The 72,089-nt window shown below is 44.2% G+C and overlaps 2 protein-coding genes across 3 annotated transcripts; one reads left to right on the forward strand and one right to left on the reverse strand.

Annotated features, from left to right (window-relative positions):
• Positions 1-3,379: 3,379 nt before the first annotated feature.
• On the forward strand, positions 3,380-4,783 carry Trim75 (tripartite motif containing 75). Its single transcript, XM_021171079.2, has one exon. It carries the CDS (start codon positions 3,380-3,382, stop codon positions 4,781-4,783), a length of 1,404 nt encoding a protein of 467 aa, XP_021026738.1.
• Positions 4,784-11,459: 6,676 nt separating this feature from the next.
• Tmem192 (transmembrane protein 192) lies at positions 11,460-37,757 on the reverse strand. Of its 2 annotated transcripts, XM_021170425.2 has the most exons (6): positions 37,626-37,757; positions 24,407-24,553; positions 20,446-20,710; positions 16,130-16,264; positions 14,824-14,926; positions 11,460-11,785 (listed from the first exon to the last, which is right to left on the reverse strand). In XM_021170425.2, exons 1-6 carry the CDS (start codon positions 37,650-37,652, stop codon positions 11,662-11,664), a joined length of 801 nt encoding a protein of 266 aa, XP_021026084.1. In that variant the 5' UTR covers positions 37,653-37,757; the 3' UTR covers positions 11,460-11,661. The 2 variants fall into 2 exon arrangements, with proteins under 2 accessions (XP_021026084.1, XP_029336103.1); XM_029480243.2 differs by lacking the exon at positions 24,407-24,553.
• Between the last annotated feature and the right edge of the window lie 34,332 nt (positions 37,758-72,089).

Below are 72,089 nucleotides of genomic sequence, written 5' to 3' on the forward strand. Positions count from 1 at the left end.
ATGAGACCTCTACCAGGTCTCTCTTCCCTGCTCCTTACTCTTCCCACTCCCAGGAAACACTTGTCTGAGTGGAGTTCTCATGCCTTGCATCTTTTGCATAAATGTGGGTGGAAAGCATAGGGCATAGCTTCTGCTGTGACCCTGAGGGGCTGCCCAGAGCAGATTGTTCAAAGTAAGTTTGGAACTGGGGTGAAACGGGAGGCAGAGGCTGAGTTTCCTGTGGCTTTTCTGCATCAAAGGGGAGATCTGCTGTTCGGTGTGGCTATTGACACCTCAATGCTGAAAAGATCTTCATGAAGGTAGAAAGAACTAAAGTCTGTGTTTGGCAACAGCGCTTGGGGGTGCTAGTATTATCAGAGTCATAATGATGCTAATTGATATGGTGCTTATGTCTGAAGTGCCTACATATACTCAGTTCTTCATGACCCAGAACATAGCTGTTCTGGTTGCCTAGTAGCTTGTCCAAGGTCATAAAACCCATAGAATGCCCAAAACATAATTGACCAAAAGTCAAACTCAACAACTTTGGATAGTTAGTGAAGAAACAGATCTGGACACAAAGAATGTTATTTTTGGCAAAAAGAATGTTATTTTCTGTTGCTGTGGTGAACAAAAGCAAGTTGGAGAGGAAAGGGTTCATTTGGCTTATGCTTCCATATCACTGAAGGAAGTCAGGACAGGAACTCATACAGAGCAGGAACCTGGAGGCGGGAGCTGATGCAGAGACCATAGAGGGGTGCTGCTTACTGGCTTGCTTCTCTTGGTTAGCTCAGCCTGCTTTCTTACAGAACTCTGGATCACCAGCCCAGGGAGAGCACCATCCACAATAAACCAGACCCATTTCTTTCTTTTTTTAAATTTATTTATTTAGTATATGTAAGTACACTGTAGCTGTCTTCAGATACCCCAGAAGAGGGCATTAGATGTCATTACAGATGGTTGTGAGCCATCATGTGGTTGCTGGGATTTGAACTTGTGACCTTCAGAAGAGCAATTGGCACTCTTAACCGCTGAGCCATCTCTCCAGCCCTAGACCCATTTCTTAATCAGTAATTAGGAAAACATCCCACAGGCTTGCCTACCACCTGATTTCTTGGAGGCATTTTCTCAGTTGAGACACCATCCTCTCTACAGACTGTAGCTTGTGTTAAGCCTAGCCAGTCACCGATGAGTTACCTTAATTGGATTAAGTGGAACCTGGATGAGTGACCTCTGAAGTGAAGGAGCCAGGTCCTACTGGATTTAACCTTTGAGGCTAGAGCAGTGTGCTTGTTCTCTCTGCCATTAGTGTTGTTTGGTCACTAGTCCTCCCTAGACTCTACTGAGGATGTCTAAACTATCAAGTTGACTAGATGGCACATGCCTGTAATCCCAGCACCCAGACTAGGCTGAGCTACACAAGGGGCAGCACAGAGGGATTCTGTCTCAAGATGTTTTTGTGAAGTGCTAGGAGGCCAAGCACTCTACCTGGGCCTCCAGCCCCAGCACCCTTGTTTCCATGCTTGGAGACTAATTCCACACATGTGGAAGTCAGAGTCAGCAACTTGTGAGAGTCATTTTTTTCCATCATGTGGGTCCTGAGGATTGAACTCAGTCCTGAGGCTCAGAAGCAAGCCTTGTTGGTATTCTTTTCCCATGGGTTATGACATCTTTTGTTATTTTGGTGTCAGAACAAGGTCTCTGCACATGTAGTCCTGACTGGTCTGGAACTCTGTGTGAACACTAGGTTGAACTAGCTTCCATCCTTCTGCCCCTGACTCCTCAGTCCTGATAATACATTTGTGTATTACCACACCCAATGTTTTTTTTTGGGGGGGGAGCAGAGTATCAAGTAGTCTAGGTTGTCCTCAAGTTCAGTAAATAGCCAAGGTTAACTTTGCATTTTCCCCCTCTGAAGCTAAATCCTCCAGGGAGTGACATTTTAATAGTAAACACCTAGGCTGGGCATGGTGACATATTTTTAACACCAGCACTGGGGAGGCAGAGGCCAACTTGGTCTACAAAGCAAGTTCCAGGCAAGCAAGCAAGAGTTAGTGAGACCCTGTCTAAAGGAAAAGAGGAGGAGAATATGAGCAAACACTGAAAGCATTTGTTGGTTCTGTTGTTATCATTGTCTTATCATCATCATTATTGGTTTTTAGTTTAAGACAGGGTTCTCTGTGTAGCCCTGGCTATCCTAAAACTCACTCTGTAGACCAGGCTGGCCTCGAACTCAGAGAATCTCCTGCCTCTGTCTCTCAAGTGCTGGGATTAAAAGCGTGCGCCCCCCATCACCACCACAGTCAGGCAAAACCAGAAACAAATGTGAAAAATGAAAAACACATTTGACATGAAGGTTTTTGTTAGAAAGCAGAGAAGGAGATAAAGGTGAAAGTGATAGGCAGGTTGTCCTCATTTATCCGATTCTGTTTGGCCGGTGTTTGAGATGGCACTTGGTGCTTGCCTTTTTTCCTAGATGTAATTCTGGTTTAGGCTGAACTGCATTTCATCTCTAACATCATTACAACAAAAGCCCCGCCCAGCGGTTCTTGGGTGCAATCCAAGCACTTGGAAGCATTCCTTCCAGTTCAAGGTAAGGCTAGGTTGTATGGATTCACACACGGGTGCCAAAAGATCCAAAATGAGCGCATTATCTTTCAGCCCAGCACTTCAGAGGCAGAGACTGATAATCTCTGTGAATTCAAGTACAGCCTGGTCTACAGAGTAATTTTCAGGATAGTCAGACCTACGTAGTGTGACCCTGTCTTGAAAAGACAAAACAAAACAAATAGACAAAATCATGGGCTAGGCCTAGATATCTGTTTGTAGAGTGTTTGCTTAGCATGATTGGGGCTGTGTCCAATCCCCAGCAGGACTCTGTGATCCCTGCCTGCTGATTTCAGCACTCGGGAGTTAGAGGGAGGGATATTTAACCAAGACCAAGTGGGCAGAGGTACTAGGGCTCAGTATTACAGGCTTGGGAATGGCAGGCTGGGAGGGAAGTGGAATGCCCCTCTGAGCTTAGCGGGATCCAGGTACTGAATGGGACCATCTGAAATAAACTTATTATTTCTTTTCTTTTTTTTTTTTTTTAATAAAGAAATTACTCTTTTACTCAAACTGTGAGTTGCCGGAGTCCAGAAGAGTAGCTGTCCACCAGAGCTGTCATTAGCTGTGCAAAGGACCTTGCTGGCAGCTGGAATTATCCAGTGTAAAACCACAAAGGACTCAAGGCTTTCACCACTCTGGGAAACCCAGGAGACATCAGTGGGGTGACAGCTGTTTCCAGGAGGAACTGTGAGAACTACAGGACAGGTGAGCCTGACTATCCCTAAAGGGCACACCAGAGCCAACCTTCAGAAGGAAGCCCACCTGGGTCGAGACCTTTATTCCCAGCCTGATGGCACATGTCGAGGTCTTGGCCAGACTCCAGAAAGAGACCAAGTGCCCCATCTGTTTGGACGATCTGACAAACCCCGTCACCATTGAGTGCGGACACAACTTCTGTCATTCCTGCATCAAAGACTTCTGGGCAGAGCAGCAAGCCACGTCCTCCTGTCCTATCTGCCGACACCAGTGCCAACACAGGAGCCTCAGAAGCAATGCCCAGCTTGGAAACATGATTGAAACTGCCCAGCTGCTCCAAAGCATGGAGAACAAGAGGCACGAGAGCAGCACCAGTTGCGAGAGGCACAACCAGGCCCTGACCCTCTTCTGTGAGGATGACCTGCAGTTGCTCTGTGACCAGTGCGTGGAGCCTGAGAGCCACGGGCCCCACCAGGTGCTGTCCATTACAGAGGCTGCCTCTCGACACAGGAAACACCTTCAGGACTATAGCAAGCTCCTGAAGTGGGAAGTGAAAGAGATTCAAGGGTTAATGAGCACACTAAACGGAAGAAGCCTGACCCTGAGGGAGCAAGCAGAAGCACAGAGGTCACAGCTAACTTCTGAGTGTGAGCAGCTCATGCGCTTTCTAGACCGGGAAGAGCAGGCAGCTTTCTCCAGGTTAGAAGATGAGGAGATGAGGCTTGAGAAGAGACTGCTTGATAACATAGCAGCATTGGAACACCATGGTTCCAGCCTCAGAGACCTCCTGAGACACTTGATGCTGACCCGAGAGCTCCCCGAAGCCAAGATGCTGTCCTCAGTCAAGGAGTTTTACCTGAATTGGAGGCGTCAGCTCATCAGCCCAAGCATTTTCCCAGTTCAGTTGAGAAGAGTAGAGTACAGCTTTCCTCTCCAGTATTCAGCCCTACAGAAAGTTATACAGCATTTTACAGACAGTGTCACTCTAGACCTGAAGACAGCCCATCCAAACCTGCTCATTTCTAAGGATAGAACCTGCGTGACATATACAAAGAATAGACAACGTATTCCTGGTTCTTCAAGTTTTACCAAGAGCCCTGTTGTGTTGGGGATTCCACATTTTAATTCTGGGAGACACTTCTGGGAGGTGCAGGTAGGAAAGAAGCCAAAGTGGGCTATTGGTATTTGCAAAGCTGATTCCTCTATTGGGGAAAGGCAGTCCCCTAACCCCTGGGGATACTGGAGGATTGTTTGGCAGGGGGACAGCTTCAATGTCTCAGGAGCTGATCCAGACTCTCGGCTGAAGGCCGCAAGAGCCACAAGCATTGGTGTTTTCCTGGACTATGAACTGGGAGAGGTTTCTTTCTATGGCATGCCCGAGAAATGTCACCTCTATACTTTCAGAGACACTTTTTCCGGTCCTGTCTGCCCTTATTTCTACATAGGGCCTCAGTCAGAACCTCTTAGACTCTGTTCTGCCACAGATTCTGAATGCTAACTCACATGGTGGCCTTAACTTTAAGAGGTTTGTTCATATTCTGCACTCTCCTTCCCCCAGTCCAGGCTGGGGGAAGCCTATTATATAGCTGAAGACAGCTTTGGATTTGTGTTCCTCTGGATTACACGGTCTTATTGATAGGATGACAGGCGTGAGCGCCTGTACCCAGCATTTTTTTTTTTTTTTTTTTTTTGAGGCATGCTCTTGCTATGTAACCCTGACTGGACTAGACCTTTATATACTGACCAGGTTGGGTACCAACTGTCTGCTGTCTTCCATCTCAGCTTCCTGTATCTGGGTTTACAAGCACAGATCAACACATTGGCAACAAACGCATTTTTAAACTTCTAAGTCTTACATCTGAATCAAAACCCCATGCCTAGCAGTTCTGAGCTATATAGTTCAACCTTTTCATCTTTGAGATCATCTTGGTAAGTCAACCAGGCTAGCCTTTACTAACTTTACAACCCATCCTGGTCCAGTCCTCCCAATTATTTGGTATTACAGGTTTACATCACCAGCCCAAACCCATCTCAGAAAGTGATAGGTGTTTTCAGAATGTCTTTACCTATTTTATAACGGAGAGGGTCCTATGTAGTCTAGGCTAGCCTCAAACTTGATACACAGTAGAGGCTGACCTTGAATTAATTCATGATTGTCTAACCTCCATCTCACAAATGCCCAGCCTGTGAGATTTGTATTTGAGGATACATTAGTTTCTCTAGAATCTTCGAAACACCTTAAACATTAATAAGGAATTGGATTAAAAACAGCAGAGTTCTAAAAAGTATTTAAAATATTCCTGAGTTTTCATTTCAGTATCAAATCATCAGTGTTACCCTCCCTCCTTCCCTTCCTGCCTCCCTCCCCACTCCCCTCTCTCTTTCCTTTTCCAGTACTGGGGCTTGGATTCAGAGAGCTAACTAACACCATCAGCCCTGTCTGATTTTGATGTAGTCTTGTTAAATTGTCCATGCTAACCTTGAGTTTTTCATTCTCACCCTTCAGACTCCCCCGTAGCTGGGATTGCAAGCAACTTCCTTTATGCCCTGATGGATTTGGGGGATTTTATCTTTATTCTTTTAAAATTAGTATTTGCGTATATGAGACGGAAGGGCAGACGGATGAACTACAGTTGAGGGTGTGGAGGTCAGGAAATACTCCTCTTCTCTCATCATATGTCCCGGGATAATGTTTAGGTAACCACACTTGTGTGGCAAGTTTGTTTACCTGCTGAGCCATCTCAGGCCCTAAAATTGGTTCTTGATAGAGACGGGAAACATGGGAAACAAAGAGGCTGATGAATGGCAGCTAAGTCACAGTTAGATCAAACAGAAAGTACCCTGTACTACTGCATCGTGGGCCAGCTGTAGACAGTGAGAAGAGACTTTATACTTCAAAAAGCAGCAGGAAAGCATTTGGGATGTTGTCATCAGAGAGACAAAGGTCTGAGGAGACAGTTGTAGCCCGACGTAAACACTGCATATGTTCACATGTTAAATTGTAACAAGGTTCCCATTAATGTACTGTCTTTGTCTATTAAATTTAATTTTAATAAAGGAAAAAAATGACTTTGTAGGTAAGAAGGTCGTGCCTCGGGGTTGGGGCTTGTCACTTGTCACTTTTGCTTTACTCGGTTCCTAGACTATCCGGGCTTGGTGGCTCATGGATGTTCCTCTGCAGGAGAATTGGGTTGGTTTTTTTGTTTGTTTTTGTTTTTTGTGGGCAGAAATGGTTGTTGCTTTTTGCACTTTTCTTCCTGCATCCATCTCCCAAGTGCTATAGGCAGTTGCTACTGAGATGCCAAATCTTTTAAGTTCAGACTTCATTTTAGAGAACCTGACCTAAGGTTGAACTCAGGTAAACTAACAGGCTGGTACCTACCTTTGGTTCTAAGTGCCCCCCTCCCCACACCCCCCAACCCTCCCAGTCCCCCACCCCAGAACAAAACCTGAGCCTAGCCCCAGTCTCTAGGCTAATTGCCAACAAGACCAGCATCTCCAGGTCACACCCACAAGACCAGCATCTCCAGGTCACAACCACAAGACCAGCATCTCCAGGTCACACCCACAAGACCAGCATCTCCAGGTCACACCCACAAGACCAGCATCTCCAGGTCACACCCACAAGACCAGCATCTCCAGGTCACAACCACAAGACCAGCATCTCCAGGTCACAACCACAAGACCAGTATCTCCAGCAAACCTACACCCCCAGGTTGCAAGCCCACTCCCTGCCTAAAGAAGAAATTAAGCTTATGATATGACTCTCAGCACCAGCCAATTATGTTAAAGGCCACAATAGCTTTCCAATCAGATGCTTGCACACATACTCCCTGCTTGCTGCTTACTATAAAGCCTTGCCCCGATAGACTTTCGGGGCTCCCTCACCACCAAAACTGTCCTATATGACAATGGTGCATTGGGGGTGGGGGCCCAAGCTAGCTCAAGTAGAAGATGAACTTTGACCTGGATCTGGTCTTTGACTCCAGCTTGGTGCTACCAGGAGTTGGTGGAACCTTTGTGGGCAGAGGGGAACAGGTTACATTTTCAGTGAGCAGACAATTGTCTTTTGTTTCAGACTGGCTTTGTGATGGTTTGTATATGCTCCACCCAGGGAGTAGTATATTAGAAGGTGTGGCCTTGTTAGAGTAGGTGTGTCACTGTGGGTGTGGGCCTTAAGACCCTCATCCTAGCTCCCTGGAAACCAGTATTCTGCTAGCAGCCTTCAGATGAAGATGTCGCATTCTTAGCCTGGACACTGCTATGTTCCTGGCTTGATGATAATGGACTGAACCTCGGAACCTGTAAGCCAGCCCCAATTAAATGTCCTTATAAGAGTTGCCTTGGTCACAGTGTCTGTTCACAGCAGTAAACCCCTAACTAAGGCAGGCTCACTATATAGCTGAGGATGATCTAAACTCTCCATTCTCCACATGCTGACATTATAGCCTTGGGCTACAAGACTGGGCTAAAATGGTAGTTATGACTTGTTTTTGAGCCAGGGTGTGTCTGTCAGTGTCTGTGTCTCTCTCTCCCTCTCTGGCTAGATTGGGACCCGCAGGCGTCCTGTTTCAGCTTCGCAGGTCCCAAGCTCACTGATGAGATCACTGTTAGGAGCTACCGTGCTCAGCTACCTGTGAATTTCTTTTGCTAAAGAGATTTACATATACTGTGTGTCGGCATGCATGCCTGTGTTTGGTATGTGCTTGTGCCAGCCTAGAACGATCTGTCAGACTCCCCTGGATCTGTGTGGAGGTACAGCAGCTGTGAGCCACCTGACAGGGATGTTGGGAACTTCTACAGCCTTGAGGGCAAACACACAACAGGATTCCAAGGAGGCTGTAGTTTTGACTGAGGACTGACTTTGTGCTGCAGGGATAGAATCCACCCTCTAGGTTGAACACTCTTGGCAAACACTATGCCTCTAAACTGCAGACCCAACACTAAGGCTACGGGTTATTATTACTGAGACAGGGTGCCCATAGCCCCAGCTGACCTTGTAACTGAGATAGCCCTGAATGTGATTTTCCTGTCTTCACTCCCCAAGTGCTAGGATTACAGGCATGAGCCAGCACTCCAGGCTTACGGCTGCAGTGCTAGAGAGGCTTCCTCATTGAATGACATCAAGGATATAGAATGCTTGAGAGTTGACCAGTCTAGGCAAGGGGGAAGAAAACGGGTGCAAAGCCCTAAAGCAAGGTTTAAGCAGTGCCAACTGAGAACTAGGAAAATCTGGGGCAGGGAGGAAGTGTCCATTTTCCAAGGACCTTCACTATTGGGCCTTTGGTTTTGAAAACAAATTATGCATGCATAACATGACCTAATTTGTGGTTTAGATCTCTGGAGTAAAACAGATGGCTCAGTGGGTAAAGAACACTGGCTGCTCTTCTAGAGGATCCAGGTTCAATCCCTTGCAACCCCAAAAGTAACTCAACCAGCAGTAACACCAGTGCCAGAGGAATGAATGCCTTTGTCTGGCTTCTCCGACAGCAGGCGTATACATGGTGCATAGACATGCACGCAGGCATAACATCCACACACATACCATAAAACAGTAACTTACAAGAAAGGTCTCCAACTGCTGAGTTAAAACATAAATGTTTGGAGAAGTACAGAGTGGGACTGATCAGAATCCTGGGGCCAGAGTGATGATGGCTCAGTGGTTACCAGCACTTAATGCTATCACAAAGGACCTGGGTTTGATTCCCACTTCTCACATGGTGGCTCACAACCACCTAAAATTCTACCTCTAGGGAATCTGGCATACTTCTGTTCTCCATGGGGCACCAGACATGTACATTGCACAGGCATGCATGCGTGTGTATGTATGTATGTATGTATATATGTATATATTTGCAAAACATTTACCCATAGTAGAATTAAAATTAGAAATATACTTAAGGAAAAGAACATAAAGGGGCTGAAAATGTAAATCAGCTGGTAGCCTTCTTGCCTAGCATGCACAAAGCCCTGAGTCCATTTCCCGTTCCACAGAGGACAAGGATGGGGTACCTGAAATCCTAGCACTTGAGAGGTAGAGACAGAGGATCAGAAGTTCAAGGTCATTCTTGGATACAAAGGGAGTGTGAGGCCAACCTAGGCTACAAGAGACGAGACCCTGTCTCAAGAAACACCAACAAAATCACACAGGAGAATCCCAGGAGAAAGATGAGCAAAGGATTTGGGATGGATTTCACTAGATTTCTGAAAGGCCACAGACCTGGAATAGGTACCAATTTCACTCATAGTCAAAGGAAAGAACAGAACTCCATTCTGCAAGCTCTGTTATGCACATCTACCCAGCCCCTGGAAACTGTTTAGGTATAATGTAGCTTCAATATGTGACTGTTATTACTCTGTGGAGAGTCAACTGTGTTACCAGAAGACATTATCTTGGAGGAAGAAAACTTTTAGGCTGTCCCAGCAATGGCTGTATCTAAAGAAAACAGGACTTTACTGTCCACAAGCTAGGATCAAATAAACAGTCCTTCCCTGTCAAGCTGCATCTGCCACATCCCTGGATAATTATGTATGGCTCTGCAAAGAAGGTATTGAGTAGTAGGCTAAAACCAGCAACCTGCAGAACAAAGAACCCACTAGTAAGCCCTCAGTGAAGAGTCTTGCTCAGCTAAGCATAAAGGCCTGACACCCTTGATCTCACCAACTGGGAGGTGGAAAGCAAGAGAATCAGGAGTTCAAGGACAGCCTCAGCTACATGAACTATCAAAAAAAAAAAAAAAAACCAAAACAAAACAAAACAAAAAACCAAAAAAAACAGTCTTTCTAAGGCGAGCATAAAGGTGCCAATTGATTAAAAGGGGCTCTAAACGTAGAGAAACAGTGCCACATAGGAACATTCATTTTCATTGCCAGAACTATCCATTTAATAATACCATACATAAATTGATTTGGCATTTTAATCCCATTAGTTTTTAACTATAACCCCAAACTGAAAGTATCTTTTCCCTACTTAGACAATTAAAATTTTCATATTGTATTTGTGTGATGTATGCGCACAATACACGTGCATCAGTGCATGCACGAGAGTGCCATGCTGAGAGTCTGAAGATCAAGGACGATGTTCAGGACCTGGTCTATCCTCCACCAAGAGTTCCTGGGATCAAACTCAGGTAGGTCATGGGGCTTGCATAGCAAGCACACTTCCCACTGAGCCATCCTACCAGCACTACCTGGTCAAATATTAAGCCACAGATGGCTTCATTCTTAAATACATTCTTTAAAGATTTACTATGTACATAGTACATAATGTGCATGTATACCTGCACACCAGAAGCGGAGATCAGATCTCTGGCTCACTGGAACCCAGTATTTGGACCAGATCCACCTTGAACTGCCTGTATCTTCATCCCAAGGACAAGGGTGACCGGTGTGAGGCCCCAGGCTCAGCTACTTAAACTTACTGATTCGATCAAGGTAGAACACAGAGATATGCGGAAGCTTCTTAAAGAAGGGCAAAACCAAAGCGGAAGTGGCAGATTATTTCCTAAATCTTTAACTCTCCCTGATAGAAGGTCTTACCGAGTGACAGGTGTCACCACTTGGCCGCCCATCGACCCAGGACGGACGCCTTTGTGTTTTATTTTTCAAGGACACACTGTAGAACTTGCACAGCACACGTCCTGCTGAGCTCTTGGTGCTATAATGAGGAAAGTGCTTTATGCTTTTGGAGCAAATTCTCATTCTATGGGCTGGGCTGCCCTCAAGCCGGTTGTGATTCCCCTACCCCCGATTTTCAAAGACAGGGAGGACACTGTAAGTCATCATGGCCGGCTGAAGGAGATCTTTATAGAAACTGACTCAAGAGTAGGGTATTTGCCTATACCATGTGTGAGGAGGTGCTTGGGTTTGGTCCCCAGCTCTGGAAAACAAGCAAGCAAGCAAACAAGCAAAAAACAGCTTAGGAGGCCTCATCTCCCATCCAATATGCCCACACACAAAGAAAATGCATGCAGCACTCTTGAGGAGAAAACTGACCACAGAAAATAATGCCCTCTCTCAGCAGCTTAACCGTGGCAAGAACTTACTGGTTTAAAACCCTGCAGATGGTCATGTCGCATGTCCTTGATAAAGAACCGCATTATTCCAGGGTACTTAAACTATACCCTGGATTCCAGAAAAGTCCAGAAATTAAATTATTCACAACATACAAAACATTCTCAAGTTTTCCAGGCCTTTATAATCCACTCAGAGGCTCACCCCCATATCTGGGACATACATAGTTCTACATAGGTAGAACTGGATTCTGGTTCCCAGCATGCACTGTGGACGCAACGTCGGCAAAGGCTGGGATTTCCTGTGGCAGCCTGGAAGTCTGCAGTCACTGTGGACTCAGTGGCTCTCATGCCCACGAGCCTCTCATGTCCTGGCTGGCTGAGTTGCCAGCTCCAACAATCGCTTACTCAGCAGAGCATTGTGCCGCTTCAAGTACACAATTATGTCCTCTTGCTTTTCAACAATTTCTTCTAGGCTTGAAACAGTCCTGCAGAATTCAAGACATAAGCGGGTTACACGGATGCACCAGCATCTTTGGTCTCATTTCACATGGGTCCTCAGTGGCATTCCCCACGGCACACTTTGCCCAGAAGTTTCCCTCGGGTTTTATACCCCAGGGATATTCCAAAACCAGTCTTTCACGAATGAACTTAGTGACTTCTGCTCAGGAAATCAATCTGCTTATTAGTACATGTTTTCTTTATTTTTACTTTTTGGACCCCAGAAAAGGCATTTAAATTTTTACAATTTAAAGTCAATACATGAATCAGGAGATGTTGGTGCATGTCTTTAATCGCAGCACTCAGGAGGCAGAAGCAGACAGATCTTTGTGAGTTCAGGGCCAGCCTGATCTACCTAGCCAGAAAAAAAAAAAAAAAGCAGCATCCTAATTTGTTAGGAATGAACATGATGCTAACCTTGGTTGTCAACTTGACTACATCTGGATTAGCTCAGGCAGCTGGGCACACCCACGAGGGTTTCTCAGTTGGATTATAGAGGGAGAAGACCCACTCTAACCCTGACCACACCTCCTGGGGCAGCCCCATAAAGGACACGGAGGGAAGGACTTCTGCTTCCTACCTGCTTCTCACTGGCATTCTGTCTATCCCGCTCTTCAGCGGTTCCTTCCTGGTATTAGAACTGACTTCTTCAGGATTCCAAAGTGGACTGAAAATTGGCAGCACTCTAGGACTTTTCTGGGACTCCAGAACCAGACTGGAACTGCTCACACATCTAGTCTTATGGGCTAAACAACAGCCAGATCCTTGGCCTTTGTGTCAGAGACAGCCATAGTTGGTTAATAAAAATACTTACATACATACGTACATACATACATACATACATACATACATACATACATAGTCTTGGTCTAAGTAGCTCTGGCTGTCCTGGAACTCACACCCTGGACTACACAGAAACACAGAAAGAGGTAGGTGGATCTCTGTGTGCCTGGTCTACATAGTGAGTTCAGTACTGACAAGGCTAAAAGAAGAGAGTCAAGTGTTTGAGTCTATTCTGGGCTACATAGCAAGATCCCAGTGCTCAGTGGGTTAAGAGAAGATAGTCAAGAGTCTGAGTCTCCCCTGAGCTATATAGCAACACAGCAAGCAAGTCTAGTGTCAAACCCAGGTGAGACGTGATCCCAAACCCAAAACAAACACAAAACATAGCAGGGTTTTTAGCTCCAGCTCGCCCCTACACCATAATCACACCATATATGTGTGCCCTCTCAATCCAGTGACTATTACAATTTTAGGCTAAATCAGCATTCAGAATATACATTATCACTATTCAAAGTATTTTTTACAGTTAAGCTAAAGTAAAGTCTATTATTATATTTCATATATAAACTTCTATTTTCCTGAGAGTAATACTTGCTCATTTAAAAATGTCTAGACTAAACCACCATCCAAAGAGTACACATGGAGCGACCCATGGCTCCAGCTGCATATGTAGCAGAGGATGGCATTGTCAGGCATCAGTGAGAGGAGAGGCTCCTGGTCCTGTGAAGGCTTGATGCCCCAGTATAGAGGAACGCCAGGGAGGGGAGACAGGAATAGGTGGGTAGGTGGGGGAGCACCCTCATAGAAGCAAGGAGAGGGAGGATGGGATAGAGAGTTTCCAAGGATAGAGGGGGACCAGGAAAGGGACCATTTGAAATGTAAATAAAATATCCAATTAAAAAAATAAAGATGTCTATGGATTTTGTTCTTGAATGATTAAGGTTTTTTTTGTTTGTTTTGTTTTGGTTTTTTTTTTTTTTTTTTTTTTTTTTTTTTTTTTTTTTTTTTTTTGGTTTTTCGAGATAGGGTTTCTCTGTGTAACCCTGGCTGTCCTGGAACTCACTTTATAGACCAGGCTGGCCTCGCACTCAGAAATCAGCCTGCCTCTGCCTCCCAAGTGCCGGGATTAAAGGCATGCACCACCACTGCCCGTCGAATGATTAAGTTTTTATTGACTCTTTGTGAGTTTCATACCATGCACCCCAATCTCACTCATTTCCCCCTCCTCTTGTACCTACTTTCCACCTCTGTAACTTCCCCCTGAAAGGAAACAAAACAAACAGCACCCCCCAACAACAGAAACCCATCTCAATGTGGACATAGTGTGTCCCATCTGATGTAGTGTGACACACACCAGCTGTCGTGTGTTGCAGTGTGTCATACAGTGTAGGTTTTTTTATCCAGACATCTTTACTGGCAAATGTTCACTGCAATGAGTCACTGGTCTGGCTTGAGGTCTTGGGCTTCTGCTACGCCATCAACACTGGATCCTTAGCAGGACTCAGCTTGGATATCCCACTCTCCTGTGTAATGGAGGTCCGGCAGCTCTGGAGCCTGCACGTCAGGCCCCTGCAGGAATTCCAGCAATTCATAGATGGTGTAGTGGTTTGAACAGGTATAGCCCCCATTATCTCCTCTGCTTGAATGCTTGGCCTATTAGGAGTGGCACTATTAGGAGGTGTGACCTTGGTGGAATAGGTGTGGCCTTGTTGGAAGTGTGTCACTGTGGGGGTAGGCTTTAAGATCTCCTATGCTCAAATTATACCCAGTGTGGAACCAGGAGGAGCTTTGTGAGTTCAAGGCCAGCCAAGACTACATAGTAAGACCTTGTTTCAAAACAACCAAAAATACTATAAATAGTACATGGGAAGAAAACTACTTACTTCTCTGAAATAAAATTCTCTCTGCCGGCCTCCAACTTGAGAGCCTTCCATCTTAGCCTAGGTGTGTGTGTGTGGGTACATGTGTGTGTGTGTGTGCATGCATGCATGTGCATGTGTGTGTGTGTGTGGGGGGTCAGATGCTAGGTATGGACCCTGAAACTCATTCATAGAGCCTCTGATTACATCTTCAGCCTCTATAAAAACAAAAAATTATTTTAGGTCAAGATTTTGCTAAATTGCCCTGGCTAGGGACACACCCTGCCTTTGCCTCCCAAGTAGCTAGGATCACAAGCATGGACCATCATGTAAGTGAAGGAGGAAAAATTAATTCCAATTTTTTCTTCCAACTCAAGCCTTACCTGAAGCCAGTCTCTGAGGCAGCATTGCTGGGGTAAGCATAAATTTTTTCTTCTTCAAGTACATCAGGCTGTGGCTTGGCTCTGTTGAATCTCCTAATCTTCACTGAAATAATAAATCATTTTTGGTCGTTACCTATTTCTGAAGAACTGGCTATATTCAATTGTTCAAGCTATACTAATTGGTTACTCTTTTGCATAAATAAAATATGAGATTGCATAACGAGTGAACAGTCTGAATATGCTTATTTATCAATGTACACATTTCAAAGTCGACAAGGAAAGGACTAGTCACAGGGAATGCCAAGATTATCATTAATAACAAACTAACAATTACAAAGTAGTAGGTGACAATTACAACATATGAGGCACAGCTCGGCTATCCTAGATGGATGACCTCAACCTACTGCCCTGACCACATCACGAAGTGAGTACTCATTTTTTTTTCTTGAGACAGGGTCTCTCTCTGTAGACCAGGCTGGCCTGAAACTCAAGAGACTTGTATGGGTTTCCCTTCCACGTACTGGCATTAACTGTGTGTGCCATCAGGGCCTGGCCTTTGTTTTGAATTTGGATGCCACATTTACATGCAGGGCCTACTGAGCTGGCTCAGCTATAACCCCAGCACTTGGGCAGCAGAAGCAGGGAACTGGCTGTGAATCCAGGGCCATTCTGGCTGCCTTATAACAGCAGTTCTCAGCCGGTGGGTCATCACTCCTTCAGGTGGCAAATGATGCTTTCACAGGGATCTATCAGATATACTACATATCATATATTTACATTAAGATTAACAGTTGTAAAATTACAGTTATGAAGTAGCATTGAAAATAACTTTATGGTGGTGGGTCAGCCCAACATGAGGAACTGTATTAAAGGGTCACAGCACTGACTTATAGGCAGCAAAGATGTTGTTCTGTTTTCTAAGAAAGCTTTGCTTCAGTTGGCTGAAAATTCTGTCTTCTATGCATGTGTATAAGGGTATACTCCGTGCTTTCAGGAGCCCAGAGGCATTGAGTCCCCTGGAGTGGAGTTCCTGCCAGCTGTGAGCTGCCGGACATGACTAAGTACTCTATCTCTCCAGGTTAAAAGTTCCCAAAACATCTATGTAGAAAACTGACTCACTGGTAGTGGCTGTCTCATCCTGTTGGTCTGGAAGGAGAGGTGACCAGAAGTGGTCATAAGTAAATGACAGGGGTGCTAAAGGAGTCCTCGGCTAAGGGGGAAGGTGTTCACCAAAATACGCTGTGCTTCTCTGACTGTACAGACGAGAGGCAGGCAGAGGTTGCAGGACAGCGGCTTCCGTTCTCACCTATATAGAGGATCAGGCAGCTCAGGGAACAGATCAGCTCCAGGGCCAGGACAGCCAGAATCAGCTCAAGGTACAGCTTGCTGGGCTCAGGGAAGGAGTGCTGCACACAGAGGAGGAGGAGCAGGGCTGTGTTGCCTGAGGAAGGGAGGGAAACAGACAGCAATGAGATGGGGCTCTTCAGTCAGCATGAAGCTCCTTTGGATCTGCTTTCTGTAAGTTGTTGTCTGTCTGTCTATCCATCCACCCATCTATCCATGTATGTAGCTATCATCTATATATCTACCTACCTATCTACTTATTTATTTCTAATTTCCTTAAGCCCTTGTAATTTCCTAAGTGAAAGAACTATGTTGTTATATATAACAAACCCATAAGATCCAGCAAGAGTTTATGCTAATAAGGGTAGCCTCTGCACAGCCTAAGTATGGCCACCGGAAAGACCAGCAATCAGTGGAACTTCTGCTCCAATGGCCAGACTTGGGGAAGATCAAGAGGTTGGAAATTTAAATTCTTTAAAAATAATATCTGGAAGGCTGGCTATATAGCTTGGCCTGTAGAATTCTGCCCAGCATAAATGAGAGCCTGGGTTCAATCCCCAGAACCACATGAAGTCAAGGATGGGCCCTGTAACCCCTGAAAATTCAAAAGGCAGAGGCAGGAGGATGAACCCTACATAGCAAGTTTAAGGCTTTGTGGGCTGCATGAGACCCTCATCTCCAAAAACCAAGAAGTTGAAAAGTAAGATGTTTGCCGGGGAAGTTCAAAGCCCTAGGTTTAGTCTCTAGCACCAAAAACAAAAACAGAAAAACCAAAGAATCTAACCTTGTTTTAAAACTAAAGAACCGGGCTGGTGAGATAGCTCAGTGGGTAAGAGCACCCGACTGCTCTTCTGAAGGTCCAGAGTTCAAATCCCAGCAACCACATGGTGGCTCACAACCATCCGCAACGAGATCTGGCGCCCTCTTCTGGAGTGTCTGAAGACAGCTACAGTGTACTTACATATAATAAAGAAATCTTTAAAAAAAAAAAAAAAAAACTAAAGAACCACTGACTTTATAGAATTACAGAATTATTAAACTGACTTTTTTGGTTCTTCTGCACATGTTAAAAAAATTATTATTATTGAGAAAGGGTTCCAACATACTGTAGGCTAGTCTTGCATTCATTGATGACCATCCTCCTGCCTCAGCCTCCTGAAGGCTCAGGTTGCATCATACCTAGCTTAAAGACAGATATGAAAATGGTAAAGACCAAATAATTCCTTGGTGAATTTCAAAGCTATTATTTCCAGATTTTGAAGAAAACAAAAACAAACCCAGACTATTATTTCTCGATCATTCCTTGAGAGCATTCTTTACTCTTACCCCACATAAGGTAGGTAAAGTAGCTAAAAAGTTTGTTTTTATTCTTGTGTTATGGACACCCAATGGCTATGCATCAGTTAGAACCTACAATCGCCCCCTGTAGAGTCTGGGAGTCGTAACCACTGCCCTGTGTTCTGTCTGCTGAAGTGTACGGCTGCAGCTGCCACTAAGACCTCTGTTGTGTGGAAGAGCTTGTGGGTTACCCTTTGGTAATACGCTAACAGAACATAGAAAAAATGTTCAAATCTGTAGAACTTAGGAGGTTTTTTTTCTAAGGTCAAAATTTGACACTGTGCCAAAACTCCGTAGTTCAGTTCAGTTTCGCTCCATTAAACCTCTGAAATCTGTATAACAGTTGAGAGGATCAGGCTAGACCCTGTGTGACCCTACTAACCTTGCCCTGACTGAGGACCCATGAGGCTTCTGTTGTCTGTCTGTGTAGGGTACCAGTGACTCATCCTAAGGCCTTGTCAAAGATAGGCAAGTACTCCATCATAAGCATATCTTGAGTCCCATTTGTGCTTTGTTTTGTGACAGGGTCTTTCTAACTGTGATGGTTTCAATTAAAATGGCCCCCATGGGCTCACAGGGAGTGACACTATTTCTAGGAGCTGCAGCCTTGTTTTGAGGAAGTGTGTCACTGGGGGAGGGCTTCGAGGTTTCAGATGCTCAAGCCAGGCCTAGTGCCTCTCTCTTCCTGCAGCCCGCTGGTCCAGATGTAGAACTCTTGGCTCCTTCACCAGCACCACGTCTGCCTGTGCACTGCTCTGCTTCCTGCCATGATGACAGTGGACTGAACCTCTAAACTGTAAGCCAGTCCCAATCAAATATTTCCCTTTATGAGAGTTTCTGTGGTCTTGGTGTCTCCTTCACAGCAATGGAAACCCTAACAAAGACACTAATGAAGTAGAATAAGGTAGAAAAGATCAATTATGAGATATTGATTTATTGGTTTAGTGACTTGCATAAAGAACCGTCTATACTGCCATTTGCCGAGCATGACTTTCAGTTGCTGCCTGGAACACACTGACTGGAGGAACAGCTCAAACAATGGGCTGTTGCCAGCCATGTACACCTCTATAAAATCACCTTGTGGTTAGAGTATAAAACAGAGTGCAGCCAGGCGGTAGCGCACACCTTTAATCCCAGCACTCTGGAGGCAGAAGCAAGTGGATCTCTGAGTTCAAATCCAGCCTGGTCTACAGAGTAAGTTTGTAGACAGCCAGGGCTACACAGAGAAACCCTGTTCTGAAAAACAAACAACAAAACAACAAAGGACATGAGTGCAAACTGGACCAGGGACGGAGGTCTTTCCAGAGCTAATGCAACGTTGGTCCCTTGGTGACATCTTTCCATTCTCACTGGTGTCTGAGTGCTTATTCTGGAAGCATTGCGATAATTTTTACCGCAATACTGAGTGTCTTAATTGGATTTTACTGCTATGAACAGGCACCATAACCAAGGCAAGTCTTTTTTTTTTTTTTGTTTCTCTGTATAGTTCTGGCTGTCCTGGAACTCACTTTGTAGACCAGACTGGCCTCAAACTCAGAAATCCTCCTGTCTCTGCCTCCCAAGTGCTGGGATTAAAGGTGTGTGCCACCACCACCCAGCCCAAGGCAAGTCATAAAAAACAACATTTAATTGGGGCTGGCTTACAGGCTCAGAGATTCAGTCCATTATCATCAAGGTGGGAGCATGGCAGCATCCAGGCAGACATGGTGCTGGAGGAACTGAGAGTTCTACATCCTTATCCAAAGGCTGCTAGTGGAAGACTGACTTCCAGGCAACTGGGGTGAGGATCTTAAGCCCACACCCACAGTGACACACCTATTCCAACCAGGTCACACCTATACCAACAAGGCCACACCTCCAAATGGTGCCACTCCCTGGTCTAAGAATATACAAACCATCACACTGAGTTACCCAGAACAACACTCTGTAGCTCAAGCAGGCCGGACTCTAGCAGCCTTCCAGGTAGCTTCTCACCAGGCACATCTTAAGACACACTGCTTGACCTTTTCTGATTTGAATAATATAGCTTATTTTTCTGTTTCCTAGCAACTTTCCTGACATTAGTTCCCATAGCAAAAAAATTCATGGAACTTAATTTTAAAAATCCTTCTTAGGGGATGGTGAGTTTTGGGGTTTTGTTGCTGTTTTTGTTGTTTGGGTGTTTGTTTGTTTTGAGATAAGGTCCCATGGAGCACACCCTGGTTTCTAACTTGCTATATACCCAAGGCTGGCCTTGAACTCCTGGGCCTCCTGCTTCCACCTTGTGGAGATTTTCTAACCTTTTTTAATCTAACCTTCTCTAATCCTCAGACTGTCAAAGAGCAGCGGCACTCTTCCTCTTTGAGCAAATGAGACAGCTGATAGTAAAAAAGACCGAAAATCCATTTTAAAAAGGAATACGCTGGTATTACATCTGTAGCAAATACAAACTTCAAATGAAATTTCAAGGCTGTATGCCCAGGATGGTGACACACCCCTGTAATCCTAGCACTTAATTGAGAGGCACAGCCACAAGGATTGTGGTGAGGTGGAGGCCAGCCTGACAGAAAAGAGAAATCTAGGAGTGCCAGCCTATAAGACACAGTGAGATCCTATTTCAAAACAACCATGGAGACTATGTAAGAAGAGCTTCAAGAGGTTCGTGGGACATAGCTAAGTAGCAAAGTGCTTGTTTAGCATGCACAAGGCTGTAGGTTCAATCCCTCCCTCTTTGCATCAAAAGAAAAATTCAAGATAGGGGCTACACTACATCTCACTCTCAAAAAGAGAATATATTTTATTATAAACTCAATAAAATCAAATTCCACATGTCCTTTGTGGGTCATTTTTGGCACTTAAGCCACAGAGCAGATGAGAGATGCTGTACTTGGGCTAGAGAGATGGCTCAGCCGTCAAAGACTAGGCTTGCAACCAAAAATATAAGAGAGACGTGGCACTTACCAGAAGAGTGGATCGTGAGGGCCAGTGTCTTGAGATGCCTCGTAGACCGGTAGATCTGGGAATAGCCTCGGCTCCTGACTTTCCTGTGGTGATACTGGACGTATCGTTCAAAAAGCAAATGCAGAATCCACAGGATAAGCTTCCCAAGGATTATGACCGTCTGAACCTTCAACGGGCTGGTGTAGTTTTCTGGGCACTTCTCTTCAGTTGGATTAGGATACAAACACGGCACACCCGTTAAAAATGCTAAAACAACAAACACGACCTGGTGGGAAGAGAAGCAGCAGGGTTCATGGTAAATATGAAGGTTGTGGTCAGGGACCATGAGGCGGCTCAGCGGGGAGAGGCATTTGTCACCAGGCTTGACAGCCTGAGTCTGACCCAAGGATCAACACAGCGGAACTGATTTCTTCGAGCTGTCCAGATGTCTCTGTGTACTGTGGCACACACACTTCCATGCACACGGGTGTGACCATGCACACTCACACATCAATGTAACAAAAAATTATAACAAACATATGGGTTTAGAAAACAGACACTGGTCAGCTTCCAAACGCTGACACCATTGCATACACTAGCAAGATTTTGCTGAAAGGACCGAGATATAGCTGTCTCTTGTGAGACTATGCCGGGGCCTAGCAAACACAGAAGTGGATGCTCACAGTCAGCTATTGGATGGATCACAGAGCCCCCAATGGAGGAGCTAGAGAAAGTACCCAAGGAGCTAAAAGGATCTGCAATCCTACAGGTGGAACAACAATATGAACTAACCAGTACCCCGGAGCTCTTGACTCTAGCTGCATATGAATCAGAAGATGGCCTAGTCGGCCATCAGTGGAAAGAGAGGCCCATTGGTCGTGCAAACTTTATATGCCCCAGTACAGGGGAACGCCAGGGCTAAGAAGTGGGAGTGGGTGGGTGGGGGAGTGGGTGGGGGAGCATGTGGGGGACTTTTGGGATAGCATTGGAAATGTAAATGAAATAAATACCCAATTAAAAAAAAAAAGAAAATGGACACTGGTGTTTCCTAAAGGACTCTATGACTTACACTATCCTATTTTTTTTTAAGCTGTATTTATTTTTATGTACACTGGTGTTTCCCCTGCATAAATGTCTGTGGAGGGTACCGGATCCCTTGGAACTGGAGTTACAGAGAGCTGGCAGCTTCTGTTTACCAAAAGCATCATAACACTTTGTAGAAGCTGAACAGAGAGGCACACAGCTGTAATCCTAACACTCGGGAGGATGGAGAATTTCAGCTTAGCCTGAGCTACACAGGCAGATTGCCTGTCACAGCTGAAAAAGAAAAATACAGGATATCACAGACAAAAGCATAAATAAGAAAGTGAAACCAGCCTAAATCCCACTTATGGAGATGCTCACTTAATGTTGAGGTTTTATGTCTTTCTCATTCATGAATATGTATAATGTATATGCATATACACACATATATAACCACACACACACACACATATATATAAAAGCCTAGAAAGAGTTGATTATGTCACAAGCAATTGCTATACATGGGAGAGGTGGCTCTGCAGCCAGAAGTGCAAACAGCTCTGGCAGAGGATTTTAAGGATGCAGTCCCCAGTGCCCCATATCAAGCTGTTCACCCCGACCAGCCCTGGGGTCACATCCTTTCTTCTAGCTTCTAGGACATCTGCAGTCCTCCTCACCACATAATTGAAATACATATTTTTAAAAAGAACTATAAAAGTATGAGTTAAAAGTTTACTTCCAGGAGCCTGGGGAGATGGCTCTGTGGTTAAGCACTGCTCTCATAGAGGTCCAGTCTTTAGTTCCCGGCATCCTTGTTGCTGGGCACTTCACACTACCCCTAACACCAGCTGCTGTGGGGCCTGACATCTCTTACCTCTGAGGGCAGCAAACACACACATAATAAAAAGGAAGAAAGAAAGAAAGGAGGGAGATGGGGAGGGAGGGGAGGAGGGAGGGAGGGAAGGAGGCAGGCAGGCATGCAGGCAGGCAGGCAGTTAGTCTACTCCCCAGTTTTAGGAGAACCAGTATCTAAAGAGATTGACAAAAGTTTAACCAGTGCCAGGGCACAGGGAATGAGACTCTTATGTATTGCTAACCAGGTTGGGAATCACTTTTGGGAAATGATTTGGAAATATCTTGATTCAGCAATCTTCCTGTAAGGATTTTATCCCTCAAAAACAATTCAACAGCTAGTACGTGGGAAGCAGAAACAGATGGATCTCTGAGTTCTAGGCCAGCCTGCTCTACATCGTGAGTTCAAGGTGAGGAAGGCTACAGAGTGAGAGCTTGTCATAAGAAGGGGCGTTAAAGAGCATTCCATGTGTATGTCCAAATATTTGAAAGGATTATCAGTCACTGGCCCATAGCTAGGGGTGAGCTGCAGGGCAGCGGCTCTCAAATGCTGCATGCAGACAAGTCAGCTAGACCCAGGGCATGCTAGAAATGTACTCTCCAGCCACACTCGTCCTCTGGTGCCAGTCTTGTGGGGCACGGTGCACCTTCTAGTGGAGGGTGATGAATGGGGAGCTCAGAAAAGGAAGAAGAGTGCTAAACGATGACGTTCATTAAAATTAATATGGATCTGTATATATGCTAATCTCTGCATGAATTTAGCAAAAAGGCTAAGGTCTTACTATGTAGCCCAACTGACTTCTAACTTTTGATCTTCCTGCTTCTGCCTGCTAGTTACTGACATAACAGGAATGTTTGGGTTTGTTTTTTGGTTTTTTTGTTTTTTTTTTTTGTGGTTTGTGTGTGTGTATGTGTGTGTGTGTGTGTGTGTGTTTGAGACAGGGTCTCACTGTATAGCCTTAAAAAAAAAAAAAAAGATTTATTCATTTGTTTTATGTGAGTACACTGTTGCTGTCTTCAGACACACCAGAAGAGGGCGTCAGATCAGATTACAGATGGTTGTGAGCCACCATGTGGTTGCTGGGAATTGAACTCAGGACCTCTGGAAGAGCAGTCAGTGCTCTTAACCACTGAGCCATCACTCTAGCATTGTATAGCCTTAATTGGCCTAAACTTGACTTATAGCACAGGCTGGTCTTGAACTCACAGAGACTGCCTGCCTCTGCCCTCCAAGTGCTGGAATTAAAGGCTTGTGCCACCGTGCCTGGCTTTATTTATGTATTCATTGTGCTTGTGAGTGTGCACTTTTCTACAGCAGGAATGTGGATGCCAGACAACATATGCAGAGTGTATTCTCTCCTTCTACCTTTGGAGGCAGTCTTCGTGGACCAACGAGCCTGGAATTCAGGAGCAGAGACAGTGGCCCCCAGGACACCAGGTAATTTGTGGCCTCTTAGTACATCAAGCAACACTGACACTCACCATGTCCTTACATGTGTGCGAACATCTCTATAATACATTTTTTGAAATAGAAGTATAAGCACAAAAATTTGTACAAAAATATATACATTTTAAAAACCTGATAGATAAAGGCCAATGCTGCCTGAAGAGCTATGTATTGTATATGTGTGCCTACATGTGTGTACTTGGGACAGAGGACAATGCAGGCGCTGTTCCTTAGAGACATCTACCTTGTTGTTTTGTTTTGGGGATGGGGTCTCTCAGTAGGACACAGGGATCACTCCTTTTAGATGAGGCTACCCAGAGAGTCCCAGGGATCCCCCTAGTCCCACCTCCCCATGGCCGGGAGTGTACCCATCCATCCCCTAGTGTATCCTGGGTGTTGGAGGTGGAACCCAGGTCCTCAAGCATCTTGTAACTGGGCCATCTCTTCACCTCCACACTGGTGTGCTTTTAAGAACACAAGCTCTTTTAATCCTAGCACTTGGGAGGCAGAGGCAGGCAGATTTCTGAGTTGGAGGCCATCCTTGTCTACAAAGTGAGTTCCAGGACAGCCAGGGCTATACAGAGAAACCCCGTCTCAAAAACAAACAAACAAACAAAACAACAACAAAAAAACAGAACACAAGCTCTGCAGTGAACTCACATGTATAAGCAACAGAAGGTTCGCTATGATGACCGTAGGGAGAGGATGGAATCTGGGTCTAAACTGAGCTTGGAGAGAGTGGTGTGGGAGAGGCTGGGTATCCAGAAGTGGGTCATCATCCATACTTTGTAGGATATCCAAGGAACTCTGTGAGGGAAAACCACACAAGCTACAGTCAAGACTTTCTGCATCATGTCTCTAAGACACATCTAATAAAGCTTTAAAAGAAAGAGTGAACATTTTGGTTTGTTTGAGATATTCTACTGTGACAGCGATCGTAGAAATGTCATGTAACACAGTCTAGCCTTCAAGTGTGGCAGTCCCCTGCCCTAGCCTTCGGAGTACTGTGACTCCAGGCATGAGCTACCGCACTGCAGCTTTCAAAGCGACTGTGTATGATTTCTGAGTCTGTTTGCTGCACACAGCAGTGATCCCGGTTCTAAGGCGCAGACAGAGTGATCCACGATCTGAAGTATGGGCAACAGAGCTCCTTCCAGGCCAGCCCAGGATGCTGAGCACAACCTTTTCTCCAAGAAACCAAACAAGCCAGGGATACAGCCGAGAAGCAGCATGCTCCCCTAGCATCTGTAACCCCTGGGTTTGCTCCCCAAAACAGCAAAGCCCAAAACCCGAAAGGAGCTAGGGTGTAGCTTGGTGGTAGACAGCTTCCTGGACATGCATGAGGTCCTGACTCTGATCCCTACCACCACACACAACACTGCACAATCAGAGGCAGAACAGACCCTACCTAAAGCCAACTTTGAAAAATTACCTCTCTTTAAGAAATGATGCTATATGACTTGGTGAAACTTATATTTTACTTAGTTTTGTCTTTTGGGGGGGGAGGGGAGGGGGGGTTCTTGGTGTAGCCCTGGTTGTCCTGAATCTAGCTCTGTAGATCAGTCTGGCCTTGAACTCACAGAGATTCTCCTGTCTCTATCTCCTGAGTGCTGGGATTAAAGGTGTTCACCATCATTGCTTGGCAGCAAAGCTTCTATTAAAACGGAGTCCTTCACAGAGGACTACTGAGTGCAGGGACTAACAGTGTATACCACCTGGCTTGAAACAAGGTTTATATCTGCTATACTTCGTGCTGATTTTGAACTCACTGTGTCAACAAGACTGGCTTCCAGTGCATGCTCTGGAAACCTCAAAACCTTTTTTCTTTTTTTTAAGACAGTGCTTCACTCTGTAGCCCTGGCTAGACTGGTCTTGCTACACAGACTAGATGACCTCTAACTCAGAGATCTCTACCTGCTTCTCCATCCCAAGTGCTGGGAGTAAAAGGTGTATGCTACCACCATACTTAGTCCCATAGTAGTAGTTTTATTTCATTTTCTTTCTTTCTTTTTGTTTTTGAGAAAGAATCTCCCTACAGAGCCCCAGCTGTCATGGAACTCACAGGTCCACCTACCTCTGCTTCTGAAGAGCCAGAACTAAAACTGTGCACCAACATGCCCAACTATTCGATTTATTTCTGTAACTCCAGAACAAAGTCATACAAAATAGAATTTAAGCAAATTTTTTCACTGTAATAAAGCAATACAAATTAAGGTTTTTTTGGTTTTTTTTTTTACTGTAATAAAGTCTCCCTACTTGGCTCAGGCTGGTCTCAAACGCCTGAGCCACAGCGGTCCTCTCATCTCCAAAGTTTCAGTACTGAGATTAGAGCATATACCACCATGTCCAGCTTCAACCTATTCCACCAAGCCTTCAAAAGGTACAGCTGCAGCAAGGGGGGGGGGGGGGGCGCACACCTTTGATCCAGTACTCAGATGCTGGGGAGGGGAAGTCATTCTGTTCGGAGTATGGCCGCTGGTGGATGGCCCGTGCTCCCTCAATGGCCTCACACCCGTGCACCTGCAAGCAGCACTAATTAAAGCTCAGTGGACTATATTAAAAGAAAGGAAGCACTGCGGGGGAAGACTGGAATCAGAGGGAGAATGAGGGGCGGATATGATCAACCCTGCATGCATATGGAGCTCAGGCTGGCCTCACGTTCACTATGTGGCTGAAGCTAGAGCCTTGAATTCCTGATCCTCCTGCCTCTAACCACTGCGACTGTAGGCATGCATCGCCACACTCGGCCTCAAACGCAACTATTAAACTGTCTGGTGTCCTACAGTACTTTGAAAGGAGACTATTAAGAATGTCTGGTGGAGGGAGGTATAGCTCATTGGTCAAGTGCTAACCTAGTATATGTGAGGGCATCGGGGCCTGTCCCCAGCACCATCTAATTCTCCCAAAAGTGACTTAGACATGCTTTCAACTTAAACAGAAATATTCTAAGTACCAGGAGCAACATAACCCAGTGGAACTATCAGTGTGTAGGAACCAGTTTCCCCCAAACCATCCAGCTGTTGATCACTAAAGCAGTGAACAGTTGTCAAGCCCTGGGTAGTACCCTTAAAATCCCAGGCCTGTCAAGCCCTGGGTGGTACCCTTAAAAATCCCAGGCGTGTTTAAAGGTGCTGTTTCTGCAGTTAGTACTCTGTTGCACACAGATGAGGTACATCTCAGGCTCAGACCCTTACTGGACACTGTTATGTACGGGAGCAGTGCCAACTGCCTAGAATCTCAGCAGCCGGGAACAAGGATATCAAACCAATGCTTACTGAAGGCCGGCCTGGACTATATAGTGAGTTCCAGGCTAGCATGGAAAAGGTATCGAGATCCTTTCTCAAAAATAATAAAGTAGGCTGAAGCTATGGCTCGACAGTTAAGACCACTTTCTGCTTTTTTTAGAGGACTTCAGTTTGGTTCCCAGCACCGATAGGGTGGTTTGCAACTCCAGATCCTGAGTTCCCGGTGATCAGATACTTCTTCAGGCATGTACATGGTACACATACACGCATGCATTCCAAAGATTCATATAGCTAAAGTAAATCTAACACACACACACACAATTTATGTTTTTAAAAGACTAATCAATGAGAGGGATGGTAACAGCTCAATGACAGGGCTCTTGCCTAGCATGTGTGAAGCCCTGGGTCTCTAGAGTGTCACCCAGATCTGGGTGCTACTGCTCAATTTTGAGACTCAAGCATCTGCTAATCCACTCCAGTAGTGACTGGCATGACAGGCCTGGAAAGCCTGGAAGCAGCCCCAAGGCAAAGAGTTTCACGGAAACTTAGCCTCCTGGAACCTTGGCATTCCTATAGCTAAAATGCCCCAGATTTGTCCCTGCAATATTGTGGAGGGTCTTGCATGCTTTCTTACAGTATTTTACTGGATAAGAATTAGAAATCTCAGAGCAAGCTTAGCAATATTCATTACAGTCAGGTATAGCCGACTACATTGCATATTAGAAGAAAGTTGGTGAAATCTTCTGACAAATGGAGATTCCCTACAGATACTTAAAGAACAGCCAAGTTACCCTCATATGCAAGAATTTACCAAGGCCTAGGAAATAGGTGGGTTGTGGTATTGCATTATTCATGATAAGGTCTGCTAGAGCAGAACCCCCTGGTGCAAGCTTCCACAAGGCTCAAAGGAGTAGCACAAATTGTGACTAGGGTGTGAAATCCTTACCTAGCCCTGGCCATTAGCTGACTCTAGGCAGGACTGTCTTATCTTTACTGTAAACATTGCCTGGTTCCTGCTAGTCCTTTGAAGGCATTCCTCTGTTTTGTGTCAGATACTTCAATGTACCTTGCCTGCTGTGATACCCAACTCATTTGTTTTCTATATTATGTAAAACTGATGCTAAATTTGACAAAATTACATTCAGATACCACACTCTCTTGTGTTCATATTTGTTTGTCATCCATGCCAACTCCTTGCCCACCTGTCCAAAACCCTAATTTTCCACAGATTGAGAGAGGCCAACTAGGGCCGGTCCGTGGCAGAATGGCACCCAAACAGTGACTCCCGGACAGTTAAGACTTTATCTCTTTTTCTTCTTTTTATTCTTTACTTCTCAGGCAAGGATAGGATCTCGTCTTGGTGCTGCAGACCAACTGATAAAGGCTCATCAGTTTGAGGATGACAAGTAAGTTTTACCATGCGGCAGTCTTACATTAAAACATGTTTAGACGTCTCACCAGCCTACACTGTAGCAATGACGGGACAGAAACTCAGCGCCAATTTTAAGAACACCTGTGAAAATGAAAAGCTTTCTCAGGGCAATAAAAATGCACGTTTCAGATGTAAAAAAACCAGGACACCTGAGCAAGGATTGTAAAAATCCCTCGGGAAACAAGAAGGGCCTTCCTCCAGGTCTCTGCCCATGCTGTGGTGAAAAGAACCTGTAGGAATGAATGTAAATCAAAGTCCCATAAAGATGGGACTCTGATCACTAAAGAAGCAGGTAAGACAAAAAATTAGATAAGGGGCAGCCTATGTTTCATGTTGGAAAAAAAATGGTTAAAACTTTATCTGCTGATTTAGTCTCAGTTTGCACAGTGGAGGCTGAGAGTGGCCCTGCACGTTAGCCAAGAATCAAGCACAGCAGGAGAGCCCCTGCTGAAAAACTGTTAAAAAAAAAAGAGTCTACACTTCTTAGTTCTAAGGCAAATAAGCTGATAGTTGTTTTTTCCTAGAAAATTCTCAACAATTGTGATTATTGAGTTTAACAAATGACAAAGTGTTTTTATCTTGAAATTATAGCTAGAAAAAGTAAAATTCTATGATTGGTATAAATCTATAAGATTCATGTAGCCATTTCATTTGGGTTTTGACTGGTTTTAAAGGTATAAATATGCTCTGCATGTCTTGGTCATAGAGTATTGGCTTATAAATTATTGGATTTGATTAAAAAGGTGTAACATTGGTAACAAGAAAGTTAGCTTTAAATTGGTAACTCAGGGTTGGAGTAGTTTTAAACAGCATGTGGCATGAGCCAGCCCAGAAAACTAAGCCTTTAGGATACTTCTAAATTGGGATAATATTTTATGTAATTCTTATACAAGATAGTACACTTATAGAGATAAGATTCAAAACGATGTCAGATGTGGTGGCACACGCCTTTAATCCCAGCACTTGGGAGGCAGAAGCAGGTGGATTTCTGAGTTAGAGGTCAGCCTGGTCTACAAAGTGAGTTCCAGGACAGCCAGGGCTACACAGAGAAACCCTGTCTCAAAAAACAACAACAACAACAACAAAAAAAAAAAAGATTCAAATTCAAAACAATGTCTCTTTAATAAAACATTAAAAATTACACTGTCATGCATGCATGAATTGGCAGCCAAACTTCATAACATGATAGTGATGTTTCTAATATTGATTTTAAAGATGATAAATTATTTAATATTGGGTTTTGCTTTCCCTAAGTTGTAGATATATTCTAATATTGCAAAAGAAACTTAAAAATTCTAAAATCTGTCCTCACTGTAAGAGGGCCAAGACTCAGACAATATGTAAAGATTAGAAAATATTTACATTTTAGTTAATGCAAAACTCAGAGCATCCTTGGCCAGGCTTGTGTGGTATTTCTTTTATTTTGCAAACATGTGCCCAAGGAAGTTCTTGAAATCTCACCTCTCCCTGCCTTCAGGAGAATTTCTTTTTAGCTAAACGACATTGTTTCAGATCTACCCAGGTGTTGTTCATAATAAAGTTTAAAGTTTAAATTTTAAACTTAAGATTTATAAAAGGTCAATCAGGCTATAGAACTTATAAAGCCATTACAAGCTGGCTTGCCTACTTCATATAAAATTATTATAGATTTGAAAGTTTGTTTTTTTCCTTTGCATCCTGATAATTGTAAATGGTACAAAGGAAAAAAACAAACTTTCTAGTGAACTGGTGATCACTGGAAAATTTTGCCTCTAGGTATGGCTAATATAGCTTTACATTATGTAAGAAAAATTTTTATTGTCTCTGCTTCAATACAAGAAGCTAAGAATTTGAATCTTTCAGTGTATATTGTTTCTTAAGTGAAAAGTACTTTATTAACAAATGCCTCTAAAGAAAAATTTACTTCAAATCTTTGCTTTCACATAATGAACTTTACAGTTCTGGGGAGCAGCTGTTGCTCCATAAAAGAGATTCAGAGGCAATATCTTTTTAATATTTAAACCTCACCTTAAACTCACCACAGGAGGACTTAAGCCTTTGTTAGATGCTATCAAGTGAGATTCAAATTCACTGGTGAAAAACAAAAAGGCTTTACAGAAAGTAGAGGAAACTTCTGGGATCAATTGTTATCAATTATAATCAATGGTAATCAAATATTAGCTGCTTATTTTAGCAAAGAAAGCATTAATGTAAAATCATCTTTCTTCATCTCCAAGTAAAGTTTTAACATCCTATTATGACACTGAAATTTTGATGCCATAAAGCTCCTTGCTGAGTGAGTGCCTTATAGTATTCTACAACCAGGCACACTTATGCCTAGGTGAAGCGAAGGGATCCACTTACTGGCATGTGGCACGATCCTGTTAGGCTACTTAATATGGGGAAGAGGGCATGTTTGTGTTTTTTCCACAGAATGCTGCAGGAGCATGGAGCATTCCCTACAAATACTTAAAGAACAGCCAAGTCACTCTCATATGCTAGCTTCCAGAATGATTCATGTGACAGGCTGACCTGTGAGTTGCTGAATGAAAGCTGTATCGGGTGCACAGAGAAGGAGGAAGTGGGGAGAGCAGACACTTGCAAGTAACATGAAGAAACTCTATCTCCACCACAGACTCCAGCAACAACAACAACAAAAAAAACGACCTGGTGCTGACTTAAAAGCAATAAAAGAAGCTGACTCATGAGGCAGAGGGACTGGTACAGAGGATGAGCAAGAATACTACTGCTCTTCAACCAGATTTGTTTAGACTTTGCTACTGCTACTAATTTGATTTTTTTTTTTATAGTAACCCAAAGCTCAGGCCAACTCCCCTATAGCTGTGAAAGCTTGTGTTCCTTACCCATATACTATATTGTTAGATAATTTTAATAGAGTTAAGATCACCAATCTTGGCAAATCTTTTCATATTCATTGTAATTCTTGTCAATTAACTAATTGTTTAGACCCTAATTTAAATAAGGAATCTGCTGTTATGATTTTGTTAAAGAGCCCTGTTTATGTTTTGCTGCCTATAGAGTTAGGAAATGATCCTTGGTTTAAAAATTCAGGGATGCAAACTTTGAAAAGGTTAAATAAGCTTATTAGACCAAAGAGATTTGTTGCAGCTCTGATTTTTCGGAATTACTTCAGCTGAAGAATAAAATTAGAGGGGGAACTGCTACATCCACTCCAGTAGTGACTCACATGACAGGCCTGGAAAGCCTGGAAGCAGTCCCGAGGCAAAGAGTTTCACGGAAACTTAGCCTCCTGGAACCTTGGCATTCCATAGCTAAAATGCCCCCAGATTTGTCCCTGCGATATTGTGGAGGGTCTTGCATGCTTTCTTACAGTATTTTACTGGATAAGGGTTAGAAATCTCAGAGCAAGCTTAGCAATATTCATTACAGTCAGGTATAGCCGACTACATTGCATATTAGAAGAAAGTTGGTGAAATCTTCTGACAAATGGAGATTCCCTACAGATACTTAAAGAACAGCCAAGTTACTCTCATATGCAAGAATTTACCAAGGCCTAGGAAATAGGTGGGTTGTGGTATTGCATTATTCATGATAAGGTCTGCTAGAGCAGAACCCCCTGGTGCAAGCTTTCACAAGGCTCAAAGGAGTAGCACAAATTGTGACTAGGGTGTGAAATCCTTACCTGGCCCCTACCTTTAGATGACTCTAGGCAGGGCTGTCTTATCTTTACTGTAAACATTGCCTGGTTCCTGCTAGTCCTTTGAAGGCATTCCTCTGTTTTGTGTCAGATACTTCAATGTACCTTGCTTGCTGTGATACCCTACTCATTTGTTTTCTATATTATGTAAAACTGATGCTAAATTTGACAAAATTACATTCAGATACCACACTCTCTTGTGTTCATATTTGTTTGTCATGTGTGCCAACTCCTTGCCTGCCATGGACCGGACCTAATCGGCCCCCCCAATCAGTGGGAATCAGGGGTTCCAGCAGATGGGCACAGAGTCAGTGGGAATTGACAGACAGACACAGACACAAGAGAGTGTGCTGGATCTGAATGTAATGTCCAAACGAACACCAGACTTTTTTATACAGAAGAAAAACAAAAAAACAGGTGAACACATCTGCCAAGTTACTGTGACACAAAACAAAAGGAATACATTCATCAAAAGATGGCGGGAGCCAGGTCCCCTTTTGCCACTTAAAATGGAGCCGGGTTAATGCTCTGATGCAGTGCTAGCCTAGTGAGGAAACCTGTACCAGGGGAATTCCCTTCCACTAACTCTTTCATGGACAACCCACCAATTTGCTGGGCCCTTGTGTATTTCTGTGTTTGGGTGAGACTCAGCTATTGTCCTAAGTAATTACTATGCAGACTAGCCCTGAGCTTTCCTACCTCTGTTCTTTGTAATGCCTGATTATTTTCACTGTCTCTACTAGAAGTGAATTTGAGTGTTACTGAATAGGTAACATTATTACTGGATTTCAAGCTCACAGTCTGCTTCAAGGATTTTCTAGGAACCATTGGAACACTGGTGGAGGCTTAGCTATATGTCAAAAAATCAATCCTTAAAGGCACTTATAATAAAACAATACTGAAAGAGAGCACATGGACTCATACATGAGACTAAAGTGGGGACAGGGTTTGAGTATACGGGCTATGGGAATGCCAAGTTTCCAGGAGGCAAAGTTTCCTTGAAACTCTTCGCCTCGTGACTTTCAGGCCCTTAGGCCTACCAAGCAGACTGCATTGGAGTGGACGTAGCACTTGCCTACCTGTCTAAAACCCTAATTTTCCATGGATTGAGAGAGGCCGACTGGGGCCAGTCCGTGGCAAGCACCTAATGCTGCTACTGTGCCCTTTGTACTCAATTGCTTAGAAGTTCCCACTTCGTTTGCCACAGTCTATGGTATAATTCTGGTTATTTTGCTTGTGTTTTGAGGGGAGGTATTGCTGACTTCAACTCAACTTGCGGTGAGCCTCTTGCCTTTACTTCTGGGTCCTGGGATAACAAGCATCGCCACCAGGCTGGCTTACAATTCTGACTGTTTCTGTTCTCAACACCCTCCACCTTGAGCATTCTCTGCCCAAACAGGGCAAATCCCATCAGGGCACCTTCCTGGACACCCAAGATCTGGAACATGCCACTTCTGTTTCCATAGCACTGTGTGTGTCTCCCTCTCATACTAGGCAATAATGGCCCTTCCCCATTTTTTGTTTCTCCCTTTTGTCCAAGGCCCATTTATTGGTAGACTACATTAGATTCATTAATTCCTTGTCTGCCACAGGGACTCACTCAGCAGAGACTGATGCATGACTCTATATATGGTCCATATATACCTTTGCAGGTTTGCACAACTCACTTAGCAGCATCAAACTCTCATCACAAGAAACTAGGAAGCAGGGAGGAGGGATCAACTCTGACCAGAGGTAGTAGGAACTGTGGGTATTGGGATGGCAGTGCCCAAGTTAAACCGAGACAAAAGTCAAGTCCTACTGTTTACTGGCTGTGGGTAAGTTACTCCACTTCTCTATTTCCGTTTCCTCTTTATTTTAAGATTTATTTTTTATTTTATGTGTATGTATTGTACGTAAACCCCATGCATGGAGGTGCTCAATGAGGCCAGAAGAGGGCAGCAGAACCCTAGAGAAAGCTGTGATGCTGGGGATGTGGGTGCTGGGACTAGAACCTGAGTCCTCTGCAAAACCAACAAGCAATCTCTCCAGCTTCAATTTCCTCCTCTGAAAAAACACACTAGTAAAAATCGGACAACTGTGACCAACCTTGGGTAGGAAAATTAAATGAATTACTACACAAAAAAACCTGCTTAGTACAGCACTTAGTTGACTGAGCAATCAATATGTGTGCCATCATTTTCTTCTCTTTTAATTTTTTTGGTTTTTCGAGACAATATTTTTCTGTGTGGTCCTGGCTATCCTGAAACTCACTCTGTAGGCCAGGTTGGCCTCAAACTCAGAGATCTGCCTGCCTCTGCCTTCAGGAGACACCTGGCTTGAGCCATTATTATATTATTATTATTAATTTTTTTTTTTAGATAACCCTGTTGGTCTAGAACTCACTAGGAAGACCAGACTTGCTTTGAACTCACACAGACCCACACCTTTCTGCCTCCCAAGGGCTGGGATTAAATAAGGAGGCCACTAAGTCTGACCTCTATATCAACACTCCCACCCCTGCTTTTGGAGCCAGAGTCTCAAAATGTGGCCCAGACTAGTCTTGAGCCCACGATCTTCCCACCTTCTTCTCCTAGGGGCTGGGATATGTTTGTTCATTCTACTAATTGGTTATTTTGTGCCCCTGGGAGCTGAGCCTTAGAGCAGTGCTCTGTCCCTGAGATACACACCAGAGGCTATGAACTCTCGTTACTCTCCTGGTCTTTACGTGATCACTGATCTCTACCATCCTTCCCACTCTGTCTGAACCCAGGTTCTCCCTATTCTCTTGGTCTTCTACTAGAACCTTTCAGTATCCTGACCTCAGGAGTCTTCCGATGCTCTGAAGAAGTCTACAATACCCCTCAGGTTAACCCTCACAAAACCTGTGAGTACTTCCCCATTACCCTCAGGGCAGAACCCAAATGCTTCACCAGACTCGCTGCACCCTGGAACAGCTCTCAGGAAACCCCTTCCATCTCTACACCACTCCTACTTGTCTCCCCACCTACGATGCCCATCACAGCAAATGCCACCGTCTCCTTCACTCATTTCTCCACTAGTAAGAGGGCAAGTTTCAGCTCTACAAAGTTCAGCTAGGCCAGCTTTAAAAGTTTCATTTTCTCTTTTCTATTTCTTCTTTCTTTCTTTCTTTCTTTCTTTCTTTCTTTCTTTCTTTCTTTCTTTCTTTCTTTCTTTTTCCCCAAGACAAGGTGTCTCTGTCACCCTAGCTACTGTAGAACTTATTAAGTAGACCAGGCTAGTCTCCAACTCAGAGATCCACTTGCCTCTAGTTCCTGAGTGCCGAGATTAAAGAGTGAGCCACCACTGCCTGGCTTGAATCATTTTCAATCAATTCATCAATCAACTTTTCTATCTTCTTACAAGTCTCCCCCCACCCCAAACCTAGGACCGCATGTGTGTTACACAAATGCTCTAACACTGAACTACATCCCCAGAACCCCAAATTATTCCTTCATTTCCTCTATTTTGGTCTATAACTCCCTAAGGCCAAGGGTGACCTTGAATTTAAGATTCCCTCCCCTTACTTCCTCAGTGCTGGGATCACAAATGTGTGCTACCATGCCTGGTTTATGTGGTGCTAAAGACTGAGCTCAGGGTTGTGTGGATGCTAAGCAAGAACTCTACCACGTTCGCCCAACCCATTTCCATGACTTATGATCGAGTGAGTTACTACCAAAGAATTCAGCTATTGTTTTGACCTCAACACTGCCTCTTCATTCTCTTTCCGCAGTATGTGCCTCCTTTGGGGACTCGATGTCTATGCTGTATTAAGTCTTACTGGGACCCAGGTATAGTGGCATGTGCTGTTCATAATCCCAGCATGTATGAGGCTTCAGGAGAAGGATTACTGTAAGCCAGGGGCTAGCCTGAGTTACCTAGTATGAGCCTGTAAAAAACCAAAAATCCATGTGGGAATATCTTTAAATATTTCCCCTCTCCCTCTCTTGGTCTGAAGGTAGTCATACAACAAAAGACAGTTTGTAAACAGATCTCAGGTAAGGAAACAGCAGCATATTCAAGTCGGGGTACATTCTGTGAAGGTGTGTCTCTGTGTTTTCAATTGCTAATTCTGGACCAGCAGAGAGCTAAATGCTGGCAGAATCCTGGTCTTGCCATTTCTACGGCCCATTACGGGGTTTCTATTTTGTAAATATTCATTCTTCTTCATCTGATCTAGAATTGTATCTGATTGGCTGTCATAGGGAGCTGAGAGACAACAGCTAGGCAGGAAGTGGAGGGTGGCTTTTCCAGGAGAGAAAGGGATTCTGGGAGAAGAAATCAGAGGTGAGGGATTCAGCCAGCAGACAAGGGGGTAAACAGGACCAGAGCTGAGCAGAGAAGTAGAGCTGGCCATATAGCATGACGTGGTGCCAGGGTTAGTCAGGTTAGAGCAGCTACAAGACTGCCCTCCATGAGAGGCCTAAGCATTGAGTTTCCAAGTAGTAGTTGCTTCCCCATTTTCTCCTGCTGTTAGAAACATATTTCATCAAGAAAATGTAACTAGCTCCATCATCCCAGCATTAAAATGGGTTGAGTCAGGGAAGATAGGCAAATCTGAGGCCAGGTTAGGCTATATAATGAGTACCAGGCCAGCTAGGGCTACATAGCAAGTCTTAAATAAACAAATAAATAAATACATGACTGCAGGACCCAAACACACAAGAATCTAAGCTCTTACAGTTCTGGAACCTTGCTTTTATTATTATCATCATCATCATCATCATTATTTTGATGTACTTTTATACTAAGACCATGATAATATTTTTTATTAGTTATTAGCTCAGGTCAGTGTGCTAAGATAATGCCAGCCTTGCATTTCTCAAGGGCAGGAATTGTATTATGCCACTGGACAAAACAGTTTGTTCTGGAAACAAACGCATGTTTCCTCCCAAAGTGTTTCCCCCACCCCACACCCAATTTCAAATTAATCAGTGTCTTAATGAGCTTGCAAACTCAAGATTTTTGCAACTGTATTATTCTATAATGGCTACACCATGAACTGGGCAACCGAGTACTTTTTTTTAAAGCAACCGAACACTGTTCCTACCATGCCTACATTCAAAACAGCACACGATAACTGTTATGCTCCAATCTGCGTTTCCGGGAGATGAGAGCTACAGGTCCGCCCGAGGGATACTGGAGGTTAGAGTCACTCCAAGTTCCCGGTGCTCTCGGACCAACGCAGGAGGGCCCACAGACGCCGGGTCACCCAGGCGTGCAAGCCCGCCTGTCAGTCTCTCCCAGGAAGGACAGATCAGGCCAGCTCGTATCACGTGAAGCTCCCATTTCCGGAACCAAAGACGCGCACTGCACGTGAGCCGCCGATTGAAGGGTCCCGCGCGCCCACCCTGCCGCGTCCCTCCGATCGTACAGGAAGAAGCTCCCGGGGTCCGCGGTCCCCGCCCGTCGCGTCACCCCGCACCCTGCGTCCCCGATGGTCGAGCCGCTGCGGCTCTGGGTAGCTCCCAGCCCGCAGTCTCCGCCCCCTGAGCCCAGCACAGGAAGCCGAATGGCGGGGACAGGGCTCGGCGCCTCACTCACGTCTTCCAGCCGGCTGCCCGCCGCCATGACCCGCCGTCGCGGGCCAATGCCCCGCCAGCCTGACCACTCCACCAGCGCCCGGGCGCCGACGGCCCGGGACAGTCGCACCTACTAGGACCTGCGCGCCCCGCCTCGGACACACCCACTCTGCGCTCGCCCCGCCCCGGCCGCCCAAGGTCACGCCCCTCCACCTAGATCAGCCGATCAGCAGCTAGGGGCGTGGCCCTCCCTGCAGACTCCAGCTTTGAGCTGCAGTGTAGCCCAGGCGGTTGTTTTGGGGTTTCCCCTAAACTGTTGCTTCATCCGTTTATCAGAGATTTGGAAATTAAAGGATGAATTTCTCGAGCAACCATTTAAACCAAGTAAACTACTTCTCTTTAGAACATTAACTTATTTCTGTTGGCGCAATTTTTGTTTGCAGCAATATAGCTCTGTTTGGAAAAAGACGCAGTAAAAATCGCAATTCCACCTGTAGAGGGACTTAATTAGAATAGATTCCAATTTCTATAACAGGATTTACAGATGTCTCCACAGGAAATTCCTGTCTTTTTTTTTTTTAAAGGTATTCTGTTTCTGTTTTCCCCTTCTCCGTCTCTTCTTTTTCCGTCTTTTGATTATTTTTGGTTTCAGTTTTGTTTTTATAAGACAAGGTTTCTCTACATAGCACTGCGTGTTCTGGAACTCACTATGTAGACCAGACTGGCCTTGAACCCTCGGAGATTCACCTGTCTTTGTTGCGCCTAGTGGAATGCTCGGATGAGCCACCACACTTGGCCATTAAGTCAGTTCTTCCACTATGTGAATCCTGGGCTTGACAGCAAATGCCATTCATTGTCCAGTCCTCATTTTTGTAAAAATTAAAACAAGGTCTCAAGTAGCTCACACTGACCTAGAAATTGATGTGCACTGAAACGGGCCTTCAATTCCCGATCCACTTGCCTTCACACAGTGAAATCTGGCATTGCTAGTGTGCATCATCGCAACGGATGAGTTGTTTTGTTTTATATACAAAGTATTTTTTAAATTGCTTTTATTTTATGCATTTCAGTGTTTTATTTGCATGTGTGGCTATGCACTGTTTGTGTGCCTATTGCCCGGGGAGGCCAGATGAGACACTGGAGTTAGACAGTGGTTCTGGGAATCAAACCCAGGTTTTTTTGGAAGAGTGGTTAGTGCATTTAAGCACTGAGCCATCTCTGCAGGCCAAGTTTTAAACACACACACAGAGAGAGAGAGAGAGAGAGAGAGAGAGAGAGAGAGAATCCAACTGGGGAACTGGGTGTGGTGGCACACACCTGTAGTTCCAGGACTTAAAGGAGGCAAGAGAATCGTGATATCAAGGCCAGGCTTTGCTTTATAGTACATTAGAGGCAAGCCTGGGTTACACGAGATATCTCATGAAGAATGAAGAGGGATTTGAAGAAGAGTCCTCAAGGTCTGTGGTTGAAGAGGAATTGGAAGGCAAAGATGTCATCAACGCCGAGCAGACTGGGCCCCAAGGACAGTGAGTAGACTTGTCCATTGGAAAGAATGCCTGTCCTCGTGTCCTGGAACAGCTAGCTGAATCATGTTGGCTCCTTCCTCTGTAAAACCAGCTTCTCCACAGGCCCTGGGAAGGAATAACCCTGAAATCCTCAAAGAACATTTCCTTATGTACTGCGCAGTTTTAACTGGCCTTTACTCTTTTAAATGAGCATTTACTGGCGTCTGTTAATTATATGTAATAACAGGTTTCATTATGGCATTCTCATACGTGTGTATAAGGTATTTTAGTTATATACAGCGCACGTTGCCTTCTCTTGCCCCCTCCCACTGATTCCCTTTCTTTTCCCAGCTAGTCCCCTTTCTGATTTCAAGGCAGCAATGTGAAATGTGTGTGTGCATGCTTGAGCATGTGCCTGTTTGTAAGTGTAATATAATGAGTGTAAGATTACATACTTACAGAATCATGTATCACCCTCTCTCCCTCTCCCTCTCCCTTTCCCTCTCCCTCTCCCTCCCCCCCCTTGATTAATTCTTTATTAAGAATATAGAAAGTCAGGCCATTGAGTGGCTTAGCAGGTAAAGGTGCTTACTCTGAAAGTCTGACCTGATGACTTTCGTTCAATCCCCTAAACCCATGAAAAAGTAGCAGGAAAGTGTTGAGAGATGACTCCGCAGTTAAGAGCACTGACTGCTCTTCCAGAGGTCCTGAGTTCAATTCCTATCGACCATATGGTGTCTCAAAACCATCTATAATGGGATCTGATGCCCTCTTCTGGAGTGTCTGAAGACAGCAACAGTCTACTCACATGCATAAAATAAATAAGTAATTTTTTTTTTAAGTAGCAGGAAAGAACCAACTCCACAGTGTTTTCCCTGACCTCTATTTATTACACCATACCACGAATACCCCACCCCACAGAGGAATAATAAACAAAAAATCTAAACATACTTTAAAAATAAGTAAAGTTGGATTCAGATCTAGTTTAGCTGTGTTGGACTTTTTTTATTCTTTTGTGTTTTGAGGCAGAGTCTTATGTAGCCGAGGCTGGCCTCCAATTCATTCTGTAGCTACAGATGACCTTGAACTTGTGATCCTGTCCTGCATGACAGGTGGGAAACACAGGATGCTGAAGAATGGGTTAGCAAGCAGCCAGAGAGGTAAAATGAGAGCCGTGGTAAGGAACAGAACAAACAGGACGTGTGTGCAGGTCGCTGAGAGGACGTGAAATAGGCCGGGAAGGCTGAGGATGTCAGATTGGCAACCACCCTCTCATTGTCTGTGTATTTCCCGTTTGTCCTTCTTTCCATCCATCCGTTCTTCCTTCCTTCTTGCCACCTTTCCCTTTCTCTGTCTTGTCATCTCTTCTTAGGTTTTTCTTCTTTTTCAGCACAGACTGGCATGGAGTTCCGGCTGGCCTTGAACTTGTTGTGTAGTTGACAGGATGACCTTGAATTCCTGATATTTTTTTGCTTCTGTTGCCCAAGTACTGGGATTACAGCTCATCACATAGTTCACTCTTACTTATATTCACTATTGTTACTGTGTGTGTGCACACTCACGAACATGTGAATGTATGAGTGTGTGCATGCTACACCATGCGTGGAGGGCACGGCTATTCCTCTTCTCCCACCGTGGGTTCCAGGGTTCAGACTCAGGTCATTAGCTGGCATGGCTCGAGCTTTGACCAGCTTGGCTATTGTGCCAGCCATGCCTTACAGTTTTAAGAACTCCTTTTATTCTGAGCACATTTTTCTGCCAGTCTGCCGTCCATCCAAGGTTAACCAGTGCTGAGCAGAGAGCCTTAGAATAACCAAGCTCAACTTAAATTTGACTTCCAGCACTTTCCTTGTCTGTAAAGTGGACAGACAGACATTTATAAAGGGAGAGTAAGTGGTAGAAGCTTGCCTCAGGAGCTGGAGGAAGAGTGGCTTCAATCTCCAACACTGAAAAAGAAATATCTTCCTTTGCATAAGTCTGCTATGTTTGAGGAACTCATGAAATTCTGGCTTCCTTCCTGTCCCCTCCCCTCCCCATCTCTCCACTTCTCTATATTATAAATTGCTGGGGTGGAGGGGCCAGGTGCACACAGTGCTCTTTGTGGGCATCCAGCACGGCACTAAGTGCAATTAAGTATCTAATAAATGCCTTTTGATTAATTTCAGCATCATCCTAAGCAAGTGAAAATCACTCTGCCCAATCTCCCTGATTAGATGTGTTTCCCCTGGAAGAAGTTCAGATGGCACTGATGCTAAATTCAGCACCGGTGAATTTTAGCAAATGGCCTTATGAGGCTTCGGTTCATCGCTCCTCAGAGATGGGATGATCACCCTCACACCTGCCTCCCAGCCCCACCTCTATGTTTTTGGACATATTTATCTCTACACCTGGAATATGAGACCCTGCCTTTTGATCAACGTAGCATATACTTTTCTTGTTTTGGAGACAGAGTATCAGGAAGACTTAAGGGAGGAGGGTTTAATTTGCCTCATAGCTCATCTACATAGTCCATCCTGACAGGATCCTCACACAGCAGGAGCTGCAGGCAATCAGTCATCTCAAGAGGCAGGAAGCATGGGTAGGGGTGGAGGGTGAGGCTGGTGCTCACCGGGGATGTGGGATGCAACTGGTGCTCAGTTCCCAGGGGATGGAGGATGTAGCTGGCGCTCAGCTCATAGTGGATGGATCTGGTGCTCAACTCTCAGACGCTGAGGGATGCAGCTGGTACTCACCTTTAGGGGTTGTGCTGGGGTCTCATTCCAGGATCCCAGCCCATGGAATGGTGCTGCCCATATTTAGGGTGAGGGGAGTCTTCCTACTTCATCCTAATCTAAAAGTGCCCTCTACACCTCCCCAGAGGTTTGTTTCCATGGTGATCGTAAAGCCCATCAAATTGACACTCAAGATTAATCACCACAATCCTAGAGTTATGTAACCTAGAGCCAAAGAGGCTGAGAAGCTGAGGGCTCATGGGTGAGACTGCTGAGCGCCTGTGGGTTATCACTGCCCCCACCCCACAGCAGACGGGGAGCAGATCGCTCAGGAGCAACCCTCATTTCTCTTTGTTCACCTGCCATTGCTCTTCTGCAAGAATCCAGTCTCTGCCAGGTGTTTGCTGATTCTGCAGACTTTCCTGAAGGGCTGGGGCGCGGGGGGGGGGGGGGGTGCAGGGTCCTCACCAGTTTCCGCTGTGCTGCCACTGCCCCCTTCTCTCCTCCGGATTTCTCTAATTGGCGAAAACCCCAAAGGAACATTTCTCCTTGTTTCCTACATCCGTGCATAGCTCACATTTTTGTTGTCTGTGCAATTTCTCGACGCCGTAGCCCCTTCCCCAAATAGTTTATCAAAATATATTTGTTGTTTTACTTTTGTTGACACAGGGTCTCACGTAGGCCAGGTTGGACTCCAACTAAGTATGTGGCCAAGGATAACATTGGCCTTCTGATCCTCCTGCCTCCACCTCACCAGTAAGTACTAGGACTGAAGGTGTGTGTCACCAACCCCCTCAGGCCCGTACCACAAATACTTCTTCCCTACAAAAGAAGAACTCTTTTCTTATTATATATTAATTGTATATAATAACGCTGCACTATGACATTTTTATGCAGGAATGTACTGTGCTCTACCATACCCTCCCGTTAGCTCTCCCCCCAACTCCTTATGTTCCCTTACTGTTCCCCCAACTTTGCTTTCATAGATGTGTGTGTATGTGTGTGTACACGCCTATGTGTACACGTTCTTGTTCTCTTTCCTCTTGTATTTAAGAAAAACATTATTTTTTATTTATTATGGATGGTGGACGGGAGGGATACGGTGGAGGGGTCACGAGAGTATTACAGTGCACACGTGGAGATGAGAGGACAACTTCTAGAATCAGTTCTTTCCCTCCACTATTTGGATTGCCAGATGGAACTCAGGCCATCTGCTCGGGACTATCTCCCAGGCCCTGTGACGATACAGTTTCTCCACCTCTTTACATCGCTCTCTACTGAGCGCTGCATCCCTACACCACACCAGTAGCTGCTTCCTAGTTTCAAGCAATGGAGTCAGGGCAGGTCGTGATTTACACTGTGTGTTTTGGGGCACTGTGAATGATGAGGAAGCTTAGAGGAGGTGACTGGCAACATCGCACTTTAGTAGTGCAGTTTCTACGCTTCCCACTGAGTGGCGCTGTTTCCCTGTTAGTCAGACAGAGATAACGCCGCTGTAGGCTAGCAAATTTTCAGTTTCTGGCTAAGCCCTTACAATGATGGTCCTGATTCCTTTTGGTGGTATATTTGAGAGGCTTTTAAAGTGACTTCTAAGAAAGCAAAGTGAGCTAGACTTTGAAAAGAACTTAGTGACGCACTTGGTGATAGGACACTGATAGAGCCAAACGTCTAAAGACAGAATTCAATTAATTTTTCATCTTTTTGCTGGCGTGGAACTCACTATGCAGAACAAGCTGGCCTCGAATTTGGATGATCCTTCTGCCAAGTGCTGGAATTGCAGCCTCACTACCCAAAGTTGTAATTTTAAAATGTAAGAGTTCCATGTGACAGAGTAATATATACTTAGAAGCTGAGGCGGCCAGTCCGGGTAAGATAGTGAGCTGGGCATCACGCTCCTTACATAAGGAGGAGACTCCAGCTACCGGTGCCAATATCACCATGTTTAGGTCACCAAGGCCAGACTTTTGAGCACTGCATTAGCAGTCACTGTAAGTCTTACAGTGAGGGGACAGACACAAGAAGCCAGGGTGAACAACCAAAACTAAGGAATATTTCAAACCTGTGACTTTGAAAAACTACAGTCTAGATGACTTTGCTTTCCCTTTAATAAGACCAGGAAAAGAGAATTGATATTCATGGCATACATGCTAACATCAAGCACTGATACAGTAATGGATATTACACTCAGCGAACAATGAAGGTTACTCCTGAGAGCTTCCTATGCAGAGAGATCTGCTCCACATCTGTGGCCAAGAGCTCCAGCAAAGTGTAAGCTCATGTGAGAACAACGTCCTAGGCTTTCCACTGCCTACAAGAAGGTGTGGTTTGACTGAGAATGCCCCCATAGGCTCATATGTTTGATATCTAGATCAGCAGTCGGTGGAACTGTTAGGGAAGGATGGGGAGGGGTGGCCTTGTTGGAGGAGGTGTGTCACTGGGGCTGGCTTTGAGGTTTCAGAAGACCAGGACCATTCCCAGTGTGCTCTCTCTGTGCTTCCTGTTTGTGGATCTGGATGTGAGCTCTCAGGTCTCTCTCTCTCTCTCTCTCTCTCTCTCTCTCTCTCTCTCTCTCTCTCTCTGTGTGTGTGTGTGTGTGTGTGTGTGTGTGTGTGTAGGTCAGAGGACAACTTCCACTATTATCATCAGAAACACTGTCCACCTCCCTTGACACAAGATCTGCCATTGCTTATGTATGCAAGTGGTTTTCTTCTCTATGCACACACACTGTGTGCACAGAGACACCAGAAGAGATGCTTGAATCCCCGGGAACTGGAAACATGGCTGTTTGTGTACAACTATATAGATGCTGAGAACTAAACCCCAGACTTCTGGAAAGCACTCTTAACCACTGAGCTATCTCTCCAGCTTTCTCTACTTTGCTTGTTTGAAACAGAAGCTCACTATCCCAAACTGGAAAAAACCTTTTTGTATGATGCAGGCTTGCCTCTAACTTGTGTGACTCCTCCGTCTGCAGCCTCCTAAGTGTTGGAATTTCAGGTGTACATCATCAAATCAGGGAAAACGGGGAGAGAGAGAGAGAGAGAGAGAGAGAGAGAGAGAGAGAGAGAGAGAGAGAGAGAGGTGTGTGTGTGTGTGTGTGTGTATTTGAGACAAATTCTCCCTACAGATCCCTGGCTGTCCTGGAACTCACTGTACGACTACACTGACCTTGAACCCTTGGAGAGTCGCCTGCTGCCGCCTGAGCTCTGGGACTTTGGGCAAGCACCACTACACCCAGACGCTTGCCATTTTCTTGCATACAGTGTACTTTGAACACAGGAAAGTGGGTGTTTCTGATGGAAGAAAAAGTTTTCATCTGAAATTTACTTTTTAAGACTTTTTAAATTTATGTGTATGTATACATGTGTATACATGCCTATGCCTTGTGTGTGCACAGGTGCCCACAGGGCAAAAGAGAGCATTTAGATGCCCTGGATCTGGAGTTACAGGCAGCTGTAAATTGCTCACCATGGGCTGGGAGCTAAACTTGGGCCCTATGGAAGAGAAGAGAACATTCTCTTAGTGGCTGAGCCTTCTCAGCCCTTTCTGAAATTATTTTAAAATTGCAAGATTGAGACAATAGAATAAGGTTGCTATGTTGCCGAAGAGATGATTTTGCACATGCATTCTTTTTAAATTGTCTTCAATATTGCCTTTATAAAGAAATCTTAGATGACATTTTTATTAGATTGATTCACTTTATGTGTGAGTTGTTTGCGTGCGTGCGTGTGTGTGTGTGTGTGTGTGTGTGTGTGTGTGCATGCACCATGTGTGTGCTTGGTACTCATGGATGTCAGAAAGGGCATTAGATACCCTGGAGCTGGAGTTATCATTAGTTGAATCACCCTGTGGGTACTGAGAATCAAACCCAGATCCTCTGAAAGAGCAGCAAGTACCTTGAACCTCTGACCAACCAATATAATTGACAATTTTAAGGCATGAATGGAAAGCAACAGAAAACAGGTTCACTTAAGGCTTTAAGTATTGGCCTCCCCCACCCCCATCTTTCTTCTCTTTTCTTTTTCCTTTTTTCTTTTTTCTTTCTTCCCCTTTTTTTTTTTTTTTTTTTTTTTTAAACAGGGTTTCTCTGTGAAGCCCTGGCTGTCCTGGAACTCACTCTGTAGACCAGGCTGGTCTCGAACTCAGAAATCCACCTGCCTCTGCCTCCCAAGTGCTGGGATTAAAGGCATGCATTACCACTGCCCAGCCCACGCCAATCTTTCAACTGGATATATTCAAATAATTGAAATTTTAGGGAGTTTCACGGTCTGTTCTAGGGGAAGAGATGCAATGATTTTACATGTGAGCATCCCTACATAATAAACATGGAGGTATAGTATTGAGGCCCAGCCTCAAGCTTTCTTCAATCTGCTATAAGGCTAAGAAGGGAACCGAAGGAGGCCTGGCTCAGCAGTTAAGAGCACTGGCTACTCTTACAGAGGACTTGGGTTTCATCCCAAGTGCCCACATAGCAGCTCACAAGTATCTGTAACTCCAATCCCAGGGATTCCAAAACGTTCTGTGACCTTTGAGGACACCAGGCACACATACAGCACATGCATGCAGGCAAAATAATCCATATACATAAAATAAAAAATAGAAATCCAGAAGCGGTTGTTGGATCCCCTAGCCCTGGATCCAGGAGCCAGTTGCAGGCAATTGCAATCTGCCCAATGTGGGTTCTGGGAGCCAAACTCCCATCCTCTGAACCCGCAGCAAACGCACTTAAGAAGCAAGTTGTCAAGCGGGGCAGGATGGCGCACGCCTTTAATCCCAGCACTCAGGAGGCAGAGGCAGGCAGATTTCTGAGTTCGAGGCCAGCCTGGTCTACAAAGTGAGCTCCAGGACAGCCAAAAAAAAAAAAAAAAAAAAAAAGCAAGTTGTGCCTCCAGTCCCACCCTTAGCATGCTAATGAGCTTCTCAAATACTTACCCCTCATAACTAGAGAACAGTGACAAGATGAATCGAACCAAAGTTGTTTGAACTCCAGTATTATAAACACTCTCTCTTGCTTCATCTACTTATGAAATAACATTTAAGATTTTCTGTCATCTGTTTCTAAAAAAGGAAGGGAAGGGAAATGATTTCCAAGTGTTTGAAATATGGTGTTTCTATTTAGATTAGGATTGGATCTCACATTTCTGCAGTTTCTATGGTTTGAGGGGAAAGCTTTGGCTAGTTTACTGTTTCAAGTTTCTACTACTTTTTAATATGTACATGTGTGCCTGAATGGGAATGTACATCACATACACACAGGAGCTCGGAGAGGTCAGAGGAGGCGCCAGGTGCCCTACAACTGGAGCTACAGAAGGTGGTGACTGCTTGCCGCGTGGGCACTGGTACTAAACACCAGTCCTCTGCAAGAGCTCCAAGTGCGCGTCACGTGTGACCCTTCTCTCCAGCCCGGTACTTTCTTCCCTTCTTTCCAGGGGATTCCTGCTTACCTTCGCTCCCTGGATCCTGACTTCACGTGCGCTACAAGACCCGCTGTGGCGCCAGTGATGGACTGTCTTCCGCAAACTTCCTTCTCTAAGACCTTTGCTCTAGCAGGAATATGAGCAACAGCGACAATACTGGTGACTGGTCAGAGATGTGAATTCTGGGGCCCTGCTTCAGATCATTGGGGGTGGGGTTTTGTTGTGTTACAGTGTCTCGCACAGCCACTGCTAGCTTTAAATTCACCACGTTGTTGAGATTGACTGTTTTGTTTTTTGTTTTGTTTTGTTTTGTTTTGTTTTGTTTTGTTTTGTTTTGTTTTGTTTTGTTTTGTTTTTGAGACGGGGGTCTCTCTGTGTAGCCCTGACTCTCCTGGAACTCACTCTGTAGACCAGGCTGGCTTGGAACACAAAGATCTGCCTGCCTCTGCCCCACACTTAGAGACATACAGTGCTCTCTTTTGGCCTGAGATTGACTTTGAACTCCTACTCTTCCTGCAGATTCTGCCTTCAAGTGTGAGGGTTACACCTGATCAGCACACCTAGTGGAGACGTGATTTGAGGCCCAACAACGTGCATTTCCCTATGCAATTCAGGACCTAGGTTGTGCTCCGAATGTTTAAGTTTTAGTACCTAAGAATCAATTAAGATGTGTTAATGAGCCGGGCGTGGTGGCTCACGCCTTTAATCCCAGCACTCGGGAGGCAGAGGCAGGTGGATTTCTGAGTTCGAGGCCAGCCTGGTCTACAAAGTGAGTTCCAGGACAGCCAGGGCTACAGAGAAACCCTGTCTCGAAAAACCAAAAAAAAAAAAAAAAAAAAAAAAAAGATGTGTTAATGAATTTGCTTAAAGAAAAAAAATTGTTTTGTTTTATCTTTTTGCAGAGTTAAGTCGACCCACATTTAACATATAGTTTCAAAATACCTGGGAATAAAAATGTGTGAACTGTGCAATTATAAATACTCGTTTGTAAGAATCTGAAAATCGCTGAAGGGAGACCTCAGGCTCAGTATGTAAAAACAAAGAGCATTTATTCTGCAGAAACAACTAGTGTGCAGGGGTTAACCGTCTTTTAAGATGGTGACTACTGACAAATGTGCGCAGGCACATAGGGAACTGGGGAAACTCTCTTGAGGGACTAGGAAATCTAAAGTTTCATTGGTGGGTGCTATGGGGTCACAGGTGGTCAGTGGCCTGCATTCCTATGTCATGAATGTTTAACCATAGGATAAGACAGGGCTACCCAGCACAGATGACCCGTTCTGAGATAAGATATTTCCCCACCTTTGCGTTTATCCCCAGGCTGTTCTTTAGGAGGGCATTTATGATCTTGTTTTGGATTTTATGGTCCGTCCCTGGAGCTTGCCTTACGGCCTTTTTTTTTTTTTTTTGGAAATCAGGGCTGGTCTTTAATGGAGACAAGTGGGGTTAATGGTGTCTTTTCACTTTCTGGTGAAAAGCAGAAAAGTTTAAAACTTTCTTTTCAAGCAGCCATGAAGGCCTAAAAGCTTGGAGCTAGTCCAGAGCCTAGCCAACACATAGGCCCTGTTGGCTCTAGTCACAAACTGTATGGAAAACCCATTTTCTACCCCATCTTTTGCTTTTTCCCTGTTCCAGGGTGTTTATACTTGTTACCAGGACCAGTTCTGTTTATTTGTTTGCTTGTTCTTTATTTTGTCACGTTGTCTCACAGCCCAGGCTGGCCTGGAGCTCCTGCCTGCAGCTCCCAGGGGCTGAGATCACTGCCTAAGCCACATGCTGGATGCTCCTGGGTATTTCCATGGCTTTGTAAGCAATTTCTTTGTTTCAGTCTCAATTCTCATCTCAGTCTGTTTTCTATACATTAGTCAGAGTGATCTGTAAGAAGCAAAAAAATCAAATTATGATGTTCCTTTGTTCAGAATGCTCAAATGGCTTTGCCCTCACACTGAATAAAATCAGACTCTGTTCCGGGCCTTTCAGGTCATGAGACTTTCCATCACTTACTTTAGTCTGAGACGTTCTAGCTCCCCACCCACGGGATTCTTACAAAGGCATGATGGTCCTAGAACATTCAGATAAGGCATTTAAGGTAACGTACCTTAGAACTGACTACTGAGAAAGAAAAAAAAAAAAAAAGAACCCTGAGCTTCCATATTTCAGCTTCAAAAAGGAGACTGCAGGGAGAGGGGAGTAACTCACCAAGCCCCCCTGCTTTTAGATTTTGAGGTTTCCCCCTCCCACAAGTACTCATACCAAGCCACACCCACAGTCATGCCCACCAAGTAGTACTAGGGTCCAAATTCAAGACCTTGCACATGCTAGGTAAATACTTTGCCACTGAAGGATATAAGAGGCTATCTTACAGAGCAGTGGTGCTGCATGCCTTTAGTTCTAGCATTCAGGATACCCGAGTACCAGTGGATCTCTGAGTTTTAGGCCACCCTGCTCTATAGAGAGTTTCAGTCAGCCAAAGCTACAGAAACCCTGTCTCAAAACCCAGCCTTTTATTGACCTTTATGAGATTTTTAGGTTAATATCCGGTGTCTCAGCAGGGCATCATCGCACATCTGTGTCACTATACTTTGTCTTTGTCTGTTCTGTCTTCGACTGTCCCTCCAACTGAATCCCTTACCCCAGTTAGGTTTCCTTTTTGTAGCAGTGTCTTAGTGAGGTAATTCAAGCTAGCCTTGGACTTGGTACAGAATTCAGTCTGGTCTTGAATTCACAGCCTTCTGAGCACAGAGAGATTACAGGTCCCTGCCACCATGGTTGTTCTTGTCTTACAAGGTTTGTTTGTTTGTTTGTTTTTGGTTTTTCAAGACAAGGTTTCTCTGTGTAGCCCTGGCTGTCCTGGAACTTACTTTGTAGACCAGGCTTGCCTCAAACTCAGAAATCCACCTGCCTCTGCCTCCCGAGTGCTGGGATTAAAGGCCTGCAGGCCACCTGGCCTGTTTGTTTGTTTTGAATTGTTGCCTTTACTGGCTAACACCTAGATTGCTCTTTTTTAATTTAGGAAATGGAAATACTGATCACATCTACCTACTGAGTTGTAGAAAAATTCTAAATAAGTTAGTAGTATACATTAGATAAGATACTTATGACCTTCTTTGAGACAGAGTTTCTCTGTGTAGTCCTGGCTGTCCTGGAACTCACTCTGTAGACCAGGCTGGCCTTGAACTCAGAAATTCACCTGCCTCCCAACTGCCAGGATTAAAGGTGTGCGCCACCACTGCCGGGCTTACTTACAACTATTCCTGATGCATGGTAGGCATTTCGTGAATTTTTATCGAGTATTAGAAGAACAACAGCTTTTTGACAGTAGCCATACGTGATTGATGGGCCTCGTTTCAAGCAGGTGCTGTTTGGATGCACCCGCCACTCATCACAAGCAGCCATTTACTCAGGCTGTGACAAGGACAGACAAGCTTATCTTGGAAAAATGTTGATGAAGTGTGACAGGTGATCAAAAATGTCTATGAAGTTTGCAAAGCCGCAGTTCACAGTCCTCTGCAATCTTCAAACCACCAGGATAGTGGGCTGACTCGGGGTTAGGGCTAAAGATGCTTGCAACGTAAGCACAGCGCCTTGTGTTCTGGCCTATAAAATGGCATCTATAAAGGTAGAAGGAGAGAACTGGTTCCTCAAAGCTCTCCTCTGACCTCCATATTTGTGCCTAAGCATGAAAGGAAGGGGTAGTGGGGAAGAAATCGTGGGTGCACAAGAAGGTGCACACAAACAAACATAAGGAAATAAAATGCAGGCTTCTCCTTACAGTACATCATGTGGGTGTATCCCCCGGTCTCAGAAGTGGGACGATTTTATGTTTTCCTTCAAAAAGACCTTTATTTTCTCATTAATTTCTTTTCAGTGGTGGAGCATGCTATTGATCCCAGCTCTTGTGCGCTGAGGCAGGTGGATCTGTGTGAGTTCCAGGTCACCCTCGTCTAGAGGGAGTTCTAGGAGAGCTGGAAGTACACAGAAAAATCATGTTTTCATAAACCAAAAAAAAAAAAATTATACAATATATTTTGATCATATCCTTTCCCCTCCCCCAACTCCTCCCAGGTTCCCCCCACCTCTCTACCCAACAAACTTTATGTTCTCACTCTCTCTTTTGCAAAAAAAACAAAAACAAAAAACAAATACAGCACTGGAATATAGAGTCCATCTTGTGTTGTTTGTGTTGCTGGGCATGGGGCCCACCCTGGATTATTTTTGATATAGCCAATGACATTCTATTGGAGAAAACTGTTTTTCCCTTTTCCAGCAGTCATCAGTCAGGAATGGTTTCGTGGTTAGAAGCGAGACACTATGTCCACTTCCCTCTCCCAGTGCCGCCACCCTGGCTGGCTTAAACCTGTGGAGATCTTGTGCTATCACAGTCTCTGTGTTCATGTGTATATCGGTCCTGTTGTGTCTGGAGAACACAGTTCCCATGGAGTCATCTACCACCTCTGCTCTTTCCATCTCTTCTGCACCTATCCCTGAGCTCTGACAGGATGAGTTTAATAAAGATATCACATGACGGGCTGAGTGCTCTAAGGTCTCTCACTCTCTGCACGTTGTCCAGCTGTGGGCCTCTGTATTAATTACAAAGAAGAAGTTTCTCTGATGAGGGTTGAGCACTATTCTGACCTGTGTGTACAGCAATGATACAAAATGATCATGAAAAGTTATTTGGAAGATCTAGCTGGAGAACGAAGGTTGACCCTTAACCCTTGACTCCTGACCGAAGAACAGCACAGAGGAAATGGCTTATTGGGTAAGGTCACTTGCTATGCAAGCATGAGGACCTGAGTTCAGGTATCCAGCACCCATGTAATAAGTGGCTATCATATGTGGAGACAAAGATGGAAGAATCACTGGTGTTTGTGGGCTGCCCACCTACTTCCAGGTTTGGTGAGATACCCTGTGTCAAGGGAATAAGGCAGAGGCTGACAGAGCAGGAGTCCATATGACCTTCTCTAGATTCTGCATGTGCATGCAACATAAGACATATCTGGAAACACATTTGCACATTCATCACACACACACACACACCACCAAACCCCCAAAAGGGTCATGGACCCTCAGAGGCACACACATGGAACAATGAAGGAGGAAAGGGGCATCAGCCTAGTTAGCCAGATTAGCCCAATCAATACAGGCTATCAACTGGGTGACAGATATCTCAGCCAGATTGTCCTCACATCTTACTATGTAGACCAGGCTGGACTTGAACTCATGGCCTGCCTACCTTCACATACCAAATGCTGGAAATATAGTTGCATACTGCCATACTCAGGTCATATTCAGCTTTAATTCTAGATGGAAATATTGATACTGCTATTATTATTATTATCTTGCATATTAGTAAATATTCGGTCTGGAAAGATGAACCAGTGATTAAGAAGAGCGTTTACTACGTTTCCAGGGGACAAGAGTTTGGTTTCCACACCCACACTGGGCACTCATAATTGTAACTGTAGCTCACAGGGATCTGGTGCCTTCTAGCCTCTGTGAGCACCTGTACAAACCACACACACACACACACACACACACACACACACACACACACACACGAGACATGGGGGGAAAGAAAGAGAGAAAGAAAGAAAGAAAGAAAGAAAGAAAGAAAGAAAGGAAGGAAGGAAGGAAGGAAGGAAGGAAGGAAGGAAGGAAGGAAGGAAGGAAGGGGGAAAGAGAAAAAAGGAAAAAGAAGAAAAGAGAAAAGGGTGGCTAGATGCCTTTCTAAAGAGTTCATTTTCTCAAGATACTTGGTCTGGCATAGGGACTAATTTAGGGACAGCTTTCTTGCTTGACTGCCTGTGCAAAACAACTGAGACCCATCCCAGCACCCTTAGGAAGCCCCATCCTGTCATCCTGTAATATGGCAAAAATTCAAAACATTCTCCGTGTACTGCTTGGGGAACAAAGAGAAAGGTAAGCCTTGCGATCAGCCACTAACAAGCAAAGGATGGGGAGAGTCTTGTCAGTGATTAACGGGCCACTTTGGAAAGCCATTAATAATTGAGCTTTGTTACAAGACTTGTCTTTGGCTTTCGATTCAATGGGAAACAATTTGTTTTAGGACCAGGGTCCAGGCTTGGTGCACGATGGTGACAGGGATGAGACTGAAGTTCAGTTTCACTTCTATACCATTTCCTGAACACTGTCCCATCCACACACCTTCCCTGCTCCTCTCCTTTCTTTGTCCTCCTCCCCTTCCATTCCTTCTTCTCAAAATTAGCTTACAAAATAACAAGAGTCCTTACAGTGCATCCGTGGGGTCAGAGGGCAGCTCTCAGGAGTGAGTCCTCCTTCCACCACCGTGGGTTACAGGCTGGAACTCTGCTCATCCTCACCCAGGAGGTGTTGACCCCACTGAGTCATCTCCCAGGCACACAAGCATGGTACTTGCAGAGAGGGTGGTAGATAAAGGGGTTGGGATGAGTATGATAACTGGAAGCATTTTGTCTGAAAGTCATGGCATGTACAGAGATGGGGGGGGGAGAAACAGAGACAGAGAGAGAGAGAGCAGAGAGAGAGACAGACAGAGAGACAGAAACATGGAGACAAAGAGACAGGCAGAGAGAAATGGAGACAGAGACAGAAAGAAGGACAAGCCCACGGTTCAGGGATATACAGTTGACTAGAGAGGCAGCCTGTAGCATTACCATGAACCAAGTATTTCACCCAATTTCTCCTCCCACCAAGCACCTTTGTTGTGGCTGACAAGGTTCCCTTTTCTTTCCAGTGCTGGGATGGAACCCAGAACAGAGACTCTGCCCATTAGACAGTGCTCAAATCTTGCTTTCTTCGCCTACAGGATTAGCGAGTCACCAACAGGACTCTCCGATAACAATGGGGGTTTGCTCCTTCGGGCACAGATGCCCGTGGCATTGACGGTCACTTAAGTGGATTTGTAGAGAGAAAGAGTTCCCAGAAGACAAGTCTGAGAAATCAAAGGCTTTGCCTTGGCAGGGCGGGGTGGTAAAAGCCTAGCACCAGGGTAGTAGTCCTAGCACCAGGAAGGTAGAGGAGGGAGGATCCAGAGCCATTCTTAGCTTCATAGAAAGTTCAAGGCCAGCCTAGACTATATAAGGCCTGTGTCCAAAAACAGGTAAGTGATATTGTGCTTAAGCAACAATAACAACAAGAACTGTGGCCAGGCTAGAGTGGAAGGCTCATCGGCTAAGAGCATTTATTGCTCTTGCAGAGAATCAGTGTCCAGTTCCCACCCACCTGGTGGCCCACAGCTACCTGTAACTCCAGATCCAATGCCCTCCTCAGATCTCCACAGGCACCAGACACACACACGGAACACATATATATGTGCAGGCCAAAGACTCATACACATAAAACACAACAAATCAAAATTTGTTTTAAAAATGGGGTTCATGTTATAGTAATCTTCAAGGTTCAGTCCATATAAATGATGAGTCATGCTTCAGAGTTCTACATTTCTCTATCCTTATAACTTCTAGCCAGGAAAAAAAAATGTACTGTCAGCTTTGATTGAAGATTAATGTTGCCAGCCTGGTCTACGGAGCGAGCTGTAGTACAGCCAAGGCTACACAGACAAACCCTGTCTCGACACCTCCCCCACCCCTGCCCCCCACAAAAGGCCAAACAAAATCACAATGTTCAGTGTCTTCTTTCAGACTTGAAGGAAGCAAGGAGCCTACTCAGTCTTAACTAAAACAATAAAAGATTTGGTCTGGGTGTGAAGGTGCACACCTTTTAATACCAGCATCACAGGTGATGAGTTCGAAGCCAGCCTGGTCTAAAATAGGGAGACTCAGCCTGAAGACAAAAAAGATATGGGTCTGTTTGCTGTAGTCTTTGAATGAGCTGACAGGAAGGCTGACGAGGGACTAGCACTCAGGATAACAGAGGCTCTGTTACTGGCTGCATCTCAGGTGTCCACTAGAGTTTTCCGTCCTATCATCTAAATAATGAAGAGCTATCGGGAGCAGAAGCCAAATGCTTTTATTATGCAGATGTGAGCCTACAGGACTTAAACAAAGCCCACTTCTGCACACAGCATCACTTCCAGGAGTATACAGACACCTGACACACATGTTGTACTGTCTGGTTTCTGTGTCAACTTGACACAAGCTACATTCAGCACAGACAAAGAAGCCTCAGTTGAGGAAATGCCTACAAGAGATCCAGCTGAAAGGCATTCTCTCAATTAGTGATCAGTAGGGGAGGACCCAGCAAATGGTGGATGGGGCTGTCCTTGGGCTGCTGGTCATGGGCTCTATAAGAAAACACACTGAGCAAGCCAGCGGAAACAGTATTCCCCCACATGGTCTCCTGCCTCTAGGTTCCATCCCTGCTTGAGTTCCTGTCCTGATTTCCTCCAAAGATGGACTATGATCTGAACGTGTAAGCTGAATAAACTCTTTCCTCCCCAACTTGCTTTTTGGTCTTGGTGTTTCATGGCAGCAATAGGAACTCTAAGACACATGTGTGTACACTTGTAAAAGGTTGTCTGTGGGAAATGTGTAGCTCGGTTGCTAGAATGCACATCTGCATCCACAAAGGCCCAGGTTTCTAGCACCACATAGACCGTATGCGGTGACACAAATCTTCAATCCCAGCACTCAAGGGGTAGAGGCAGGAGCATCTTATTTGGTTACCTCAAAAGTTTGAGGCCATCCTGTGCTACACGTGTGAACTTGTGATCTAGAGTCACCTACCAGGCTGCCTAGGTCAGCCTGTGGGCATGTTTTGAGAGACTGTCTTGATTGCACTAATTTAAGTAGGAAGATCAGTCCACTGTGGGCAACGCCATTCCCTTGGCTTCAGTCCTGGATTCTATAAGAGGAGAGAAGATGAGCCAGGTATTTGGCACACACGATTCACCCTCTTTCTGTGCTTTACTATGGGTGTAAATATAGCCATCGGTGGCAGGCTCCAGCTGCTGTGCCTTTACACACAGTGAGGGACTAGAACCTGGATTCTCGCTAATCTAAAACCTTTCTCTCCTAGGTTGCTTTTTGCCAGGACTGTTTGTTTGTTTGTTGTTTTTAATTACAGCTTCAGCCATGAAAACAGGACACCAGCAGAGTAGAGGCAGTTATGTCTGTCTGATTTATGATGTATACTCAACAGGCCAGCTTGCTTAGACTTTTACAGCCATGGCTGTCCCTCCATCTTGGACGGTATGCTCTAAAACCCTGAACCAAATAGAACCTCCCTCCGTTGGTTGTTTTTGTTATAGCAACAAGAAAAGGAACAAACACAGCTCCGGAATGACGAGGTTCCCACCGCTCGCCCACCTCTAGCACTTACATTGGTATGGTCTGCTTGTACACACACCCACCCCACTTCATGTCCACCCTCACATTTATCTATAATTTAACAAGAATTGGCAGTTGTCATTTTGTGGTTTGTTTTACTTTGCTTGGTTTTTGTTCTTGTTGTGTTTGTCTGTAGCCCAGGCTGGCCTCAACTTCCCTATCTACCAGAGGGTGACCCTGAACCTGACGCTTCTGCCTCCTCCTCACAAGTGATAGAATTTCAAGTATTTGATATTACATCTGGTGGAACACCGTGCAAATTTAGAGCCTTTCCATTTTCAGTGTGACAGTTGCGTTTTATCCATATCTGCACAACAGATTTTAAAATCCTGTGACTAACGCAAGGCCGCTCATTCACCTCCTGTCTACCTAGTTCGCTAAGCCTTTGTATCTCACTTACCATCCCGTGTCTTCTGCTCCTACACGAACCACCTACTGTCTATCCCTTACACCATGACACAGATACTATCCGAGGAAAAACCAAACACGTTCACTGTTTCTACCCGGGACCAGCTAGGCCTGTTGTGAGAGCCACCTAGGATAATCCTGAGGTGTCATTTTATCTAAACTGCTAGGCTACAGGAGTTATATGAAAATTCAAACAGACAGCTAAAGAGCAAGAACTAGAATGTGATATTTATCTGGAATAGCATGCATCAAACAAAACAGCTGTTGGTTTTTAAATAAATAAATACTAGACTATAATAAAATGCCTGATTTGTCAAGGCACACCCCTCCCCCAGTTAGTCTCTGACTTTTTCCTGAGAATCCATTCTGTGCCCAGCATCATGACAAGAAAATCCCAGCTCCTTAAAAGTTGGCAGTCGAAATTCTTGTCTCCGGGGATATTTAAATCTTTCTTGGCTCATGATTGTTCCTCTTGGGTGTTGAAATGAAACGATGCCTCCCAGCCTCTTGAAATAGAGCTGTAAGAAACACTCTCCGTGCTCGGGTTTTGACAAAACAATCCTCATAAATCACAGATGTAATGAGCTGTGGTCACAGGGCACAGCTTCAAGGTCTCTCTAATTTCCTACTTTGGTTTAAGGTTCTGGCTATTTTGATATTCTCTCTCTCTCTCTCTTTAATTAACTTTACTTTTAATTAACTGAGGATATTGACTTGATATTTTTTTCCTATGTTTTCCTCCTAATGCTTGCTTCCCATCCCACTGTTCTGACAGGCCATCTGTCAGATTTTTTTCTGGCTTCTTTGAAGCACCATCTATTTCCCCCCTTATCCGTTATTAAAAATATATATATATACAAATATGTTATCATTGCAAGTGGTTCACACAGTACTAAATTTATAAGGGGGTGATCATAATCTACCTCATTCCCACTCTTAATTTTCCTCCAGAGTTAACTACCACTGACAGTTTCAGCTATATCCCTCACTTCGTTTTTTGCACACAGATATCATAGGCGCACACATCTGTTACACATGGCTTGGTGATGCATGCTCATTCTATTGCCTTTTTATTAGGTTAGCATGCACAGTAATGGCTTTCATTATAGCTTTGGCATATATATCTGTTCTCCCCCACCTCTCTTTCCCACTGTGTCTCCTGCCAATATTCCTCACTATCCTTTTTTTTTTTTTTAATTGAGATAGTCTTGTGTAGCCCAGGCTGGCCCTTTCACTCTGCAGTTGAAGATAGCCTTGCACTCCCTTGTCCTGTCTCTGTCTCCTGGGTACTGGGATTGTAGGCATGTGTCACCATGATCTCAGACTTTAATTGACTCCCTAGATCCCTATCTGTACTCTATCATACCATGTTGCTAGTTGTTCTTCAAGATAGAGAATGGGGGCAGGACTTTATTTGTGGCTATGTGGGTTTTAGGATGTAGAGAAGGCTGAGCGTGGTGACTCACACTCATAATCCCAACACTTAAGCACTTGGGGGTGGGGGGATGGGCAGAGAGGCTATCCTTGGTCAAACAATAGGTTTAAAGCCAGCCTGTGCTTTATTTCACGATGTCCCAAGAAAATGAAAATGACTAAAAGAGAATGGGAAAAAAATCGAACAGACTCAATACAATATTGAGATCCATCATAGAATAGATCCCTAGAGCAGAAGTGCTGGGTTAAGCAGATCTCTACCATGCACATTTTTGTCTTTATTGTTGATTTTGAGACAGAGGCTCACTGTTCAGCCCAAGCTACCCTCAAACCTACACTCCTCCTGTCTCTGCTAGCCCCAAATGATAGTATTATAGGTGTGTGTCCCTGTAACTGGCTATAATATACAATTAATAAAGACAAATAATTTGTGTAAAATATCTTCCACTGGAATACCCGGGGCTTCAATTATGGATTGATATATCATCAGCATCCAAATGTCTTTAATTTGTTTAACACTTAAAACCATATTAAAACTGTGCTTTTCAGTGATGGGGATTGAACCTGACACTTTACCTCATATTTGTGTCTATTATTTTTAAGAAATTCAGAAAGAGCGGGGCAGTGGTGGCACACGCCTTTAATCCCAGGGTTTCTCTGTATAGCCCTGGCTATCCTGGAACTCACTCTGTAGACCAAGCTGGTCTCAAACTCAGAAATCCCCCTGCCTCTGCCTCCCAAGTGCTGGGATTAAAGCCACGTGCCACCACTGTCTGGCTTCTTTTTCTTTTTTGTCACAGGGTTTCATGTAGCCCAGGCTATCCTCAAACTCATTCTGTAGCCTGAGGCTGGCTTTTTGTCCCTGATTTTCCACTCTCCATCTCCTAAGTGCTGGATGACAGGTGTGCACCACGCCCAGGTAACTGATATTTGCTTCCTAGTCTTCCTGTGAACATCCTGCACCCCCTCCTGTATATTGTTCTTCACATGAACCCCCACCTGACAATTTATCAGACTCTGAGACTTAAGCTTGCTCATCAGCCTGACATCCATCCACACAGCTGCCTTTGTGGGTCTTCACCCTTGTTCTTTTTCATTTCTTACAAACAGGAAGCCTCTCTCCATCATCTCTTTGGTACAGCAGTGTGTGTCTGTAATCCCAGCACCCCAGAGGCACGGATAGGTGGATCATAGACCATTCAAGGCTGGTCTACAAAGCACGTGCCAGGTCATGCAAGAGAATATTATAAGACTCTGTCTCAGCCCCTCCCACTCCTGCTCAAAAAAGAAAGATTGGCATTTATGATTGAATGATGGGATAAAACTGAAGAAATGGATGCTTCTGAGTTGTAATATATCCCCGTGTATGCTTTTCACTGACATGAGACCCACCCCATCCTTTCTTCTCTTCCTCATTCATTTTCTTTTAAAAAGTTTTGAAGGAACCAGTGAGATGGCTCAGCAGGAAAGGGTGCTTGCTCCCATGACTGAGGACCTGAGTTCATCCCTGGGACCCACATGGTAGAAGGAGAGAACTGACTCTGGCAAATTTCTACGTGTATGAGTGTGTGTGTGTCTGTGTGTCTGTATGTCTGTATGTCTCTGTGTGTGTCTGTGTGTGTGTGTCTGCGTGTGTGTGTCTCTGTGTGTGTGTATCTATGTGTATGTATGTTTGTATGTATGTGCGTATGTATGTATATGTGTGTGTGTATACCTGTGTGTGCACATATGTGTGCACTCACATGTAATTTAAAAAGGGAGAAAATATTAAAAGATTTCCTTCCTCTCTTCTTTCCTGGTCCTGGGTCTCAAACCCAGGGCCTTGGGCCACCTTGCCGCACCACTGAGATACATCTCTAGATCTAAAATATTTTGAGAATATGGACGGAGAGGATGCAGCTCAGTGGGAGAGTGCTGACCTCCAATGTGTGATTCCCTGTTTTCAGTTACTCCCCCACCCACCCGCCAAAAAGCTTCCCAAAATGATTTGGACGTGAGAGCTTGTGCTTTAGCTAAAGTGAGACCAAGGCAGAAAGAGAACTGGAATCCAGGAGCTGGGAGCCAGCAAGGGCAACACCGTGGAGCTCTTTCTTTAAAAACAATCTGAACACGATTCTACTAGAACTGCCTCTCTCTGGAAGGTGCTGAGTTAAAAACAAATCTTGCACAAGTCTCTGCAGATGGGCCAAGGTGCCTGGGAACTGCCTGCAATATTGTTAGGGGAATATCTAAAAGTAGCTTGAATCCAGAAACATGATGTAGTTCTGGTCTTACGAAATGGTTCCATGAAATGTAGCAGAGACAGCAATAAAAATAGAGATGGTTAACAATCAATTTTCTAAGGAAAGAACCCTCTATTCTGCTTAATATAGTTTCTCAATCATTCTGGTTATAACTTGGGCTTTTTTTTTTTTTCTGAAATAGAGTTTAGTTTTATTTTCTGTTGCTTTTGTCTGCTTTAGGCACCAAGTTTGACAACAGCGAGACAGCTCTCTGTGTCTGAGGACTTCTGAAACTGGATCACGGTTCTCAGACAGCCCTAAACAAATGATTATACAAATTCACAAGCTTATTGGTTGTTCGGCACAAACATTAAAAATAAATGGAAAAATCAACTTAAAATAAGGTTTGTGTTGGGCCTGGTGGTGCATGCCTGTAATCCCGACACTTATGAGGCTGTGAAGGTAAGACTGGGAGCTCAAAAACAAACATGCTTGGGAGACCGGTGATCTGCCATTAAATACTGCTATCTGCCATTATTATCTATTGCTTTTCCTTATCGGATGGGTCTAAGTCTGAAAGGTGCACCTGAAGGATCCTTTTTGAGACAGGTTACCTTTTTGAGACACTGTGTCTTCTGGTAGGGGAGAGAAGGGGACATGAGGTTGGGGTTCCCTGGGTCTGCACATCTTGGGAGCAATTCCAGGATACTTAGGCTGAGGATGAAGAAGGAGCAGAAGGGTCTGGACAGATGCTCAGAAGTCGCAAGCAGTTGCAGAGGACCAGAGTTTAGTTCCCAGCACCTGTGTTGGGTGGCTCACAACCGCCTGTAACCCCAGGCCAAGGGGATCTAATGGCCACTTCTGGCTTCTGCTTGTGCCTGCAAACCCGACAAATAAATAAATAAATAAATAAATCAGAAGGAGGAAGTGAAGTTTCAAAGAAAATAAAAATTAGAAGACACGGCTCAGTGTGACAGTCTTATACTATGCTTGTTATGATAAATGTAAAAAATAAGATGGGCCTGGTGCCTCTAATCCCAGCTACACTAGGAGGGTAAGAAAGATCACAGGTTTTAAGGCCTGCCTTCATGGCAGAAGGAGTTCAAGGCTACCCTGGGGAACTTTATGAGACCCTGTCTTAAAATAAAAATCACCAAAATTGCACCTAAGGACAGGTCTTAGCATTACTGTGTCGCCTTTGGTTCCATTGTCAGAGCTAAACAAACAAGCAAGCCACGAAAATAGGACTGTATTAACCAAACTAGAAAAATAAGTTTCCTTTAACACAGCAAGACCAAATAGAACCAAATAGAGAGATGAACTTTAAAACCTGGGTGTGATTTCCTGGTTCCTTTTGAGTTTCTTGGTTTTGGATGGTAACCTGAGGAGATCCTTCTCTGACGTCTGACGTCATCCTGCCTCCCTCCCTGCGTTCTCAGAAAGCTGTGTCCTACACCTGGTACCCAGCTTTGCTTGCCCCTTTCTTTCTTTAATATTGTTCTCAGTTAAAAAGCAACTAGGACTTTTCAAAATATCTGATCCTACATCTTGGGAAAGGAAAAATCAAGATAAACCCGGACCTTTTCTTCCCCCAGAAAGCAAAGATGCTTTCAAAGGAACTCTGTATTAAATGGGTAAAGAGGCCAGCCTGAAGAGAAGGGGCCCCCAATGAAAAGCTGAGACACAACAGAAGCAACAGAGCGAGGGAGCGAGGGGGCGAGGGAGCGAGGGAGCGGCTCAGTGCTTGCCTAGTCAAAGCCCTGGGTTTGATCACCAGAACTACATAGCACCTGGCACTGTAGGACAAATGCCTGTAATCCCAGCACTTAGGTGAACAGGGACGATCTGAAGTTGTACGTTATTCTTGGCCACAAACACAGTTCAAGGCCAACATGGGCCACATGAGAATTTATCTCAAAACAAAACCAAAATTGGAAATAGCAAATACCATTAACCACTCTATCGCTGTATCTCTGTGGGTCTCCCTCCCTCCCTTCTCAGACTGAGTCTCCCATAGCTTGGGTCGACCTTGTGCTTTCTGTATAGCTGAAAGACATCAAATTCCTGCTCCCCTGCCCTCCACCTCCCAAGTGCTGGAATCACAGGCAACATGTATCTTTAAGTAACATGGTTTCCTTTAAAACTCCGAGTTCTTACAATTTGTTAAATGAAATTAAATTGTTTTTTGATCTTTAGCACAGACATTTTGGAATTTCCTTCAACATATGCAGGTCCAGATGAACCTCTCTCAGCAGCCAAACTACAAATGTGACATGAACAGCCAGCATAATAAGTGAAATGAACAGGAAAATATATTAATATCTGACAAGCAAATTATTTTTAGACTGCTTTTTCTTAGTATATATTAATTTTACACATGGGTTTGCATGGCATTTACCTATCTCTATCTAATATACTTGGACCATATCTACTTCCTTTCCCACTGGGCATGCTCAGCCTGGGTATAAAAATGGCATGCAGGAACACTCCTCGATGTGTGCATTTGTATTCCTTTTAGCTGAAAATATGAAAAGACACTTTAAAGATGTGTCAATAAGGGAGCTTGACCCTAGGCTGGAGAGATGGCTCAGCAGATAAGAGCACTGGCTGCTCTTCCAGAGGTCCTGAGTTCAATTCCCAGCAACCACATGGTGGCTCACAACCATCTATAATGGGGTCCAGTGCACTCTTCTGAAGTGTGTTTGACGACAGCTATAAATAAAAATAAATAAATCTTTAAAAACAATAAGGGAACTTGACCCTAAAGATGCCTGTTTCACTTAACTTCTAACAATATATCCAGACTTGTTTCAAAACAAATTAATGAATTTGAATATCTGATCCTCTTGCTTCTACATAACGACAGCTGGAATTATGGTATTATGAGCTACAATGCTCAGTTCCTGAGATGCTGGGGATAAACTCAGAGGACTGCTCATGTTAGCAAGAACTGTACCACTCAGATACATCTTCAGCTCTTATATGATTCTTTTTTTCCCCCCGACAGGGTTTCTCTGTGTAGCCCTGGCTGTCCTGTCAACTCACTCTGTGGATCAGGGTGCCCTGGAATCACAGATCTGCCTGCCTCTGCCTCCTGAGTGGACTGAAGGCACCCAGTCCTTATATGATTTTAAAACTTCATTTTATTTTGAATTGTTCTATTTGCATGTGGGTGCCCATTCAGGCTAGAAGAGGGTGTTGACTCCTTGGGAGATGAAGTTACAGGTGATTGAGAACTGCCCTACGTGGGTAAACACTAAGTGCCTTTTATCACTGAGACACCTAGCCAGTCCCACTTAACTATCTTTTTATGTGATGTGGTGTGATTTGCATATGTGTGCACAAGCACACACAAAGATTCATGATTTCTTATACAAATGGAGTATGGCATAAGTTGACTTCAGTTCCTGCTGGTATGGGAGCTAACAGATGGGGTCAAACATGTTAGTGTCCATTCCTGTTCTTTCTAAGTCTGGAGGATTGTAGACCTTAACACAAAATAGAAGAACATCAAAGTAATATTTCACTTGTGGCCAGTACACAGTTCATTATAATTTTGAGGATGGTTTTAATGCCATCAAATGAGAACTGGGTAACAGTTTGTAGACCTGCTATGATTTCATTCTTATTTGAAGTCAGAGTCTGACGCTGGAGTCCTTCAAGGTACCCAGCACCTCACCTGGTCATGTGTCCTCCACATGTGTCCAAACATTCAGCCTTCTCTTCCATACTTTTTCTTAGAGACAGGGTCTTGAATAGTCAGGGCTGGCCTCAAACTCCCCACGTAGTTGAGGATGGCCTTGAACATCCGGATCTTCCCACTGGTACCAATAACTGCTGGAGTTATGGATGTGCACCTCCTGGACTATGTGCTGCGGGGATCAAAGCCAGGGCTTCACACATGCTAGGCAAGCGCTCTACCGACTGAGCTCTGCTGCAGTGCCAGCCTGCTTGCAATTATTGTTTTAATTTCTGCAGCTCAGTGGCACACATGCTTTCTCGTGAATATTAACCACTTAAGAGAACCAGCTAGAAATCCGGCCTGAGTGGGCCACAAGCCTCTTCCAGTAAGAACAGCACCGGGGTAGCTAGGGCGCAGGGTCGGCTGACACTCACCAGCTACCCACAACACCCGCCACAGGATCTTAAGACTTCTGGTGAGTGGAACACAGCTTCTGCTCCAATCCAATTGCACGCGGGACCTGAGACTGCATTAGTTAGGGAAGCAGAAAACTGGCCTGAGTAGGGCCACAGGCCTCTTCCGGCCGGACCAGCACTGGGGTAGCTAGAGTGCAGGTTCGGCTGACACCCGCCAGCTACCCACGACCCCCGCCACAGGATTTTGAGACTGCTGGTGAGTGGAACACAGCTTCTCTCCAGTCCAATCACGCGGGACCTGAGACTGCTTTGGTTGGGGAGGCAGAAATCTGGCCTGAGTAGGGCCACAAGCCTCTTCCGGTCAGAACAGCACCAGGGTAGCTAGGGCGCAGGGTCGGCAGACACTCGCCAGCTACCCACAACACCTGCCACAGGATCTTAAGACTTCTGGTGAGTGGAACACAGCTTCTGCTCCAATCTTTAAACAGTGACAACGACAACAACTAACCCCAGAGATTACCAGATGGCGAAAGGTAAACGTAATAATCTTACTAACAGAAACCAAGACCACTCACCATCATCAGAACCCAGCACTCCCACTTCGCCCAGTCCAGGGCACCCCAACACACCGGAAAAGCTAGACACGGATCTAAAAGCATATCTCATGATGATGGTAGAGGACTTCAAGAAGGACTTTAATAACACACTTAAAGAAATACAAAGGAACACTGGTAAACAGGTAGAAGACAGTAAAGAGGAAGCACAAAAATCCCTTAAAGAATTGCAGGAGAACACTGCTAAAGAGTTACAAATCCTTAAAGAAAAACAGGATAACATAATCAAACGGGTAGAAGTCCTTACAGAAAAACAGGAAAACACATCCAAACAGATGATGGAAATGAACAAAACCATACTAGACCTAAAAAGGAAAGTAGACACAATAAAGAAAACCCAAAATGAGGCAACACTGGAGATAGAAACCCTAGGAAAGAAAACTGGAACCATAGATACCAACATCAGCAACAGAATACAAGAGATGGAAGAGAGAATCTCAGGTGCAGAAGATTCCATAGAGAACATTAGCACAACAATCAAGGAAAATGTAAAATGCAAAAAGATCCTAACTCAAAACATCCAAGAAATACAGGACACAATGAGAAGACCAAACCTACGGATAATAGGAGTGGATGAGAATGAAGATTTTCAACTCAAAGGACCAGCAAACATCTTCAACAAAATTATAGAAGAAAACTTCCCAAATCTAAAGAAAGAGATGCCCATGAACATACAAGAAGCCTACAGAACTCCAAATAGACTGGACCAGAAAAGAAATACCTCCCGACACATATTAATCAGAACAACAAATGCTCTAAATAAAGACAGAATACTAAAAGCAGTAAGAGAAAAAGGCCAAGTAACATATAAAGGCAAGCCTATCAGAATTACACCAGATTTCTCACCAGAGACTATGAAAGCCAGAAGATCCTGGACGGATGTTATACAGACACTAAAAGAACACAAACTCCAGCCCAGGCTACTGTACTCAGCCAAACTCTCAATTAACATAGATGGAGAAACCAAAGTATTCCACGACAAAACCAAATTCACACATTATCTCTCCACGAATCCAGCCCTTCAAAGGATAATAACAGAAAAAAACCAATACAAGGACAGGAACCATGCCCTAGAAACAACAAGAAGGTAATCCCTCAACAAACCTAAAAGAAGACAGCCACAAGAACAGAATGCCAACTTTAACAACAAAAATAACAGGAAACAACAATTACTTTTCCTTAATATCTCTTAATATCAATGGACTCAACTCCCCGATAAAAACACATAGACTAACAAACTGGCTACACAAACAAGACCCAACATTTTGCTGCTTACAGGAAAATCATCTCAGAGAAAAAGATAGACACTACCTCAGAATGAAAGGCTGGAAAACAATTTTCCAAGCAAATGGTATGAAGAAACAAGCTGGAGTAGTCATTCTAATATCTGATAAGATTGACTTCCAACCCAAAGTCATCAAAAAAGACAGGGAGGGGCACTTCATACTAATCAAAGGTAAAATCCTCCAAGAGGAACTATCAATCCTGAATATCTATGCTCCAAAGACAAAGGCAGCCACATTCATTAAAGAAATTTTAGTAAAGCTCAAAGCACACATTGCACCTCATACAATAATAGTGGGAGACTTCAACACACCACTTTCACCAATGGACAGATCATGGAAACAGAAACTAAACAGGGACACAGTGAAACTAACAGAAATTATGAATCAAATGGATCTGGCAGATATCTACAGAACATTCTATCCTAAAACAAAAGGATATACCTTCTTCTCAGCACCTCATGGTACCTTCTCCAAAATTGACCACATAATTGGTCACAAAACAGGCCTCAACAGATACAAAAATATTGAAATTGTCCCATGCATCCTATCAGATCACCATGGACTAAGGCTGATCTTCAATAACAAAATAAATAATAGAAAGCCAACCTTCACATGGAAACTGAACAACACTCTTCTCAATGATACCTTGGTCAAGGAAGGAATAAAGAAAGAAATTAAGGACTTTTTAGAGTTCAATGAAAATGAAGCCACAACATACCCAAACTTATGGGACGCAATGAAAGCATTTCTAAGAGGAAAACTCATAGCTCTGAGTGCCTCCAAAAGGAAACTAGAGAGAGCACACATTAGCAGCTTGACAACATACCTAAAAGCACTAGAACAAAAGGAAGCAAATTCACCCAAGAGGAGTAGACGGCAGGAAATAATCAAACTCAGGGGCGAAATCAACCAAGTGGAAACAAGAAGAACTATTCAAAGAATCAACCAGTCAAGGAGCTGGTTCTTTGAGAAAATCAACAAGATAGATAAACCCTTAGCCAGACTCACTAGAGGGCACAGGGAAAGCATCCTAATTAACAAAATCAGAAATGAAAAGGGAGACATAACAACAGATCCTGAAGACATCCAAAACACCATCAGATCCTTCTACCAAAGGCTATACTCAACAAAACTGGAGAACCTGGATGAAATGGAGAAGTTCCTAGACAGATACCAGGTACCAAAGTTGAATCAAGATCAGGTTAATGATCTAAACAGCCCTATATCCCCCAAAGAAATAGAAGCAGTCATTAATAGTCTCCCAACTAAAAAAAGCCCAGGACCAGATGGGTTTAGTGCAGAGTTCTATCAGAACTTCAAAGAAGATCTAATCCCAGTTCTTCACAAACTATTCCACAAAATAGAAACAGAAGGTACTCTACCCAACTCATTCTATGAAGCCACAATTACTCTGATACCTAAACCACAAAAAGACCCAACAAAGATAGAAAACTTCAGACCAATATCCCTTATGAATATTGATGCAAAAATCCTCAATTAAGTTCTTGCTAACGGAATCCAAGAACACATCAAAACAATCATCCATCCTGTCCAAGTAGGTTTCATCCCAGGGATGCAGGGATGGTTCAATATACGGAAATCCATCAACGTAATCCAGTATATAAACAAACTCAAAGACAAAAACCACATGGTCATCTCGTTAGATGCGGAAAAAGCATTTGACAAGATCCAACACCCATTCATGATAAAAGTCTTGGAAAGATCAGGAATTCAAGGCCCATACCTAAACATGATAAAAGCAATCTACAGCAAACCAGTAGCCAACATCAAAGTAAATGGTCAGAAGCTTGAAGCAATCCCTCTAAAATCAGGGACTAGACAAGGCTGTCCACTTTCTCCATACCTATTCAACATTGTACTTGAAGTCCTAGCCAGAGCAATTCGACAACAAAAGGAGATCAAAGGGATACAAATTGGAAAAGATGAAGTCAAAATATCACTTTTTGCAGATGATATGATAGTATATATAAGTGACCCTAAAAATTCCACCAGAGAACTCCTAAGCCTGATAAACAGCTTCGGTGAAGTAGCTGGATATAAAATTAACTCAAACAAATCAATGGCCTTTCTCTACACAAAGAATAAACAGGCTGAGGAAGAAATTAGGGAAACAACACCCTTCTCAATAGTCACAAATAATATAAAATATCTTGGCGTGACTCTAACTAAGGAAGTGAAACATCTGTATAATAAAAACTTCAAGTCTCTGAAGAAAGAAATTATAGAAGATCTCAGAAGATGGAAAGATCTCCCATGCTCATGGATTGGCAGGATCAACATTGTAAAAATGGCTATCTTGCCAAAAGCAATCTACAGATTCAATGCAATCCCCATCAAAATTCCAAATCAATTCTTCAACGAATTAGAAAGTGCAATCTGCAAATTCATCTGGAATAACAAAAAACCTAGGATAGCAAAAACTCTTCTCAAGGATAAAAGAACCTCTGGTGGAATCACCCACCATGCCGGACCTAAAGCTCTACTACAGAGCAATTGTGATAAAAACTGCATGGTACTGGTATAGTGACAGACAAATAGACCAATGGAATAGAATTGAAGACCCAGAAATGAACCCACACACCTATGGTCACTTGATCTTCGACAAGGGAGCTAAAAACATCCAGTGGAAGAAAGACAGCATTTTCAACAAATGGTGCTGGCACAACTGGTTGTTAACATGTAGAAGAATGCGAATCGATCCATTCCTATCTCCTTGTACTAAGGTCAAGTCTAAGTGGATCAAGGAACTTCACATAAAACCAGAGACACTGAAACTTATAGAGGAGAAAGTGGGGAAAAGCCTTGAAGATATGGGCACAGGGGCAAAATTCCTGAATAGAACAGCAATGGCTTGTGCTGTAAGATCGAGAATTGACAAGTGGGACCTCATGAAACTGCAAAGCTTCTGCAAGACAAAAGACACCATCAATAAGACAAAAAAACCACCAACAGGTTGGGAAAGGATCTTCACCTATCCTAAATCAGATAAGGGACTAATATCCAATATATATAAAGAACTCAAGAAGGTGGACTCCAGAAAGTCAAATAACCCCATTAAAAAATGGGGCTCAGAACTGAACAAAGAATTCTCTCCTGAGGAATACCAAATGGCAGAGAAGCACCTGAAAAAATGTTCAACATCCTTAATCATCAGGGAAATGTAAATCAAAACTACTCTGAGATTCCACCTCACACCAGTCAGAATGGCTAAGATCAAAAATGCAGGTGACAGCAGATGCTGGCGAGGATATGGAGAAAGAGGAACACTCCTCCATTGTTGGTGGGATTGCAAGCTTGTACAACCACTCTGGAAATCAGTCTGGCGGTTTCTCAGAAAATTGGACATAGTACTACCGGAGGATCCAGCAATACCTCTCCTGGGCATATATCCAGAAGATGTCCCAACCGGTAAAAAGGACACATGCTCCACTATGTTCATAGCAGCCCTATTTATAATAGCCAGAAGCTGGAAAGAACCCAGATGTCCCTCAACAGAGGAATGGATACAGAAATTATGGTACATTTACACAATGGAGTACTACTCAGCTATTAAAAAGAATGAATTTATGAAATTCCTAGCCAAATGGATGGACCTGGAGGGCATCATCTTGAGTGAGGTAACACAATCACAAAAGAACTCACACAATATATATTCACTGATAAGTGGATATTAGCCCAAAACTTAGGATACCCAAGATATAAGATACAATTTGCTAAACGCATGAAACTCAAGAAGAATGAAGACCAAAGTGTGGACACTGTGCACCTTCTTAGAATTGGGAACAAAACACCCAGGGAAGGAGTTACAGAGACAAAGTTCGTAGCTGTGATGAAAGGATGGACCATTTAGAGACTGCCGTATCCAGGGATCCATCCCATAATCAGCTTCTAAACACTGACACCATTGCATACACTAGCAAGATTTTGCTGAAAGGACCCAAATATAGCTGTCTCTTGTGAGACGATGCCGGGGCCTAGCAAACACAGGAGTGGATGCTCACAGTCAGCTATTGGATGTATCACAGGGCTCCCAATGGAGAAGCTAGAGAAAGTACCCAAGGAGCTAAAGGGATCTGCAACCCTATTGTTGGAACAACATGATGTACTAACCAGAACCCCGGAGCTCTTGTCTCTAGCTGCATATGTATCGAAAGATGGCCTAGTCGGCCATCACTGGAAAGAGAGGCCCATTGGACTTGCAAACTTTATATGCCCCAATATAGGGGAATGCCAGGGCCAAAAGAATGGGAATGGGTGGGTAGGGAAGTGGGGGGCTCTATGGGGGACTTTTGGGATAGCATTGGAAATGTAATTGAGGAAAATATGTAATAAAAATAGTTAAAAAAAAAAGAGAACCAGCTAGTGTAGATGGCCTCATTAGAGCACACCTGCCATCACAGTTGCTGGGGGGCAGGACAGGGAGTAGGAAGATTGAGCACTGAAGTCCATTCTCCCTTACATACTGACTTCAAGGTCAACCTGGGCCACATGGGATCTTGTCTCAAAACAAAAGCCAAAATGAATCATTGAAATGGCTCTGTAGGTAAAGTTGCCTGCTACTCAAGCCTGATGACCAAGACCAGTTCAGGGGAAGGAGATACCTGGCTCCTAAACACTGCCCTCTGACCTTATTGTCTATATTGTCTATGTATGTTTGTGCCCAACCCCAAAAAGACAAGATAGATAAACATGATAAAAATATTTTTAAAAAGCAATTCGAAACATCAAGCAATGTAAGTTAGTATCCATACCATACTTAGAGCAATGTACTTTATCTTTCAAATTACTCTGGGGGCTTGGTTTACCAGAACAATACCCAATCATTCCATCCTGCTGGCAGAGAGGTCTTAAGGTAGACCATTAAAAGCACAAGTGTGGATAATACATCAGGGGAGGGGTGGGCTTCCCTACCACTAGTAGGTCTGTTGTCATTAGAAGGAAGCAAGCCAATTGCAATTGCTTTGATTCTCTGTTAGCTGGCTTGATTTTGTCCCTAAAAGACAGTAACCATTGGCAATTAAACAGATGGACAGACTCAGTCAAAACCTCCTGCATCATCTCTGATGGAGACTAGCTCCTAAAATGTCATCTTCATGATTGTGAGGTCTTGTAACTGCCCTGCCATCCAAAGCTGTTTACAGATGTGGCTGTGAGGGAAAACTGGCTTAATTTCATAACTACACTTGAACCATAGGGACGGAGTAAAAATTCCAATAGCAATCTAGAAAATCAAAACATGGTTTTTCTTTATGCTCCCTCATCTTTTGTATTATTCTTTTTTGTTTTAAAGATTTATTTATTTATTATATGTAAGCACATTGTATCTGTCTTCAGACACACCAGAAGAGGGCATCAGATCTCATTACGGATGGTTGTGAGCCATCATATGGTTGCTGGGATTTGAACTCACGACCTTCAGAAGAGCAGTTGGTGCTCTTAACTGCTGAGCCATCTCTCCAGCCCTGTATTATTCTTTTTAA

Source organism: Mus caroli, unplaced genomic scaffold, assembly GCF_978045245.1.
Source record: "Mus caroli unplaced genomic scaffold, Mus_caroli_1 scaffold_10, whole genome shotgun sequence".
Taxonomy (NCBI): domain Eukaryota; kingdom Metazoa; phylum Chordata; class Mammalia; order Rodentia; family Muridae; genus Mus; species Mus caroli.

Excerpts from the sequence above, each read along its gene's own strand:
- Trim75 (XM_021171079.2), top strand. The coding sequence starts at position 3,380 with ATGGCACATGTCGAGGTCTTGGCCAGACTCCAGAAAGAGACCAAGTGC.
- Tmem192 (XM_021170425.2), bottom strand. The coding sequence starts at position 37,652 with ATGGCGGCGGGCAGCCGGCTGGAAGAC. Across the intron at positions 24,554-37,625 it reads CGGGCAGCCGGCTGGAAGAC|AGTTCCTTGGATATCCTACA; the intron begins GTGAGTGAGGCG and ends TTTCCCTCACAG. Across the intron at positions 11,786-14,823 it reads GCCTCAGAGACTGGCTTCAG|GACTGTTTCAAGCCTAGAAG; the intron begins GTAAGGCTTGAG and ends TGAATTCTGCAG.